This window comes from Dermacentor variabilis, chromosome 4 (assembly GCF_050947875.1).
Source record: "Dermacentor variabilis isolate Ectoservices chromosome 4, ASM5094787v1, whole genome shotgun sequence".
In the NCBI taxonomy this organism is placed as follows: Eukaryota; Metazoa; Arthropoda; class Arachnida; order Ixodida; family Ixodidae; genus Dermacentor; species Dermacentor variabilis.
This window is the reverse complement of record NC_134571.1, coordinates 98892304-98964392: the sequence shown is the minus strand read 5'-3', so window position 1 is coordinate 98964392 and position 72089 is coordinate 98892304. Positions and strand designations below refer to the sequence as shown.

The 72089-nt window shown below is 44.4% G+C and overlaps 2 long non-coding RNA genes across 2 annotated transcripts in view; one reads left to right on the top strand and one right to left on the bottom strand.

Moving 5' to 3' along the window:
• The window catches only part of LOC142579573 (uncharacterized), a 163403-nt gene extending 159488 nt beyond the window's left edge, over positions 1-3915 (bottom strand). Inside the window, exon 1 of the long non-coding RNA XR_012827420.1 lies at positions 2420-3915. This is a non-coding gene — a long non-coding RNA (uncharacterized LOC142579573). The remainder of the gene's footprint in view (positions 1-2419) is intronic.
• A 17264-nt stretch (positions 3916-21179) lies between these two features.
• Positions 21180-55655, top strand: LOC142577861 (uncharacterized). Its single transcript, XR_012827082.1, has 3 exons — positions 21180-21407; positions 34978-35081; positions 55535-55655. It is a non-coding gene; the product is annotated as an uncharacterized LOC142577861 (long non-coding RNA).
• Positions 55656-72089: the final 16434 nt, after the last annotated feature.

The window sequence follows — 72089 nt, the reverse complement described above, 5'->3', positions numbered from 1 at the left end:
TAATATCGGAATATGCGTAGGAAAATTGAAGGAGGAGGTCCTAGTTTGCTGGAGGCACCGAGTTCAGTGGTTACAGGCCACTGCGTCTGTTGACATGACATAAAAGGCGGCTTTTTTCGGGTCACGTATTATCGTCTCCAATCAACGCGGACGATAATAACGCGAACGTTGATCCCGATGTTGGACAAATATATAATTGTAAATTACAAGCTCGCGATATGTGAACTTTTTTAACTTTCACTTCGGGAGCACCTTATGGGGAGGCTGACCGAAAGTTCACACGCACGCGCATTTCATAGAAGCATTCCTATATGTGCATTTTTGCTCGTGCATTAAAAGAGGGGCTAGTGGCAAACGTCCCACGCATATCCGAAGTTTGTTCGTTGTGTTTTTCTTGCGCCTGCACGAAGCATAGCCGCTTCGATCGAGACAGCGACGTGGTGTTGTGACGAGCATATCTCCCATAACAACTCTTGTTTACGTTGGGAACAACTTCCCCTTCCTCGGAAAGTAGATGCTCGTGCAGACGCAATCCAACCGCATTTCAATACTAGATGCAAGGAATTGGCACTACACACACACATATCTGTTCATTCGCATTTACTAATGCTCAATTCATTATCACAATTGGTATTACTGTGCCGGAGTTTTCAAAGCACTCTTGCCTAGGAATCGTTTTTTAAATAAGATGGCTAATTCATCGAAAATACCAGGGCTGTTGTGTAAATAACTGTAGCCTTAACATAGTTACGTTATTGTTCTAATACATTTTAAACTAGGTTTATCTCTTACCGCAGCTTTGATTTCACCAATATCTCGCCACTTGATTTTAATTTTTTTCCTTGTGCCTTATTTAACAAATCAGTCGGCCTTTGCCTGCTCCCGGGCAGTGAAAATGATCGACGTCCATTCATTGGCTCTCTTCAGCTACGGCTAGGGCCGCTACGGTTGTGGCTTTTTATTTTTTGATGAAAAAATATCATGATAAAATACATACAGTGCTTTATTGAACATTCAAGACGAATTAATGTGACGTAACTTAACGTTACAGCGCAAACACCTGAGACCTAAGAATTATGTACCAACTAGGCCCACATGTAGTTTTAATGTGACGGCCTTGCGAAATCTCAGTGAAAATAAAAATATATGTAGAAGTACATCTTTCAATAAAAGTACTTATTGCTTTAATTGAACTTGCCCTGATGCTGCTAGGCAGAATTCACCGGAAGACAAATCGACGCAGGTACTATACGACCTGTGTGAGTTGCACAGCAAGGTATCATGATCAATTTTTTTTTGTTTTGCGCCCAAATTCATACGAAAAGACTGAACCCCACGACTACATTGCCCTCATTTGGGTCGTCCTTATTTGACAGAAATATAGTATATCAATGGAAATCCCGCTCAAAGGAGAGGAAATTATTGCGCGTGCAACCACTCGCGTCGCTCTGTTTATTTTTGTATGCCCTTGTTTTATGTCTTCGCTACCGCTTACGCCTTTCTTTTACCCTTGCACTTCCCCCGTGCAGGGTAGCAAACCAGAAGCTATTCCGGTTAACCTCCCTGCCTTTCCAACCCAATTTCTCTCTCTGCATACAGGTTATTGCTATTTTTTTTAGCTGAACCAAATATTCTAAAGATTGTCTACGGCAGATATCACAATTATAGCCCGTTATCTAAACTAATCGATGAGGCGACCATTACTTCAACGAGGCATCAAAATGTTGAATTGAATAAGTGACGTTATTGCGCTAATTAACTTTAATTTATTACTATAGCTCACATGTTTCTTATCTACGATTTGTAGCCACTGTGTTCACAGGGCGTATCCACTCGGAACGAATTCTCTGGACCGCACCAGTTCCAAGATATTTATCATCACGGTGTCCGTCGAAGTGCATTGTAGTCCAAAATACTTTCGCGCTTCAAGGCATACAACAGCGGTCTCTTAAAGAAAGTAACGGGAATGCAAATGCATTTCGTCGAATAATTTGAAACTTAGCATCTTGAAACTTGAGCTGTCCACAGAATTCGTTCCAAGCGGGTACGCCCTGCAAACTCAGTGGCTATAATTCGTCGATAAAGAATACGTGGCGTAAAGTAATTAATTAAAAGTTAATAAGCGCAATTACGCTAATTATTCAGTGGAACATTTTGACTTCTCGTACAAGTAACGGCCGCGTCATCGATTAGATTAGATCAAGGGTTAGAATTGGGCTATCTGCCCCAGGCAATCTTTAACACATTTGGGGCAGCTAAAAAAAAAAAACCCTCCATATAGGCGGCACCTCAAAGAACGCACTTCTTTGGAGCCGCTACATTCCATTCCTCGAACCGTGCGGCGGGCACGCCCGAAGCGTGCACCTGTAGAGCGTTCGCGACGCGGGGCCGCGCAGAAAGCGTGGCCATGAAAACTTACCGTGCTCTTCGAGTAGGAAGCCTATGGCTCAGTCGCGCGCTCCGGAAGGTCGTCGCCGCGCGTCTAGGGCTGCGTGGTTCCAAGTTGCTCCCGCAGGTAAGCGCCTTCGTCGACTCGCCGTCACAGCACCGAGTCGAACTCGGCCGTGTGCTGTGGTCGCCGAAGAAGCGCACAGAGTTACTTTTCCTTCGCGTTTTTTCACTGCCGGTTATCAGCGTTCGGCGTGCAGGTCTGTCACATCGTTCCGGATCACGCGACGAATGCTTTGTAGCCGAGCTCAGAAACCCGCGCTAAGATACCGTTCTACCGAGACTGTGGGTTTCGCAGCTCGGCGCGCAAGGGACGACAGCTTCCCGGAGCAGTTCTGCAGCGGACTATAGCGTCGCGACTTGCGTGCGCGATAATCCAGACAGCGGATGTGAATTCCGAGCCGCGTGTTTCCTTAGCCCGGTTTCTCGTTCACCGATGGGTATCAGTTCTGTGGGTATCAGCCGCCGTGGTGGGCGTGATAGCGCACGAGACAGGTTGTCCCAGCACTGATTTGCTGCTTGCCAACAGGCCAAGAACAGTGTTCTGGTGCTTAGAAGTCCTGTTCGGTGTCGTTGCGCGCACAGTAGTGGGATCTGCCCATGAGCTATGCGCCGAATTTGGTCAGTTAAAAAAAAATTACGGGTATACAAACGCAGCACACGACAAAACTTGCGACAAAAAGATTCAATTTTGAGCACTGAAGACAGGCGGTAACTAAATATTTCTGCAAGGAAAAACAAAGAAGTTCGCTTAAGGAAAATGGGCCGCTTAGGGAACAAGATTAATATAAGTAGCGACGATAGTGACTGAGTGATAATTAACACGCAAGGCCACAAAAGGAGTCTGAGCCGAAAGACAGCGATGTGACTAGTGCGGAGAACGCAAAGTTATCGTAGATTACCCAGGAATAAGCTTAAGTAACATGGTGTCTCAGAAATATAGATGTCTTAATATGTGTTGATAAGTTGGCAAGGACCTGTGAAGCGCTCTTGACGCAGCGGCACTTTCTCGACCGCGAACAAGTTGAGCGGGAGACGCGCGTCGGACGATTTCCACCAAACTGTCCTCCGAGTCCCAGGCTCGAGATGCACGCGAAACCCGAAAACCGCACACGAAGGCAGAAAGCGATCCGGGAGCAGCCCTCTACGCACTGCCTAATGCCGCCGCTGCCGCCAGCCACAGCAAAGTTGTCGATCGGAAGTGAAGAAACGCGTCGACAACTGGTAAAGTCAGCACCGCAGCACTGCACAGACGAGAAGGAGCACAGCGGCAGGCTGCCGAGAGCGTCAGTCACTCAAAGTCCTTCCTCTTTCTTTCTCTCCGACCGCGCTCGGGACCGGCGCCCGGCGATGAGAGAATCCTGGCACCAGTCGTCGAATTCGGCGTCGGTTGGGGAAAGGGGGGCAGTGGTGTAGCGCCGCGCCGCCGCTTACAGGGCGCGCAGCCGCGACCAGGCTGCTTGCACTGGCGCTGGGCTCCGGCGACTGGGGGCCCGGACCGAACCAAGGCCCGGTCGGTGGTGGGGGCCCTGGCTCCTCCTCCCCCCTCTCCCTCTCCCGAAAGTCCTCCTCTTCCCTGTTCGGCTCCCCTCCAACTCTTCCCTTCTCCTCGCTTAAACTTTTCCTTCCCGCTCAGGCATCCCGCAACCAGCCTTTTTTTCTCTCTCCTCCTTCGCCACACAAACGCGCCTTCCTCCTCTCTAGGCCAATAGTTACCGCCGCCGGACAGTGCCCTCGCTCTCCCCGCCGCCTCGCTTTACTCCCTATTTTCCTTCCTTTCTTCAGCGGTACATCCCAAGCGCGGGCTTTTCCCTCTTCATCGTGCCCGTTGTTTTTCCTCCGTTTTCTCCGCTAATAGTTACGGCTTGAGGTTCCTTCCCTACCGCATCCCCCTTTTCTTATTTACTGGACAGGGTAGTTGGGAGAGACAATGGCGCTTTATAAGTCCGTTGGTGAGGGAATGCGTTGCGTGGTTCTTCCCTAGAAAATAGAAGGAAGTCTAAAGGTCAGAAGACAAGCGGGGAAAGATTGCCCTGCTCCAGGGTGGCTTGGTAGGTCTTCTGATATAGTGTAGTCATTTAGCTTGGCACTGCATTCGCTATGTTATCCATTATGTGTCCTTTCCCCACTTTACAGCTTACTTCGTGGTAGTAAAGAGCAGCAGCGCGATCGAGTGGCGCTAGCTGCATGTGGTCTCTATAAGATTCGTGCAGGCTGTCTCAAAGTTGTTTAGGCCCTCTCCTTTTCTGCACTAGTTAGATTTGTTTTTTGTATACTTTGATATCTCCCTTAATTCTGTAAACGGCGATTTAAGCTGTGTTTGCTCTTTTCGATGAAGAATTCGCAGGAAAATGCAACAGTTGTCTTTTCTACTTTTTGTACTTGCTGAAGGGCATACAAAAAGAATCTTTAAATGACAATGTTTTCGCAGGACGGCTAGCAGCTAACGTGCCATATTTAAGTTAACAAAAGCTCAACGGTGCGATATGTAGAGGTAGAAAAGGTTTCAGCCTTTTCGACATAAAAATGAAGTTTGTTGAAGTCGGGTGCACTGTGAAAAATCCGGTATAAGTATTCATCGAACAACAAAGAAAGAATTTTGGCAGAGACGTGTGCCCATCTTTGCTGGATAAGCATTTTTTTTTTCAAACACGGTGTGAGTTTCACTGAAAGTTGGTCGTTTTAAATTACCTCTCCCAGAACGCCGTTGTGGCTGCGATAGGCCTAATTGAACTTAGCCGCACCGAGGCTCAAAGTTATATTCGTACATTGGAGGTTCCTTTGCGAGTATTTATTCCAAAGCTGAAGGTAGGGTGAGTTAGTTGCGCGTTAGGTTGCTTCAGTTAGGTAGGGTGAATAAAAAGGGCAACAAAAGAAGATACGACTTTTTTATGCCTCGAAAATGCTATTTGGGACTGCTTTCATAATTACTGTTTCTCTCTTTCTCCCCTGTTTCTTGTTTCTATAGCTACAAGGTTTTGGTTACTATGGTTTGGATTCTGGTCGCACCGCCAATTTTTCTAATCAACACGGGAATAAGGCGCGAGGTATTTGGGCCCTACAACGTGACATTATTGCGATCTCTTTTTATTGCAATCTACTGACGGCAAATTTACGTAACGCCGACGCAGGCATCGAGCGGTGTTGGAACAGCCCATTCATACTCTCGCCTCGTCTGTAGAAGGTTACGTTTGTTTGCTTTCAAATCGAATAGAATTGCCTACTTTCGTAAGCCTTTAAATTCAAATTGGCTGACAAGAGGCGAGGAGAATGCAGTAGGGGAGACACTTTCGGTGCGGCCGAGCTAGGGCAGTGAAAATAAATATTTGAATGATGAAGGTGGTACCAGCGTTCGCGATTGACCCGCTTCGCCTTGCTTAGTTTGCGATGGCTGGCCGAAAATCGCGTCGGCGTGCAACGGAATGTTAAGAATGGCGCTAAGGCAGATCCCTTGCGAAAAGAGAGAGAGAGAGAGCAAATGATAAAGGAAAGGTAGGGAGGTTAACTAGGACTGCGCCTGGTTGGCTACCCAACACTGGGGAAAGAGAAAAGGGGACGGAAAGATTAAAAGAAGAAGAGAAAGTCTACTGGGGATACCATTCGGTCACCGAGTCCGGATCAAAGACGCTGACTCAATCCAGTAGCTTTCAAATATCGGAGCAGCGCTATTGCGAAAAAAAAAATCGATGAAGGGATGTCGTGTACATGTCGAGAGGGCTCGACAACGTTATATAGCGAGGTAAATATTTTTATATGCAAATATAGATGCATTCTCTCCGGCAGCTACGATTAGCCACTGCCAGAACATTGGGCGAGCAGTCATGCACTATCCTTCCCAGGACGGAGCAGTCCCCGGCTATTCCGAAAAAAAAAGAATTCATTGCTGTTTGGCACATTAATGGCACGTTAAACGCGTATGCTTTACTATGAGGTGGTGAGTTCTCGCGGTTTTGTGACATCGCATTAAAGAAAGTCAAAGTGGGCGCTGCCCGAAAACTTTTCACCAAGATGGGGCGAGTGTTGCGCTGCTATTGCCACCTAACGGCGGGGTTAGTCGGGCGCGACAGCGAGTAGGCTCTTCCCCTTTGTACTTGGGGCCGGCGAGCGGTGCTGACCCTTCGGGCGTGCGCATACCCGCTTCACGGAGCCGCCCAGCGGAAGGCCTAGGAGCGGGACGCCATGATGGACGAACACGGTCATTCGAACGCGACACCCTTCGCCTGACTGTGCACGCGAATGACTAGGCGTCAGTGGCGTAGCAACTGTTTCTCGAGGAGGGGGGGGGGGCGGAAGGGGCAAACCGCAAACGATCTGACCGGTCTCTCCTTCCCTTCGTCTCTCTCTCTCTCTCTCTCTCTTTACATACATACACACACACATACATACATACATACGTACATACATACATACATACATACATACATACATACATACATACATACATACATACATACATACATACATACATACATACATACATACATACATACATACATACATACATACATACATACATACATACATACATACATACATACATACATGTTACTCTTACAGTAAGTGAGAGAGCCTGGAAACGCGTCTGTCACTTATAACTGTCTTTAACAGACATAGAACTATTTGTCAATCACACTTGGTAAAACACGGGGGCCCGAACAATTATTTGAATTTTCATTTATTTCTTGCAATTAGGTAAAATCTCCAGATTATACATGGACAAAAGGCAATGAGTGCCTCACAGAGGTCGCCGATCACGCCCAGTAGCAGCAGCACAGCGCACATAAAGAATGCGCATTCAGTTGCTATAAGTTTGGTAATTAAACCAGGAATTGTAATTGATGTTTAAGCCTACAGTATAAATGTGTCCCTAGTTTACGTAACAGCATTGTCGAGGTTATAGGCAACGAAGTACAATCAATATAGATTACTTTCGATATTCACAAGAAAAAAAGGCGGCAGATGTGTGCGATTTGGGATAGTTACAGTCCAATTTCCAGCGAAGCTGCCTCCCTCGAACAGTTGCAATAAAAGTTTCGCTTTCTTTTGACTATATCGAATACTTTGAAAAGTCCGTCTATATATGACTGTTCCGTTTGAAACCTTGACCACAATAATGCTTTGCAGTATTTCTTGCAGGGGAATTTTAAGAAAAGCCAGTAATTCATCAGCACACATTTTACTACGCCAAAATATTCGCCATGGTGCACCTTCCTCCCTGGTCCTCCACCTCGCCGCATCTAAGTTTCCACTAGATTTGATATCGGTTGATTTCACAGTTTTCCCAGGACTGCGGGATAGATTCTCTGTTCGCAAAACACATTTGTAAAACTCCAGATCGCTTGCATGCGTAATTTACTGCAAATATCATAATTAGGCATCTCTCCTTTAAGTTTACCTGCATATTGCCCATATCGTGCGCCCTTTATTTCCGCCAATTAAAAACAAAATGTCTTGTTTAGTTCACTGAGGACATCGCTGAAGCCTTGTCGGAACATGTTATGACGCCTGAAAGTAGGGAACGAAATTTCATATTTTTTCCTCTCAGTAATTTCCTGTCAGTAATTATTTGCAACGCTTCTAACTGAACCAGGAACGCAAAAATTTTGTCGCACGTTGCAGTTACCCCCGTCTGCTTTCCGCAAAACATAAACTTGTTGTAAAGTATAGCTATGAGTCATATCGAACGCTCTAACACTTGAGTAAGAATTTTTTTACAAAGGCTGTGTTTGATCCATCCATACTTCGCACAGAGAGTTTCCATAGCGTACTTGGCGGCTTTTATAGTTCCGCCACGCCAGCGGGCTCAATTATCTCCCGCTCGTTAGGCACGCTCATAATACTCTAGAGAGCTTGCATACGTAATTTATTACGAAAGCCCATGTATTAACCTGTCCCCATTAACTAAACAAATTAACCTGCACCCGTTAACTCGTCCTTGCAGTCACCAAACAAAACGAATCTGTCTCTTTTATTTCAGTGAGGGTACCAGGCGAAACTAATATACCACGCATGAAAAAGTAAAAAAAAAACCCTCCGTGATTGCTCAGTGGCTATGATGTTGGGCTGCTGAGCACGAGGTCGCGGGATCGAATCCCGGCCGCGGCGACCGCATTTCGATGGGGGCGAAATGCGAAAACACCCGTATACTTAGATATAGGTGCAGGTTAAAGAACCGCAGGTGGTCGAAATTTCCGGAGTCCTCCACTACGGCGTGCCTCATAATCAGAAAGTGGTTCTGGCACGTTAAACCCCATAATTTAATTTTTAAAAGCAAAAAAAGAGGGTTAAATAACTGTTCTTAACGCTTTTAAATAAGGCAGAAACGTTAACGCTTAAAATGCTGCCTATTCCTTCAAAGTATAATATATCTGAACCACAGGGTTCTCTTATGACTTTCGGAAACCTATAGCAGCAGCATGATACTTTCGAACACTTGCTTGCACTTTTTTTAACGCTGTACATATTTGATCAACACGCATTTACCATCGCACATTAACTTTGTGGATTGCTCCCCTTATGTTCTCAAAATTTGACCTCAGTTGTAGTTTTGTCAGCGCAGCCGTCTAAGCTTTACACCGCTCGTAAAACAGACTAATAACGCTATGGAACACTTGTATATGTATTATATTGGAAAATGCCTACACAATGGCGATACAATGCCCATAATTTTCCCCAACATAAACAAGATGCCTTCTTTAGCTCACCGTGGACACCAGAAAAACAAACTACTAATCTCGTATGATGCACGAAAACACATGGAAAGCGGGGATTTAGTAATGATCTGGCAACACTTACATTTAAAGCAGGAAAGCGAAAGTTTCGCGACGAATTGCATTTAAGATTTCCTCTATTTTCACGAAATGTGAACCGTCTCTTGTGCTGATGTTTTAGGAGTCTGGGAAACATTTATATTAGCGGCAGTTATGACACTCTGGAACGCTTGAATGAGCAACTTTCTACAAAGGCTGTAATGAACCTACACAAAACAAACATATATCGCTCGTCACTCAGAACATTCCTTCGTACTTCGAATAAATATAAACACCGTGCCCCGCATGTTTTACAGAGAATACCGGGGGAAAACAACTAAATGCCGCGCACAACGCATAAGAATTGGGAGAAAGCGAGTATAAGTAACTGTTTTCAGAGCACATAAGCAACCTACACAGTGCAATTTTTCATTGCACGTCACAAAAAGGGGGTCCTCGTTTTTCAAAATACTGAATATCTGCTGTTTGTTTTCTCCTGCCGGGAAAGAAAGTAATAGTGTAGCTCGTAATTAAGAAAACAGCCTGAAAATAAAATCGTCAAAGGCAGAAGTGACACACTCTTCAGAAAAAAATTAAGTCAGTGCTCTATTGGCATTGAAATGGCTCAGCACGTTCGACCAAGGTCCTTTTCACCAGCGTATCCACGATAAGTCGTGATTACATGACAAAATTGGACAGTTATATCTGTAAGAGGTTTGATTAGATTGTTCATGTACATCCAACGCCCAGCGTATGCACCCCATAGCGGCGTGCACCGCTCGTGTTGTCATTGCGGACATTCTATACGCCGTCGTGGACGAGACATTGTCGACGTCGACCGCCTCAAGACCTCCTATTACCGACTCATAGTGACAAGCTGTTAGGTCGCCGGGAGGCTCCCTTTTTGTTCCTGACGCTAATTGCATAGAAGGAACGGAACGATATAGTGGGTCGTCCTCTCCAGCGCTTACTAGTGGGTCGTCCTCTTCAGCGGTTTTGCTCGTGAATGTCGCTCGCGCTCGGAGTCTGTGCTCTACCAAGACTGTCGCCGCGGCGCTGCTCCTAGTCCCATCAAATAAACACCTTAACAGTCTTCATATACTGAGACTACGCTATCTCTAGACAGAATAAATGGTTCCAGTATTTGATAAACCAACGATTTCATGCCGTAAGGCACGCCAGTCGTGGGGCTCGGCTGAATGTAATGCTTTATCCGGACCTCCCCCTCACCCGCAGGGTTCAAATTGGCCAAACTGATTGTGTTTTCGAATACGGGAATAGCGGTCGCAAAAATCTGGACTTGATGAAAATTGCGCAAGCTGACATTTCTTAGGGCGGGAACTGCCCAGCGCCAGGCGTTCTCCGCAACGCGAGTGTGTATGGCCAGTCCCGCGCGTCGTCCGCCATAGGGCGTCCCGAGGAGGCACAAAAGACAACCCTCGCTGTCCAAGCAGGGGATGCTCAGCAAATCATACCATTACTTAAGTGATCACTCTATTAAGAAAGAAAATGGCAGCATGGCAGCATGGCAGCATGGCAGCGAACATATTCGATTGCTCTCCGGTCGCGTTGAGTCGGAATTCCTCGATTTGTCGCGCGCCCACATCCGAGACCTCCCATTGTTCTTCGAGCACCACTAGGTTCCTGTGCCTTTAAGCTTAATGCTTGCTTTGTCACGAATTAAACCGGCTCGTTGCGGGCTGCTCAGGGTGTTCCATACGAATGGTTCGGGGCTCACAGACTCCAAGTGATAGCAGGCTCCCTTCTAGCTAAATTAAGGACGATAAAAAATATGTGTTTGCTGCGATGAAAGATTGGTCAGAATATCATAAGGGCCAATTTTACATGAATGCAACCTAAGTATAAAGCAACGAATAAAGGATTGTTTCGAAATGTAGGGGAAAAACAAAGGAACTGTGTCGGCGAGAAAGCCGGGGTCACTTAATTTTGATGCAACAGAATGTAGGCGCAAGGAATCGCGGCCGAACATCGTCACATAATCTTTTCCACCGACGAATGCGAGGAGTTTGCTGAGATAGTTTCAAGGCACATTAAATCTATCCACGTTTTGTACAAGTAAGCAATTTTCAATGGGTTAACCAAAACGTGAAAACCGTCGCAATGAAGTCACGGCCTTTGCAAGAGATACATCGAAAGAAAGAAAGGAGAAAGAGAGAGAGAGAAGGAAAGAGAGAGAGATGCTGACGAAGACCATCAAACGCTAAGATTTATGCATGAAAATGCTGGATTGTTTCTAAATCATAAACAAAAAAATTGTTTTCGTGGTACTTGCGGTAGATATATTACACCAAGGAATATCACCAAATCGGAAATTGGCTCCTCTCTACGGAAGAGTTACGACAGGATGGACGCTTACGGGCAACATCGTTTTATTCATCCAAACGATCAATTTAAGTACGCAGCCAATTGTCATATGCTCAGTGTTAGCATGCTCGCCATGAGCACATACAAAGCTTGCATATGTAATGAACTCTAATGTAGGGCATATTAGACGAATAATGCAATGATATTTCAGACTTTTCTTTTTTTTGCGCTAGTAAAGCTCGTGAACCTCGAAGCCCCAAAAAATGTTCTTGCAAACCTAATAGAGAGAGAAACAGGATGGCAAAAATAGTGAGGTTAAGAGGAACATATTCTGGTTGGCTACGCTGTACTGGGGGAAGGGTAAAGAAATATTAGCGGAGAGATAAAGCAAAGGCACTGAAAAAATAAATAGAAGAAATGGGGAACGTTCGTGAGAACTATAGCTTCCTTATAGGCCACGCGAACGCAAATGCTTGTGTAGTGCCGTGGACGACTTCTGGTGGGGTGACTGCATAAGCCGGCGCTCCAGGATTGACTGCTCAAAAAGCAGTCGGTCGTCAAGACGGATCTGCGTGGTCGCGAGTGACTGCCTGTGTGTGCTGTGCCGCGGACAACGGAAAAGAATGTGTTCGACAATTTCGTCACTGGCGCAGCGGTGCTTAAAGCAAATCATTTTATAAAAGCGACGGCAAGCCACAGTCGTCAATGTACACGAAGTGGGGTCTTGCTACCCGAAATGCCACCCGAAATGCATTGTTATAATGAAGATTACTCAAGTGATATTGCTCAACAAAAAGGACATGGACGTAAGAGAAGAAGACACACCAAGCGCAACACTCTAAGACACACTGTGTCGTTTTTTGTTGCGTAATATGACTTGAGTCATGGATTACCTGCTTTCCCGGAATGCTGCTCTCATTATAATGAAAATCTTCTACGAAGAAGTTTCGATTTTGCTACCCAAGGGGTGTATATGTCATGACGTCATGACGCAGAAGGTGGTGGCAGTGGAAGTAGTGGGGGCATGCGCTGGGACATCAATACAGCTGAACACTTGCTCGGTTTTCATGTAGCTGCATGCATGGGACACTGGAGCAAAGCGAAGTTGAATCCCACCGTTCAGGGTCAGTTGAACAGGAAGCCGGGCTGGTTTACATGTCAGGGTGTATCTCACGAAATTTCTAATGTCTAGCCGTCCCGCAATCGTCCACTGAAGTGCAATACTACGCAGGTAAGCATGGATACTCATGTTCTTTACTCGATGAAAGACGGGGATATTAAAAAAAAAATGTGTGTTTTGGGGACGCGACCATGAATTCCAGAAAAGACATAAAGGGATAGAAGGACAGAAAGATTAGAGAGTGCACAATACCTTGCAAGAAGCACAGACGTGCACGGAGTTTGACCTAATGGGGTGGACTCCAGACACCCCCTCCCCTCCCCCAAACAACAGACGACAAATTAACACGCGCTCTCAAATACTCAGTCGTAGACGGGCGGTTTATATATAGTTAATTTCATCGTCATAATCATCTTCATAGCCCATTTTATGCCCAGTGCTGCAGGGCAAATCCTTGTCTCATTGATTTTCAGTTACGCCTGTCCGAATAAACGCCATAAGAGGAAAACAAGGGAAAGCTGTACGCGGAATATTTGACCACGATTTGCTGTCATTTGCGCATAGCAGTTGCCAGAACTTCGCGGTGCAAGTATGAAATGGGTGAATTAAACTAATTTTCCTACTTTAAAGAGCCGGAGAAGCAAATGGATAGGATGGTTCAAAGGTGCTGACAGGTAACATTTGACAACAATCCTGGCGTTCATGTTTCCGCCAAAGGAAATCCCTCAATCGGAAAATGCCTAGAAAATATTAATTGAGCAAGTCTCCGCCACCTTAAAACTTTTGCTCACCAGAAAACTCACATGCGACCAAAGAACAAAAAGAAAAAGAAAGACAGCATTACCTGCAAGTTTTATCTGAGTCTTCTGCAGCATTACTTGCTTTGAGCTAGTCACTGCGTAACTTGTTTCAAGTAGGATATCTTTATGAATTAAGGAAAAACAATTTCGCACGAATGTTAGGTGCAATTTACAATGTACAACAAAGCTTGTGGAGCTGGTGGATGAGACATATCGACCGGTGTAAACGGACATACGTGCGTAGTTGAACGATGACAATGCCAAGTGTCGTATAGCCACTGCTGAATGACGGGTCTTCTCAATATTCCGAATCGTGGGGCGTAGTTGTGGCTCTCGTGGGCAACACAGCGGTAACAGTAAATGTGATACTTCACATCAGGAAACAGCGCTACTTATTTGCTCTCGAGGCATTTTTGTTGCTGGAAAAACGTTGTGAACTCATTAACATTGTCTATTGACGAAGTGCCTCACCAAATCACGTCACGGAGTCAGACCACATACTGTGACGTTAAAGATACCACTTTAGGTACGTAAGAGTGATCCATTTCAGTACCTTCCTTATGGAACTTGCCAGGGAATTGGGCGAAATGATACCAGGCAAATTACCGGGGGCGAGGCCTTCTCGGCATGCATTTTTATACCAGTCAAATCCTCGTACGGCGTTCGACGAGGAGGAACCGTTTAGCCCTCCGACCCGCACGTAACCGAGAACATTGCCATTGCCACCAGATTCTTGCCTGCGGAAATAATTGTCGAGCTACGCCAGAGTAAGTGATGCGCGCTAAAATCGCCCATTATATTCGAAGGAGCCCTGGTATGTAACAATAGGCGTCGCAGTTTAACGCGCTCAAATCATCCTGGCGAGGATATGTAAACACCAACGAGTGTTAATGAAACTTGCTTCTTTCTAACGCATAGGCAGACATATTGTTTGTCGTCATGTGTTTGTAATGCGTGACGGGCATACGTAAAATCCGTGCGAATGTAAACTTCGCTGCGCGCTTCACACGTCGAAGAAAGAAATGGTTCGTACCCTAACAGTTTAACGGGAGTAAGTACGTTGAGTTCGCAAATAACGATTATCGAAATCCAATGTGTGGAAATATGACGACGCGAGGATGAAATGCAGGAGCTCAAGCCTCTGGCGCTCCACAGTAAAATAGAAGCATGTCTAACATAAGACATCAGTGCGGTATCACAGTATTGGATTAGCCATGGTGTCTACTTAAGGCTTGCAAATACTTGATTTAGATGTTTCAGTAGCTGTAGTGCACTCGCAGCAGACGGTATTTTTAGCTCGCCCAGCAGGAGGCGAGTTAAATTTATCAGTGATAGAAGCATTACGGACGCTTCTATATCATCTTCGTCAGTGTATCGGCGGGAGGTTCGGAATTTAAGGTTGCCAATGTGCACCATGAATTTGCAGGTGACTGTGACTTTGGGAACCTACGTAAAGGAGCATGAGCCACAGCCTTACTTTGTTCAGTATTTTGATTCCTATCAGCCGCGACCGGCCTAGGCGGCAAGGGAAGTGGAGGAAAAGCAGGACGTGGGACAGACGCTGCAGAGGCATTGACTTTCATTAACGAACGTCACCGACGATATCACCCCTGCCTGGCGGTTTTGGCAGCCTCCGGAAGAGACGAATAGCCTCTGGTATGAAGTTTTAATACAGCCTCCTTTCTTTAATATGTGGACAGTCCTCTGACGAAACTTCATGGAATCTATGACAATTCTGATGCTTACGAACAGTCGCCCTGCAGTCGTCTGCGGAGTGGGTGTCGGCTCAGGGAGAACTGCTGTAGTCTAGCATACGCTTCTCATGTGACCCAACTTCATGCAGTTGAGGCATTGTAGTGGCCTCAGTACGAAAGGTAGTACAGGATGTCGAAAGGGACTCACCTTTACGTAGAGAAGTAGACAGCCTCCCTTGAACGCTGTCCTCAAACAACGTGAGTTGCCAAGGTGGGTAACACTCGTGATGGCGGTAGCTATACTGGCTGGTTCGACAAGAAATTCTAAGTCGGACCTGGGAATGGCGGCAGCTACATCGTAGATGACCGCAATGACGATGTCAGAGCCCAGCGGGTAACGGGAACGGACCTTCATTCAACCTAGCTCCGTGACGTTGCTCAGGGCATTCAGAGCGGCCGCATGCGCAACATCATTTGCGAGGACATTCTTACGTGTATTCACTGTTGTGTCGGTAATTTCATTCGGCACCAATCCTTCCAGCTGCACTGAAGCAGACTGCTTGTTGAAGCGTTTCATGTTGCCGTCGGGAACAGGAGGAACGAAAAAAGATGATGTTGGTGACATGCTTCTATTACGTTCTTTCATTGAATGTGATCGAGCACAAAGTAATCCTGGTGTTTCCTCTTTTAGCCTTGCGGCTCAACAAGAGCCGTAAGTAGTCTTACGGCTCAACAACGGAAGGCTCATCCCTGTTCAGTGAGCAAACACGGGTGTCCTCGCTGCCATAATCTCTGCGAGGTCCGGTCCGCATTCTGGATGTGGCCGCCACTTACGTCGCCGAACCTGGCAGACGTCCGAAGGGTTCCACGTCTATCGCCGACGAACAAAGAATCGACGTACTACAGCTACTCGTATATTTCCACAAACAAGGCAAGGGATGCTAAAACAACATTATTCATTGCGCAGAAAAGGTTTGCCGTACTTACCTTACTGCACATGCGGCTGCACGTTAATGAGGTTAACATCACAACGCAGTAAATGAGTAAATCGTAGATCCTGCACCAACGCAAGCTTTTTTAGGTTATGTAAGTTAGCCTTCGATAGCTGTTTAAGAAAAAAATAGGCTGATATTTAGATTAAGCAAATAGGTTGCAGTCGCGTGCCCCACCAGTTTGTTCGCCCTTTTTAACAGCCTTCCTTTTGCAATTTTACTTTTCATGTGTCGTAACTAATCTAATCGCACTCCGTGGTCATGTTCTCTTTCGGCATTACAGTCGCATTAACGGTGGGATCAGTATAATAAATGTTTCTTGTCGAAATAACTTTCCAGCTTGTAGCCAGCGCTTGAGCTCTGTCGCTGTCGTTTACCTTTGTATTTCCCGTGCTCTTACGTTCAACCACGAACCTGTACCAACTCGTCGAGGTTTCTCTCCTACTCAGCCTCTATTTCAACCGAATTCGCTCTACAGGAAACCTGTGAGCACCACAGGCTAACGTGCTTGCTAAACACAGCCTCCGCGACTGCCGAAATCACGAGTCTTGGGGCCACGTGCAGCCGCTATACGCCTTCGGTAGCCACCAGTGACTGCGCTCCGTAACGACAGATGGCACTGCCAGAAAATTAAACTTCGACTGCGGCAGAACGCCGCAGGAGCTGTTCGGATTCCGCGAGCGGATGACTCAGCACATTCTGTTTTAAATATTCGATACGTGAAGGTGGCATTTAAACCAGTGTCGCTTAGATTCTGCGACTCCTTGACGCAATTTCTCGCTCGTACGAGAGATTTTGAGACCATTCCTGTAAATGTCCCGACTACCGCCACATCTACAGAAATGTTCAATGCAATGGGACATTTATGACATCCCCGTGACTAAACTAGTCATCAGCTTTGCATGTGGTCGTACTAACACACCTTGCATGCCGAGACGACATGAGGGATGGGCAATGGCAGCAGCTTTATTTAGAGTAAGGCCATGCAACAAAGTTTCTAGTCTCAGAGCATAAAATTGACAGTTGTTGACAGTTGTTAAATGTGCGCATTCTCGTTTTGTTGGTGCTTGATCTTTAATAAAATTCCTGGTGCTTGGAGGTATAATTGTAAGCGTGCCTCGTGGTGGCTATAGAGCTCAATAATGTTGCGATCAATAATTTCCTTTGTGAATTCACTCCAAGAGTTTGCGGTAGATAATCACGGCGGAGACAGTAAACGTGGCTCGAAACTAGGATGCTTCTGGACGGTAACTTGCAATTAGTTTATTTATTTCTATTTATTTATTTCAAGGTAGCTAACAGACCCCATCAGGAGCATTGAATAAGGGGAGCGCACCTACAAGAAAGTTGTACACGAGAACACCGCAAAGATGACTATAACCGCATCGGCAATAGCAAAATCAATCTATAAAAAGTGCCACCGGCACAGAAACATTTTGCCCGTGTCCTGCACGTGATTTAAGACAGGCTGCGCAACGACGTCGGTATAACAACGCTCGTTGATACTTGGAGTGTGAATGCTGTGTTTGCTGCACAGAAACTTTTTTTTTCTCTCACACAGTAACTGAAAACTGAAGGAGAGAGCACTAAAGCGGAAACACGCTCGGTGCCGGAACACTTTTCTCGTCCCGCAGAATTTCAAAGGCCGAGACCGCGCTTGAAACGAGAATTCTCCTTGTCGTGCTTTGCTTTTGTTCTCAGGTCTGTACGTTGTACGGCTAGCCTTCTTTTGCTTACAATTTCCCAAGGTTACCCAGGAACGAAAGCAATATGCTGTTCACGCCGCTTGTGTTTGGCCAACGAATGTAGCCGCCAGTGTGCGGCTTTTACGGAAAGCGCGAAAGAAGGTTCGGAAAAGCGGCGTATTCGAGGGAAAACAACGCGCGCACCATCAGAGACGCGCGAAGGAAAACAACGGTTGCATTATCGATGCCCGAACGTTGAACACCGCGTACGCGCGTACACACGCGAACACCGCGGTGCTCACCGAAAGCACAGACCGCACGCGCTGCCTGGATTTCTGTTTTTTTTTTTCTCGTCAAATCTTGCGGCTCCTTTGTGGCGCGCGCCTTAAAGTCAACAGTCATGCCCCGTTTTCATGGCGTGCATTAATCTTGTTCTTTTCCTTTACGGTTGCATTCCCGCGAGGCACACGTATCCCATAAGCAAGCGACATTCCGTGAACATTCGATCGTTGTACGTAGCTGATCCCTTACTTCTGTCGAAAGCAGGGCAAAGTTATTATACTTTACTTTTTCGAAACTTTCGCGCAAGATATATAGCGTTACTTAGGTGCTTCGGTTCCGTACACTCAAATTGAAGCAGTGGCATAGTAGAAAAAGAAAGAAAAAGAACAAGTAAGAAAATGTCCATGGAAGCGCGCTTATTAAAACCTCTTCGTTTCATGGTGCTTTGCGTTTGTGCAAGAGAACCCTAAAGGTAACGAAATTATTTTTATTTCTTTTTTCCGCTGTGGACTCAATTTAGGCACATCCAGCTCTTGTATTTTGTACCTTCTCTTTGGCGATGAGCAATACGTGAACAATATGAAGGCAGGAGCCAATGTTTCGACAAGTGAATTTGTCTCCTTCGAGGCAAGCGAAAGATGAAGCCAGCCTTTGTTGACTCCTTATGATACGACCGAGATAAAGGTACTCCGGCATAAAATCTACGGGCTGATTGGCGACCATGAATTCTTGTCCCCTTGTGAGACTATTGCACATTACCTTTGTCTTCTGCATATTAATCTTCAACTCGGTCCTTATTCTTTCTCAGTTAAGGTCCTCAATCATTTCTTCCAATTCACTCTCAGTACTGCTGAACAATACAATTAGTGGTTCATCCTCACTTGTAAGCGTTCCCTGCCTAATGGCTTACATACTTATAACCGTGCTGTCATTGGAATTGAAGAGATTGTCTCTCCTTGCTTAATCATTTTCTTGATTGGTATTTTTGTTACTTTTCTAATGGAGAATCATGGTATCCGTGGAATTTTTTTAAATATTTTTCAAGATATTGACATATGCCTCCTGTACTCCGCAGATTTCTATGTTGCCTGATTGATGACATGGACGAGATTCATTGTAGAATATATCTTCCTGAAGCCAACCTGTTCTTTTAAAAATTTTCTTTGTGCATATATTACACACAACTGAAAGCAAGCTAACTGGCGTTTAATTCTTTCATTCTTTACCTTCTCCTGGATTATATAAAGATATAGATATATAAAGCGGCACCTGGAACAGTAAGTTTCAAGTGTAACGAGTACTGAACGCACGGGATAGAGAGATTAGTGGCATCTGGAAGGTATGGAGATTAACCTGAAGAAAAGCTTGCGGTTTGCTACTCCATCTTAAATGAGGAGTAAGAGGATACAGAAATTAAGGCGAAGGGGAGAATGGAAGCACATGCATAAAGAGAGAGTGAGTGAGTGAAACAGGTACAAATAAGCGTGAGAGAGACCTGCCTTTCCCATGGCATTTCTTCAAGACCCCGTAGATGCGGCCATTGCTTTCCCAAATGAAAATGGTTTAAAATTTTAAAAAGTGTCATGAAAGCGAACAATATCAACGACGCAGGAAGCAGGCAGCGTGCGTACATTTCCTCTGCACTTGACCAGCTGCATCCTTTTCAGGTGACTCGCCGAAGGTTCGCGGTTTCTCCGGCAGTTCGGCGCGGCTGACTCCCGACTCTAAATCTCGAACCTAATTGGTGCGGCGATTCAAGAAGGTCGCGTCTGAACTCGAAACGTACAGGAGCTTTAGAATATCCCCGCAAAATTTACGGCATCGAAGGTGCTGGTACTCACGGCGAAATCTCCCAGCCCTTTGCGCTTTCGCGTAGATATGCTGTGCTTATTAGAAAAAAAACAATAAAAAATAAAGACCGAACAGCTAAAACACCTTCCAGTAACTTGTGCTCATAAGGCTTGCCTTTCGTAAAATTTATGAGAGGAATACTGATACGAGAACTGAGTCGCAGAACTACTCTAAATATTAGGTGGTTAAAATAACTGCGAAGCATTAGGTTTTCCGCCCTAAAAGTTACACGAAGCATTACGTAAATTGTGTTATACAGTCCTACGCGCGAGCGTGTTCCAGGGTCATTGAGTTAACACCTCATAAAAACTTACGTACAGAGTTCATCAATTGTAATAATATTTAATTATACCTAGGAAAATTCCGATTCCTACACCCGTGAAACAAAACAAAATGTAGTAAATGCATGAGGGCTGCACAGTTATTTTTACCGTTTAACAATGAAGGATGTCGTACACTGCTGATCGAAGTATTCGAAGTTTTAGCAGCGTCGATAAACCGTGAGAAACATGTTCGTTCAATTTCGGTAGCATGTCCCTCGATTTCTTGTGATGCTACAGCGGATCCATAACATAACAGGTGACGCCTTTTAACGCACCAAGTAACAAACTTGTTTACAAGCTTGCTTTTTACTGCTATAACAGCGCTCTCCGTGCAACACTTTCCCGCTTGAAGAGGCCGAATAAGGTTCACGCTGTCCGGAGAACGTGGTCTGCCTTGTATCAGCTATGTCGTTGCCTGTCACGAGCTCTTCACATTCGCTTGAAAACACCATGGCGTCCCGAACTATTGGATCAGGAAAAAAATGAAATAAAACATACAGAGCGTCAATTAAGGTGAACGACAAAATGTATTATCAGATACTTTGTTCATCTCCCCATCAACCGAAAGTGTTGACAGCTGCCGTTCTTAACTGCGCCAGCTTTTTATCATCTTAAGGCGGATGCAAACAATGAGGAACAACAAGGAAGACGGAGCCTACAACACGTTCATGTACGAGCGGCAGTGCGTGAAAGCAGGTCTACCCGTACGACAGAGCAAACACACGCTTCGTCGCTGTTTGCCGAGAACTAAACGACTTGCATCGAGCACTCGCGAAGCGTGGCACGCACTAAGATGGCTGCCATCGATGCTCGTCAAACGTTGTGAGCAAGCAAACACCAAAAAGTTCGTTAAGTAACCTGGAAAGAGACGAGGCGACGGCGCCGAACTAGCAGTGCTGAAGCGGCTAGGAGCGGGAGCGAAAGAAAAGAGAAAAGCGACGGGCTCGGCGAGAGTGCCAGCAGCCGTCGACGACAACGCGTGCACGCACGCCCTTCTACTGAGGCCTCTCGATGTGTACGGCGGTGAATGCAAAGAGGCTCCGTCTGGGCGATCGCTGAGGCCCGAAGTCGTCGAGCAACTGCGCTCGCATACGTGCCTGAAATGGCGTAGCCCAACTTCCCCGCCGCAGCCACCCAGGTGAGCGTGGGGTACATACTTTCAAAAACAACAACAGCAACAACAACAACAACAACAACAAGATTGCTCTCAAATCCTAAGCTCATCTCCCCTTTCTAAGTACCCTTCATGCTCACTCCACGACGTAGGTCTCAAGTTTTTTCTCTATACCTACTTTCGTTTTATTTCAACCTATTTCTCCGCGTGTATTGCTTGCGTCTAGCTTTCACTGTTGTCTGTGTTTACCTTAGCAGTTCGTAGTCTCTCCTCATGCGGTGTGTGCAGCGGCTATCTGGGTTCGGTGAACTCTGCAAAGCATGGCACTCTTTCTAGATTTACAATGTCATCACTGAGGTCCTAAAAAACACCGGCCATATATACATACATGCTGGGAATAGCGAACGCTAGGCACATTGTCGGGTTTGCATACGCGCATACGAACGAGCGCAGAAGAAGGATATTTGAAGGCAATGTTCAGCTAGTCGTTTATTTGTTGTCCACGGATTGGTTAAATTTTTCTTAGAGAATCGCGCGCTTGCAGGCACCTAAGGTAGCCTTCAATCTCCTTTGTCGCAGAGTCCCAAAGAGCTCTCAAGCATAGCAACAAGCGGTCTGCGCAGGCTCATTTGCTAAAAAATGAAGGAGAAAGAACGCATTGCGCAACGTCTCGAAAAGCTGAGTTCGGCCGCTCCATTTTAATGCCGGTGCTGCGGCGCCACGGCCACGAGAATGTCGGAGTCAGCACGGTCGTAGCGGCGCTACCAGTGCAGGTGCTGCGGAAGTTCTCCGCTGACAGAGATGAAAGGACCCGAGCGTATCCGTACGAGCAACGGAACCTATTACTTTCGAGTATTTCCTCTGCGAAATGGGCAATAATGATAGTCAGACTAACCCCCGCATTCATAAATGCATCTTAACTTGAAGCCCGTGCTCGACGTATGTGACGCCTGGCATGAACATGCCCACGACGCTCATTGCATTTCCTGCGGCGCGTTCACAACACGCGTAATAAAAAATCAAGTCAAGCAAGGGCTTCAAGTTAAGATGCATTCATCAATACAGGGTTTTAGAAGAGCGTGGGAGATGAAGATGACGACGACAGAAATTTGTTCCGCAATCATGTGAAAGGCAAGATGAGGTAAGCATGTCATCCCTACTCATGGAGAAAAAGACAGCTTAATGCTGAGGGTGTTCTCCGGCTATGTCGGCCTAAACTCCGGCTGCGATGCGTCGCCTGTTCGAAAGACGGACATGCTGCTGAGGGAGAAACACGAAAACTCGCTCGCCCCAGAACACGGAAGAACGAGCGGACGCGTTTAACGGTTCAAGTTTGTTCATCCATAGTTCGACATGCTCAAATTTGGCCGAACTAGTGATGTCTCCGGAGTCAACATGTCGACGAGGTGCAACTTGAGTTGCTGACGGAAATCACGAAATAGGTCGGGCAACATTAGTACGATGACTTATGCATCGAATGAAGGCGACACCGTAGATTCGCGACACATAATTGCGCTGCACTTTCTTATCGCAATGTAACGGAATGTAATGGTGCATGTGGGATAGAAGAATAAAAGAAATGTTTCGGGCTTGGGCATCAAAACCCGCAACAAGCAACATCAAGCAGCGATCCTTCATATTTAATAACACTTCTCTGGGATTAACTCGCAGTGAAATTTTTCAAGCAAAAGGCAATGTAACATGGTGTTATCGCACAGTAGTGCCCCTTAAAAGAAATTTATCTCACAAAAAAGCCAACAAAATTAATCGCGCTTCATGTACATCAAGATTTATCCTCCTAATGTTAATAAATGTAAAAAAAGAGTTTTAATTAGTAAAATGCCATCACTACTCGGGAAATAGCTATCTCCTATGTTCTCAAATATTTCTTTTTTATTCTTTACTTGTTGCTCAATATAAGCCCCACTTCGTCTGGTTAAGTGGTTCGCGTTTTTACTAAAACGTGAAACCTTTTCCTGACGCTCTTTCCCACTTCTCACTCCACATATATTCTTGTCTTGACGTCAAAAAAACTAAGTTCTTCGAACTTATGGAATAATCTTGAACATCAATTTTTCTTTGTTTTGGGTAGTTACCGATAATCTTTTTCTCCTTACCCCATGCTAATCTTTTCTGACGTGCAATGTTGCTATTAGTACTGTGCCGATAAAAGCGCTTCATCATCAAAATTTCCATCGAATTTGTTTTTTTATTCATTTTCTGTGCCTGTGCACTCACTTGTTATTTACGTTAATCTGAGCTATTACTTGTTTTGCTGTGTATGTTTAAAATACATCATGACATTCAATATGTGCTATCTCTCAGTGTCAGTTGATAGTATAGATTAAAACAAGGCACCTGAATGAACCAAAAGACTAGGCTTAAAGACGAGAGATGATTAGACGGCGCAAGAAGTTTGGAGCTGGAAGGAAGAGAATGAGTAGCAAAAAAAGAAGGAATAAATAAAGATAAACGAAGTTGTGTTCCAGAGGCTGGTGTTTAAGAAAATAAATGTAAGCTAATATATGTGCTCTAATTTTCGCTGCCCTTAAAGAGACACTCAGGCCCCCCATATATTTAAGCGCTAATGACAGGACCTCTTGGCGTCTGCGCTTTCATGAAAATTAATGTTAGTTCTCGCCGGATCCAACCGGAAATGAAGTGTCGAAGCGGAAGAGATTATACGCGCACTGTGCTCACTGTTTGCTTTAATTTCCTCTTCTGGTTCGTAGTAGCAGTCTGGTCAGGACTTGATGGTGGGCTCGAGAAGTTCAAGTAGCTTGTCGCGCACGCGTGTTGCTTCTCGCTCCAGCGCTAAAACACTGCATCGTCCAGGCTAGTAGATACGTGTTTGAGAGTCAAGCCGACATAAATTTAAGGGGGGGAGGGGGTGGTTAAAATAGCATATTGTGGCTTCGCGATGTCTGGTGACGAAGGAAACAGAGCGCGTATTTTTTTTTTTCTCCAGAAATCCCAGGGATGACACGCTCGGACCAAAGCAAAAAATAAAACAAGAAACGAGAACTGAACAATGACCTCCATTGACTTTCGAGCTAATTTAATATCCTTTCATAGAAAAAAAAATGTGATTTGTTTAGCAGAAAGTTGTCCGGAAATATAGAAGATGCACTTCGAGAAAGAAATGGAGAGGAAGTTCTGTACTGGACTGGCAAGGCAGCAAATTATCCAGGATAGGAGCGAAGCGGGAAATAGCTTTTGCAGGCGAATTTGATTTAACGCTTGTTCTACACTTTCCGCAACAATTTCAACACTTCACCTGATACTGAAGCTTTATGTTCTACAAGATATTGCCCATTATAGACACTGCGTACATGATGAACTCACAATAAAAACATGTTCTTAAGCCTAATAAAACAGGAGGTTGCTCCAGTTCTTCATGATGCACATTTTGACGACTGAGTGAGGGATTCGTGTCTGTATTTAACGAGAGCTATTGCGCCAATATATTTACACACACGAACACACTATATATATATATATATATATATATATATATATATATATATATATATATATATATATATATATATATATGTATAACAGAGATATGGCTAATATTTTTTTCTCACTGGCATTTGACAGTTAGTGAGATAAACCGGTATCTCCACGGGACGGGTCTCCGGTGGTCCCCCTCCTCCCCCCCCCCCCCCCCCTGCAAAAAAAAAACAACTGTGCTTTAGCTCTTCGTGCATGTGATCTCATATATGCCCTATGAACTATGATCCCGTCTGTACGGCGGCCGCACCCTACAGAAGAGATCAGAGGTATTTATTTAGGTGAATGTTTGAGGTCTCTAAAAAAATGGGCGAGTAGGCGGAAGGTAGCACTGGGTTGAGTTGTGTGTAGAATTAGTTTCACTGGCTGGAGTTTTAAAGCGCACCAAAATGCAAGCAGACGCGGGGTTAAGTGCTGCCGCCATCGGTGGGAGTCGAACCTACAGCTTCGTGGTTAGCAGATAAATGTTATGACCAGTGAGCTACGACATAAGTTGATTCGGTCATTAGCTTTAAAGCCAGCCTAAAATATGTTACCTAATTAGGGCCTGCAGTTGAATCCTACTAATGCGGAGATTGGAGATGAAGGGAAGGTCTGGTGTTGAGCCAAAGCCTGCGCTCATTAAAAGAAATCTTGTTAACAACGTACCCTTGCGCTCATTGAATAGCCATAAAGTGTTGTGTTATTTCTAACCATTTTTTGCACTACGTTAGACATTATGGCGCTGTAATAGACGTGGTGTTGCACCAGTCGTATTACTCCACGCTTGTGCTGAACTGAACCCTGCATTTTGCTTTCTCTGAACACGCTTTGGCTGTTTGGAAATACAGCCTGAATGAACCCAGCAAATGGAACCAGTACATGCACTTTTCATAATAGTGACCAGTACAGCTTCTTTCTTACAAGAATGCGCACATCTGTGGTGATCTCATTCCGACCTTAAATAAAGCTCAATTTGTTGCAAACGAAAGTTGGTTTTCTGAAAGTCTATAATAACCTTATAAGCAAAGCACGCTATAAAGGGGATTATTGAAACCAAATGCAACCATGGAGTGGACGAAAATGCATTGAGGAAAAGAGAGTTTAAAGGGACACTAAAGTGAAAAATGATTTCTGCTGCATCAGTAAATTACCTTTCTACAATACCAAAAACACCACTCTTACAACGATTAGATGTTTGGTAAGCCAGAAAAAGCGCAAGAATGAAATACGGGTGGCGACGCCTACTTGAGTTCCCGCACCTGGTGGCTGTGACGTCTTGGATTTTGATGGCGTCTGCTAGGGCCTACCAATTATATATAACGGTACAGATTGACTACATTGTGTTCTAAAGGAAACAAATATTAAACATGGCAAGTTTCGGGAACCTTTACTCTGCCAACGCAGCCCAAATGCGAAAACATATTTTGGTATACCTGACGTCACGCTGACGTACCGGTGCTGGGGTATCGGCGCGAAATTCAAATACTGATACTTGGACATTTATTTTCTCGTCTAATAATCAAACAATTTTTTGAAATGACTGCCTGCAGCGTTCTCAAACAGTGCTTCATTAGTCTAAACTGATTTATTGCTTCGCTTTAGTGTCCCTTTAACAATGAGAATAGGCTCTGAACTATAGCGGTCTTTAGAGCAGATGGTAACGTTCGCACCAGTAGGTTTTGGCCAAGCTCCCGGTAAAGTTCGCAAACTAAGAGTGCTCGCTCAGCCTCAATGATCGGGTTGTTCTCCAGACACTTCTCATAAGCTGTCACCACGTCGTAAATCCAAAGAAAATGCTGTACAGGTACACAACCGTTCATTGGAGAGGCAAACGTAATCCCTTACTTCTTAACTTAACCCTCGTAATTTGCTTATCGGGTAACGAGCTCAAGCTCTCTGTTAATGGCCTAGAAGAGCTAATGCTTACTGCACACTATGCTAGGAAGAAACACTTTGTGGTGAGAAACACTGTGCGAAAAATTCGTGAAGCAGAAAGAGGTAGCTCTGAACCATGACCGGTAGTAGGGGGTGACGGAGGTTCAAAATAAATGAGGCTTGTTGGAATTTTAGCTGAAGAATAAAAATCCGGCTTTAGTTGTGTCCCAGAAAGAAGCAAATGCGAGTCAGAAAAGGGAAGGAAACGTCGTGGTATTGTTCTGTAGAGTTTGCGTGATCTCGACCTAGCGGTCTGCTCCACGGGATTAGGAGAATAGTAAAGTAAGGCAAAGAGATTGTTGATTTAACTTCCAGCATGTTCAAATTTCCTGTACTCAAAACACGCTTGTTTACATTGGATAATGGAGTCTTACTTGCTCTTTAGAGTGGCTAGTTCTGGAAAAGCGCAGGAACATAAGTATCACTCGAAAAACAACCTTGCACTTTGCTAGTTTATTAAATATTGTTGGATGTCAGGCGTGTACATAACGCAGCAAGGCGTTATTTACACAGTGGAATTCAATAATATTTGCAAGGCCGGCATGGGACTTTGCCTTAATAAAATACTTATCCCCTGCCTCCGAAGTTCCCTGAGTTGTCCTGTAAGAAATTGATGTTGTCGTCTTTACGATGAAGAGATTTGTTTAGGGTTCAACGGTAAAAAAAAACAAAAAAAAACATCCTTTATGTATTAAGTCTAATTTTGCATTTATATCGGGGGATGCCTAAGGTTAATTATGATTTTCATCGGTTTCTGCTATCGCATAAGTGGTGTCGGACCATGCTGTGTATATAAAGAACTGCCACACGCAAGTTCTTTGTTTCCTAGCCGATAGACATACAAAGCATATTGGTGAAGGCAGCAGCGGTAGACTCCCTGAAACGCTGCTTATCAACAAGAAACCAATAAAGTCAAATAAAACTTACCAATTAGAGATCTGTCAGCGTCGCCATCTGCTAAAAAACGAATTGGTGTTGGAGTAAAGACTGTCTCAAACTGTTAAACTGAAACTTTTTGGAAACTTGACTGAAACACGAAAGCATTTTGTACCATATTTTAAAGATTGAAATATCTAAATTTGCGCCAAATTCGCTAAAGCAGGCGTGATCTCACTACTGCTCGGCATCAAGCCTGCAATTGCAACAAGTGCGCAAAGTGAATCCTTAAGAAGTTATTAAGAAAACTTTTTCTTGAACTACTAGGACATTAGGATTTCTAACTGCGGGTTTTGTTTTGCTGACTTATCTACAGATCTACTTAAGTATACGGAGCAGGGCTCACAAACAACAAGATCACAAACACATATATCACATATACAAGGTGTCCCAATTTAGCCAGACTTAAAAAATATACAAATGATACGTATCTGGACAGAACCAAGGTAGTGTTGTTTATCGTCGGTTGGCGCATACTCAGATTATATTTTTCATTCCGCCTAAATATATGGTTAGCGTTAATTAATCACTAGACTTTTCAAATATTATAATTAAATTAAAAATGTCAATGAGAAAATTGAAGAGCAACATGAGAAACTCCTGATACAGCTCTTTGTTGCTTACTATATACGTGCTACATACAAGCGTGGACGCTTGTATGTAGCATGTATGGACGCGAAATTGTGGCGTGACGGGCTTCTCTAGGCACTTTGCATGTGTGTATATATATATATATATATATATATATATATATATATATATAATGTCATCATGCCGGTACTGGAGAGACAGAGCTAAGCAAATTATAGAAAGAGAGGGAGGTTAACCAGAGTTAAAGCCTCCTTGTTGCTACCCTGCCCTAGGGGAAGGGTAAGGTTGCTTAAGAAGGTAGTATGTGTAGACACTGGTTACGGGAAAGCGTAATGCCTATACGGACGTACGAATTTGGCCCAAGTGAAAGAAAGTAGGCTGAAATTCAAAGAAGCTTGCTACGCCTTTTGAAACAGAGTTATACTTGGCATTTAGCCTGAAATTATGCATGCGCCGTAGTAGAGTATTCTTAAAGGCATAAATTTATATGCGGTGAGGTTACAAAGGGTGGGAATTATCGATAAAAGCTTAGATATAAGACGAGAAACAGCCAGCCACAGTGAAAGGTTATACACTGTTTCAGACGGCAGACTTCTTTCTTATTACTATCAAATACTCCGCGGTACCGACTCCTTCAATATCATGGACCTTGCCGTGCTTGCTTACTGTTTGAATTTTCTTTGCTGTAGCGCAACTATAAAGCAGCCGTTATCCATTTCAAGCTTCTTTTAAGAATAGCAACCAGCGAAACATGGTGATCCAGAGCAAGAATAGATTCCGCATATTGTTAGGTATTTGTTTTAAAAAAAACGCTTCTTTATAAGAGCAAGAAAAAAAAAAGTTAACTTGTGGGAAACTATGCGCGGGTTTTTCTTCTCTTTCATATAAAAGGCACCGGAGTTCTGCCTTCTTTTTGTGCATATTTTCGCAGATTCGTTTCTTTCAACTCAACAGCAAAACAAACAAAAGTTAAAATTTAAGTCAACATCTGAGGCTAGCAAGAAGAACAGCCCGTGTTTGCCGGAGAGCATGTCGGCGAGGTATGTATTTTTAGCTGTCCAGTTTTCCTCTTGCTTTTTATCGATGCCAAACGGTGATACCCGGGAGCTTGGTTGAATCCAATCAACGTTTGCATTTCACTGCTTCGATATTTCTTTCTTTTTTTATGCGAGCCCCGCGTCTTTCATTCGTCCTCTCGTCTTTTCCTAAGTGCGCTAGCTTGAAAGGGCACTCCGACAGCACAATCGGTATGCGGGAGAAAAATGCACCAGAACCTTTCACTGCTTTTACCCTTTCTAGCGAAGCGAACGTGCGCGTTCTTGACTATGGGTCGCCGAGAAAAAGCCTTCCATATTGGGGCTCCCTGAAACCATTCCGCCCTCTATTATTTCGCCAAGAAAAAGCGATCGAAAGTAAAAGCAAATACAAAGAGATACCGTGAAAAAGACGGAAGAAAATGCCGATGCCGATGCCGTCCCCGCTGCCAGTGAACGCTAAAGAGAGAATCGCAAAAGGCAGCTGCTCCAATGTTTGCAGTATACAGCACCGATGCAATTCTAGAAGAACGAAGACAAGATTGGCACTTGTTTTAATGGCAAAGCAAACTGCTTTTCCTGAGCAAACTGAGAATTAAGGTGATAAGGAATGAAATACAAACACAGAAAAAGGAAACGAAACATCACTGTTCGTACTATTCGGGTGGAATGTATTCAACTCTATACAACAGGAAAAGCGTTTGTCCCAATAACAGCCGCTAGCCGGCGCATCATTCTTCTAGAGGTGCAGAAGCTGCGTGTTCAGTGGTAATTTTTTTCTGCAAAGAGAAGCAGTTTTAACACAATGAATCAAAAGAAACAATGATTCGAACCTTGACAGAACTCACATACGATGGTCTAGAATCATCGGCTTGTGTGTACGTTTCGCCGGTGTCAGCTGTTGCAAGTAAAAAGCACGCTCGAGGAAAGTTATTGACGAACGATATGAAAGCTTTCTGTTTGACGGGGACGCTAGCACAAAAGGTGCCGACAAATACAAATGCAGGTCGAATATGGTGCTAAAAAAAAAAAAAAACGGGGAAGGCGTAAGAGAAGGCCACGAATGAACACGTTGAAGAAGAGAAGCTTCTGTTCAAAACCCGGGCACCGGCAATTTTGATTGCCTATTCTTCATTGCCTAACAAAGAAAGGGAACTTCAGTGCACAAGCCCAACAAAAAGAAAAAAAAAGATAACCGTAAGCAGAGGAAATTGGAGGCAGGGGAATCTTCTCGAAATGGCGTGGCCCGACTGTTATCCGGAGCAGCCAGAGCATCGGCATCATTTCCCGAGAAGAAAAACGAACTTGGAGACAGAACTGGTGCCCTGTGGTTGAAGAGGGAGAAAGCTGCGAAGGAACAGTTGAGGCTGAGACGCCAGGAAGGAACTATAATGGAGCAGAAAACAACTATAACCATGGGAAAAAAAATTTAACAAGCTTTGTATCTTTCTTTTTTGTACGCTTTACATTATTACAAATCAGAAAAAAAAATTAATGAGAATAGAAAGCGTGAGGCAGTTTACACAGCGAGCACCCTTCGCGGACGAAAAATAGCCAAAGTCAATTCCGGCGCTCGCCTCCTTCCACAGATCGAGTGAGGCGGCTCGCTTTTCCTAGATGCTAAGGCCGAGAAGCCGTGGCTCGTGCTCTTATATAGAAGACCACGAAAAACGCGTGCTGGCGTACAGGCGCCTGGTTTCACGGTTTCGCCAGTTTCGCGAGGTCGTCGATAGAAAGACTGTCGAGCTCCTCCTTCTGCCACCCTCAGCTTGCTGCTGCTTTCACCGCTGCTTTCGTTCAGCAGCATTTCCAGCGAGTTTCCTTACGAGCAATGCACTCATCGCTTGCGACACTAGTTTTTTTTTTTCTGTCTCTCCATCTTTCTCTTGGATTGATTCGCAGGGTCATTTCTCAGATTTCGAATGCGGTGCATGTGTTGCGATGGTTGAAGCGCCTTGCGGCACGATGCTTCACAGTCTTTTTTGTAGGCGCCACAGGCAGGCCGGTTCATTTTTCTTCTCCGTACGCTTCAGTCAAGCGGCGTCGAGCATGTAGTCAAAGCTGACGAGTGGGTTACTGGTATCGTTATTTAGCGTTCTTTTCGTGCTGCCTCATTTTTTTTTTTTTTTGATGCCGTTGTGTATCGGGGGGGGGGGGTGAATTTTCCAAGAGGATCGTTCGTGGACAGGCAGCAGGCCACCTAGACTACGCCCTCACACGAGACGCGGTCAGCCAATAAAAAATTAAGCTCAGTCCCACAATCAAGGTTTAAACATTCTGAATCTTTTTGCTAGAGCAACATGATATTGAAAGCGCCATTGGTGATTGACGTCACTTGTTGATGTGCGACTTCCAATCTGGGTGACATATTGATACATGCATATTGCGTGTTTCTTGTGGACGATACACGCGGGCGCCCCGATAAAGACGACAAACGCTCTCTGACTCTCGAGCTCTCGGCTGAACTGGCCAGCGCTGCAGTTATCCCTTGTACATATACCTTGTAAATAGTCTCGAGTTCTTAATCCTTCGTTCGCGTAACAATATGAAAAAAAAATCTGTTTAAAAATTCTACTCTATGACAAAAGGTCATTTTATATCAGTTCATTTGCGTAGTTTATTGTTTTAATTCACCAGGGGCATCTTATGCGCAACAATTATCTGCTTTCGGCGCACTGCCATACACGGATGGGGTTGCAACAAACTGACCCCGAGATCTCGTGCACAGGGGCACAATGCTGTCTACATTGAGTCTTATGGAGACTAATGCTCTTGAAGGAATGCTTAAGTAATTCTTATATACGACAGCATCAGGGGTAATCGCCCTCGCCATTATCAATTGCCGGTGTATTAAGTGATCCTCCCTGAATTTGTTTCTGCTACAATTGGTAAGGTTGCGGCTCCTGCGTGCATTTAAGCCTGTCTGTTTTTTTTTAACTAACTCCGAGTCAACGTCCCCATTGAACTTCATCCTGAGCATCCACAAACACTTCAAAGCGAGGAATACAAGATTATATAAACAAGTCCTCAAACACGAGGTTGATTATTTAGAACCACCAGGCCTGTCTGTGTGAATTGGAGTGCACTTTTGTTCTGTAAATCCCACTCAACAACGCGCCGATTCAAGTGTTTTACGTCAGCTTCTAATGCTGCCATTCACTGTCCTCTCTAGGCCTAACTCAGCTCAATAAATATTAGTTTCTGCCAATCTATGGGCTGATAGGTCCGTTTGTATAGAACAAACAAGTTTTTTTTTCTTTTTCTTCTTTCAGTGGGCATCACATTCCACACAATAGTTCGTGAACGCTTGTAACTTAGATTGTCTATTAAGGATTCAAGTGTTTTACGTCAGCTTTTAATGCTGCCATTCACTGTCCTCTCTAGGCCTAACTCAGCTCAATAAATATTAGTTTCTGCCAATCTATGGGCTGATAGGTCCGTTTGTATAGAACAAACAAGTTTTTTTTTCTTTTTCTTCTTTCAGTGGGCATCACATTCCACACAATAGTTCGTGAACGCTTGTAACTTAGATTGTCTATTAAGGAACTGCTGTGATGTTTTGTTCTCTCGTACAATTCATTAAATAATCAATATAGCACTTTCAGTGGTGCAGGCTGTATCAAAAGCTCTTGAGGTGAAGTTAATTTTGTCAACTGCCTTTAAATCAGGCTGTTGGAAACGCCTTTTGGTGACCAAAATGTGAGCCATTTGGCACGATACGCAAAATAAATTCTAACTGCATATTAAGATGGGTGTGTTCTACATTCATTATTAGATCGTTAATGAATATCGTGCTTTTTAATTTCCATTAACACACGTGAATTTCCTAAATGAAGAGCAATTACACGGATTATGCATTCGAAGATGACAAATTTTTAAGAGTGACAGCTCTTAATGCGTCACAATTGGCGTGGCGTAGCATGAGAATTGTTCTGATAAACTTGCTCAAAAATTAGATATGCGCTAGCGCACTATCCTTACAGCTGCTATGAAAAAGGTTTTAGTGGATATGTGTAGTAAATTAGACACAGTTTACTTTTTGCTCATGATTAGAATGAACAAACTAGGTAAAGTTTCACAGAATTACAGCTCATGAACTAAGTGCGACAAATCCTTCGGGTTCCATATAGTGGACACGCCAGCATGCGAAATTGCAGGAACGCTGCATGATCTCGTACATCGTCATCATATTTCATACCAAAGCTATCCACCCGATGCACAAACTGGCAGAGTTGGAATATGTGTTAATATAGTAGCAAAGAAAAAGGTAAATGCATGAGAAAAATTCTTTAATTTCTGTGCCACTTGCTTTTTTTTCTTTTTAATTTTTTTCTTGCTTGCTTTCGTTTTTGTGTTGCCAATGGCTGAATTGTCAGGCCATTGTGGCCTTCACTCCACGATGATAGGTATCAGCAAACTGCAAAGAGCCGTCTTCCCAGTGACACCTGGGAGGGGGGGGGGGCATTCTGTACGAACCCACTTAGTGGACTGTCCATTTCGGCTGGTGCTGATTGGATGCAGCTGTACGAGAGAGGAGGAGACGAGCGGCCCTAGCCAATCAGCAGCGGCCGAAATGAACAGTCCACTAGGTGGACTCTTACAGAATAACCCCCCTGCTGACGTTTTCCGCTTGACAACGAACGCGTTTACTCCACTCCGCTAGGCGCAAAGTAAGCAACGTCTTAATACTTGTACGTTTTATGTAGTGACTCACTGTTTGAAAATGCAAAGCATAAGTGACGTAACTAGGACGACTTTGTTGCTCATAATTCCTTGCCATATAAGCTGGAGCAACCAATGGCTGATACAAGTTTTCTTAAATTGGGCTAACCAATTCTTGAACCTAATTAAGCGATTTTCCGTAAAGAGGTCTGGGCTTTAAAAGTACCTTTGAGACTACATTATAAATACAGGTGTAATGTTGCGATGTATTCCTTGTGAACGCAGAACACGGATGCGCGGACTAGCACTAATTTGTTGGCTAACACGCACTTGTTGTTATAGAGGCCGGCACCAATATACTGTGCACAAACATGCCCTCCGCGATACGAACGGATGCGAAGGCGGGGTCTGATGGGCAACGAAAGCTTTGCTTTATTCCAGGACCAAGAAAGAGTTCGTTAGCCTGCGACTCAGAAACCGAAGAGCTGCCACTTTGAGAGGTGGCGGTAATTTTCTGGTGCTGCTGTTGGCAAACCAGAAAAAAAATATCTCTAATCCGAGCGCCTCATTCTCCACCTACTGCGGATAAAATGCTGTGCTCAGGCAAGTCTGGCCCTGTAGGCAAGGAAAGAAAAGAAGCAAGCAAATGAGCAAAAATGCTCCAGGATAACAGAAAAGGGAGAGTTTTGAGGAACGTCCGACGGGGTTACATGAAACTCACGGCATAGAACGGGACGCGACCTGTAAACGAAGGAAAAGCAAAGGCGCGAAATGGCGTTCTCGTCTATTCGTAGTTGCGGTTGAATGTGCGAGCTGTGAAGACAAACAGACGGAGAAATAAAAGACTTGAGCTGGGCGAAGCGAGCTCGAGAAAGTAGAAGTACGATTTCTTTCTTTTTCTTTTCTTTTTATTTTGTTTTGTCTTGTTTGTTTTGCAGGTGGACGAAGGCGAGCGTATCAATATGTATAGAGGAACTGCGGTGGACGGAACGAGACAAAGGAACGAAAAAAGAAATAGTAAAGAAAGAACCGCGCCCGACAGGTGAGAAGGTGCGGCGAAGGGAGCGGAATTTTAATGCGCAGCCCGGAACCTAGTGCATAATATAAGCGTGTTCAACGCGGACCCGTCGGCAAGGCGCGCGAGCGCGCGCATTCCGCCATGACTATTTTATCGGAGAATGGGCCCTGTGCGGTGGCTCCTTCCGCCCGAGCAAGAGTGCGATTACCGACGCTGCCCGTTCCGTGCGGGAGCGAGTGGCAGCAGCGTGTGTAACGCTGGCGACCGCCGTCGTCTCGGACCGTTACCTAGCGCTTCTCTTATTCAAACATGGATAGAATCCTCGAAGATAGGCGCACTGGCGTGCGCCACGCGAGCGGGCGTTCGGCGCCGAGGAGGAATCGAGGAAGAGGCAGAGGAGGAGGACGAATGCGAAAAAGAGCGACGAGAGCTCCAGCGCGTTCTGCCCAGCGCCAGAAACAGCAGCGCTCGTCGCGTACGGGCGCGCCGCTAAAATAAGAGAGATAAACTAGAAAGAATGTAACCGGCTGATAGCGACGGGACCGAATACCATTTTCGAGTGAACGCGCCGAGAGGGCCAGGCCGCCGCCGCTGCTCGGTTGGAAATTCACCGCGCACGACAAGTGGCGCGAACAGACACGACTGGGAGGAATCAATTTGCATGCCTTGCATTTGCCTCAACGGTGTCTTTGTTGTTATTTCTTTATTTCGCCCTTTCGTCTCTCACGATCTGGTTATGTGCCTGCCCGCAGTGTGCTTTTTTTTTTCGTTATCGTTTTTACGTGTCTTACTCGCGCGACCTAACTCGCTTGGTTATTCCGGTTTCGAGGAGATAACGCAGGGTCATACCGCTTTCGTGCGCGAATATTGTTTTCTTTTTTTCAATTTTTCTCGGGAATTATATGGAGTTAAGGAAACTAAGTGTTATGTGGTGAAAAACTGACGTGCGCAGCTGTGACTGAAAGCGGGAAAAAATACTGTGTGCTCTAGTGGGTGTCCTCGGGCGCTGCGATTGTTTCAAGCAGCCGAAGACGCATGCTCTTGAAGGAACATGCCATCTCTGCGGTAATATTAGATCGACTCCATTTTACAGTTTCGTTTGATAACAACATAACAGAGTATATACTTTTCCCCCTTCTTTTGTAGGGAGAGCCGATACAAGTTGGAAATAGTATTCTTCTGGTACCAGGTCGTACCATTCAGGCGGTGACAGATTTAGGTAAAAAAAAAACGTTATTACCGCTTCTGATTCTTTAGTATTTGTGTTGCGCTGTAGGAACTTGGCAACAACAGAGTCTACTAAATTTTCAATGAAGGGTGTTACTTTGGGCATGCGTCAGTGGTTCTGAGGGCAAGGATAAGAGATCAGCACGCAAAAGAACGATAAAACATGGGTGAAAAAAAAAGAAAAGAGATCACCGCCTCTTCCACTCCGTTAAGATGGCCGAAAAGCGAAGCTCTGTTTCTTTTACCGATTGTTACACCATGCAAGTTTAGATTCTCAAGCAGCTTATATTGTAAAGCTATTTTTTCACCACTCTTTTACCTCATTTTCGCTCTTGCATGCTTCGCGTGGTAAGCCCGCTTTAGGAGCGTTGTCGTTTAAACTCGGCGTCTCTGGCGCACAGCTCGGCGTCGGCTCTATCACGGCGACCACGTTCACGACCCAGTTCTTGCTGACGCTCGCGATAGGCAGCTTCATCCTCAGGAGTACGCACTACTCGTGGTCTGTCCATCGTCGTACCTGGGATGGAATGTGCGGAATCACTAATCCAAAGCTCCGTATTTTGGGTGCAAGGCCCACTACTGGAGATTCAGTCGCTTCAATCGTTTTAATGATTGGTTGGATTGGTCTGACGATTGACGCGGCTGCTGGCACTTTTTACTGGCGCAAGAAGTGCCAGCAGGCAAGCACTCCTAGTACCGCGTGTCAATCTCTGGGCACTGTTCGTTGGCCGCAAACCGCCAGCATAACATTTGTTTCTTCCGCGGCAGGGCAGAATCAATCGTCGATATGTTCGATGCCGATCTGGCTCAATCACCAAAAATGCACCGTTTGACAACCGTATAACATTCGCGTATAAGATAGCATTCGTGGAGGCGAAAGGGGGTCATTCCAATTCCTTTCTCCTGTTGAGCTCTTATTTTCCGTTCGCGTTAGGTCACGTGGCCCCTTTTTAGCGAAGTGCGACAATGACGTCACAGGGTCAGAATGAACAGCGTCGCTGTAATGTAAATAGAAGAACGTTATGATTAGGTTGTCAAATCACATCGTGAAGCAGCAAATCATTCAACTTCAAGATGCTTAGTACTTGTCGTTGACAGACAGTTTAGAGACAGTTCGCCCCTTTACCTCTTTCCCGCAATGCAGGGTAGCAAACCAAGCGTGCGTCTGCTAAACATGGTGCCTTTTCTCGCTTACCACTCTCTTGTCCTGCCTTCCCCCTCTCTAGTCTTGCTTCCCTCTCTGTAGTCATCTCTCAAGGCTTCTATTTTTAATTTTTGCTCCATACACGGACATTACCATCGTGTTCCATTTTCAAACTTTTTAAATCCGCCACACTCGTTTCTCGGCGCTTAACATTACTGGTTGGCGGCTGAGCAGTGTCCCGTACTTCCGGTGCATCCCATGTGGAGTAAACCCGCTCGTTTTCCGGTGCTTGTCCTTACTGCTTTGTTGTCCTCAACGTATTTAGTTTGTGGCTAAGTGGCACTGGCGTGCAGATATGCCAAGGGTGCGGTAGCGGTTTCCCTTCCCTGCTGGGCGACATAATTCCGAAGGAGGTCATATGCAAAGACAAACGTGCAACGTGTCTTGAATGCGCGCCAGGGCACCCAAGGTACGTGGCCGTATTCATTTATTTACAGGTACTGCAATGTCCCACACGAAATTTAGCAGGGCGGGTTAGTACAATCAAGAGTATTACAAACAATTGCCGGAAAAGAGAAAAAAAAACATGTTGAAAACGTGTACACAATCAAAACCAGGATAAAACAAGGGAACATAACAAGAAATTCTACAAACAGAGCCATACAATGAACAACACTAAATCCCGACAAACTTTAGATGCACCACGAAAATGCTTCAAAGACACGGCTTCAAGACAGCGTCATTTTTTTCAGTTTGTTCCACTCCCTTACTGTGATCGAAAAAAACAAGTACTTAAAGCAGTTGTCGCGCTTTCGAAACGGTGTTAGGGTTAGATCATGGCGTCTTGTGACATAACCGGCAGAAAAATATATTCAAATTAGCAAGATCTATCTTGTTGCGCCGGTTAATTATCTGTTATAAAAATTAGAGAAGGGAAACTCTACTTCTTTTCATTAAAGAAGGCAAGTTTGCTCTCGCTATGAGGGCACTTACTGATGTTCATTCAAAATTATCGTAGATGAAACGAGCTGCCCTTTTTTGCACGACTTCAAACGGGCTCTCATTGGTAGCTGTGAACTGATCCCAGAGAATGACAGCGTAGTCAAGTAGTGGCATCACGGTGGATTTATAGGCACGGAAACGATCACTGGGAGTGGAGTGCCTGAGGGCCCTTCTAAACAAGAAACGTATTGTGTTAGCACTGCTTGCGACGTGATCAAGTTCTTATTCAAGTAAATATTGTTACTAATCCAGCGCTTTAGATACTTATAATGCTGTACTTTAAAGAAGAAATTATTGTTTCAAGATATTGCAATTTTAATGGCTCTTTTTTATGTGTAATGAATTTACGTATTGACTGTACTGATTGTAGATGACGAAGTGCAACGCGATTATGCATTTTCCAAGCGTCACACCAAGCGATTGCTTTTTGAAATGCATTGTTTTGAAACACTTGGTCAACTGAGCTTTTTTGCTTGTCAATACATAACGCAATCATCTGTATATAATTTGATTTTAACAGATATGCCGCGCACAATGTCATTGATAAGTACAATAAATAAAAGCGGCCCAAGCAATGATCCCAGGGGTATCCTAGAGTTTACTGAAGACATTTAGGATCGCTGTTTCCAAAATACAATTGTTGTCAGTCGGTTAGGAAGCCTGTAATCCAATTGGCGAACTGTAAGTTTTTCAGCATCTTGTCTACTTGAAAAGTTAATATTTTGTGACACTTTGTCAAACGCGTTCAAAAAATAAATGTATATTGCATCAGCTCGGACACATTGTTTACTACAACTGAAAAGCCGTGGACGGTTTCAATTAGTTGAGTACAAATGGAATAGCACACACACACACGCACACGCACACACGCACGCACACACACATGCGCGCACGCACACACGCACACACACATGCTCGTGGCCCACAAGAAGGTACTACTCACTCACAAAGCCCCTGAAGAATATCCTCACAATATGAGCGTTAGACGAGCTACGACGGAAACTTTCCAGGTTAAAGGAAAGCAAATCAATCATTGATACATTATCTGCTCGTGGAAGGTTTCGAAAATGTGAAGCCTGGTAATTTTTGTTGACATCAACATCACTGAGGCTAAGAAGAACATAGTAGAAGAATAGCACCGCTAAGGAAGGAAACATCCAGAAAGAACCTGTTACACTCCTGCATTCGTGTGAATCCCTCAACAACTTGAATCTCCTCAACTGTAAATGATAAAACCGTCATTGCTTCACCTACGTTATCGCTGCAATTTTTAGATACATTGTCAGCCAGTCAACATCTAATAGATGAAAATATCCGAATAAAATTATTCGATTAGGCTTAGCGTGTTGTCTTAAATAGTCATTTATAGAGGAAACTGCAGGGTTGCGAGGCCAGTACATGGATGCTATAATATAGCTGAGGTTACCCCTTTAGGCTTCACAAAAAAACACACTCAATATTGGGCACTTCTGCAATTAGCAATGTGTTTAGTGCGCTTGTGTAAACTATGCATACTCCGCCACTCCTACTACTGCGGTCTTTCATGTTAACCCTGTGTCCTGCTAGAACAAAATCACTGTAGTAAGTTTTGTTGGTCAACCATGTTTCTATAATTATCATAGTCGTAGACATGTAAACGTATAGCAAATGGGGTTTATTTTAGCCCCCTTTCTTGTTGGTCTTGAGTACTTTTCCAAACTGTTACTGTTCTTCACAGTCGCGCAGCCAGAAGTATTCCGAAACCGACAGTGAAGTGTCCTTGAAGTGTCTTTAAGCTTATAACAAGTCTTTCGGATGGACATTTTCTCCCGATAATCCAAAACCTTATGATAACTTAATGTGACCTATACTCAGTAAAGCGGCCGAGCCTGTGATTTCGCGCAAAGCCATTTGCATCAATCCCAATCCTTTACTGTACAATTCCTTCATTAAAATTATGTTCCAGTTCTTCCGGCGTCTAGTTCCTCAATTCATGTAAACTACACAGGAATAAATTATTACGGTGTCTCCTATTTTACAAGTCATCCAGTATATTTTATTTGCAAGTAAAGCTTCATATAAATGCGATGCTCTACTCTCGAAGTCGAGCGCCTCATCACCTATTTTAGCAAGACAAGAAAACCATTTCTTTAATGTTTCGATTGTATCGTTTACTGCGAATAGTTTCTTATCAACTTTTCTGCGACGATTGTATAACGTCCATTGTTTCCAATATTTAGCGTTGCCAGGCCAGTAGCTCCACCAAGGTCTCAGTATCGGGAGGACCATGATTTGTCTCTACGTCACGACAAAAAAATAAAGGTTTTGATAAGAAAACAATACTCGACCACATTTTTTACGCAAGCTGGGCAAGGAAGCAGCAACAGAAAAGAATGGTTACTTCGATGAAAATACAAAGGCCAGCGGTCACCAACCTGAAGAACAGAGCAGAAGTTATTACTGAGCATCCCGCCGGTTAATCTGACGCGTTGCCCACTGGAAAGATACGCCGGTGTCATTCCTTTTGTAGTGTCCACGTGAAGCGACATCAGAAACCTGGCATTTGATGTGCGTTCTGTCATGCTGGGGACGCTCGGCGCGATGCTGTCGGTGTAATCAACACGTGGCAATGGCTCATTTACCAGACGCGTACTTCTGGTCGACTTGCTTAATAATTGGAAGACTGCCACTCGGCGACAGCTGGCTTCCGAGAAGCGCAGCCATTACCGGTAGAAACAAAGCAGAAGGATTGCTGAGCATTCCGCCCGTGGAGCTGCCGCAATGCCCACTTTAGTCCGATCGTCCCCTGCGAATTACAAGCGTATCAAAAATGATAGTGTGCACTTTTACTAAACCGCTGGATATCGGAAGTTACCAAGGTCACTAACTCCTGCTACAGTAGCTATGCCGTAAGCGTGATAAATTATTGTACGTCTTTACGAGAGGTTGCATAATGCAAAAGTGCCAATGTCACCCTTTATTTTAGAAGCGCATTAAAAATCAACGTGCATATAAAATAAATATTGTGAGATTAAGAGCATGTGGAATCTCTGATTGCCCACGAATGGCATTTTGGACGTTAAAACTCTGTTTTCTTTTCTATTCATAGAAGCTACTGCAGGAAAGTAATCTGTCACTTGAACACACTGCAACCTATTAAGCGAAAATCTGCAGTATGCGAAAAAAAAGAAACTCGTGAGGAAGGCAGGGGCCCTGCAACGAGCAATTGAAAAGAAAAAAAAACAGCAGATGAAAGTATGTTTTATAGAGAAAAAGCTGGTAGATGGTTGTCGGCATGGAGGCCGGCAATGTTCTTGTTTAATAATCTTAAATATCCCGAGCGAACCAATTGAAGGGCAGTACCCATTTCTCGTCATCTCTCGTAGACCTCTTATGTGGCAAAACTTACTGGCATGGACACACAAAAATATCGGAGGAGCCCTGAAGTATGAAAGCATAGATAGTCTTTTAAACAGGCAAGAATGACCAAAGTGGAGTGTTTGCTCGATTGGTAGTGTGTTCATTAAAGTGTTACCGGCAACGAGAATAGAGACAACACAAAATGGCGCATATACCATTGAAGTAACTAAAACAATACTTGTATCGGCAATGTTGCAAGCACACTGCATGTCTGGCAAAGCTCAAAAAGAACACAACAGAATAGCAGCACAAAAAGGAAAAAAAAGAACATATGGCAGAAAGTGTCATATTTGTGAAATTAAGTTACGTGTGTTAATAAAAATAGGACGCCCCTGCCACCTTGTATTAGGTGGCACCTTGTTTACTTGGTATGACGGTGACTTATATCTCGTCTTAAGAAACTTATTTTCCTTTATTCAGCGCGGTGTGCGTTCTTTTTCTGTTTTCCCTGTTGGGACACGAATCAAAGCTTCCGTAATAGACGACGTTGGCGCGATACTACGTGTATGCTGTTTCATAAAACGAAGGAACTGCAAGACATGCAACGTGAACTGGTGAGCTGAACACTTCTGTTTCTACAGTTGAACCAGTACATCGCAGTGTTATAGTGACTGCAAATAGTGCTCTGTTGGGTTGCTCCCCTCCCATTACTAACTATCGCCAAGTTATTTTGTGAGCGTCGTCATGCAAGATGCGGTAATTTATTTGGCGGTCTTGATTCTTTCTCTGCCTACTCATTTTAGTGGCGTGATAAGCGTAAAATGCACGAAAATCAGAAGTCATTGAGTGGAGAAGCGGAAATATTGTGATCCTCTGAAACAAAAGAGCTATAATTTGAACAGAGGCGGAAATGAGCTTTAAATATCACGATGCCAAATCTTACAGAGAAATTGTTAGAAACTGTGGAAAGTGGAGGACAATACAGTTGACAGAAAGTTTCGTGTTTAGAAATTGCGACCGTGTCATGCGTACTGCAGACACTTTCTCAAGCGTTCGCATGGAGGGAAGAAAATCATCGAAAGCCCGCAGGACGGTACACTTAAAATGATGCTAGGAGGACCGCGCACCACCTTCTGGTTTCCGTTCGTTTATAGCTTCTTTCTTTATTATTGTAGCGGCGTTGCGAACTCGCCATGCCTAAGCAGATGTAGGATCATCTCGCGCCAGCGGCCTGTTTGGAAAATGCAGCAATTTAGGAGCTCTAACTTTCAGTCGTCTGGTTTTAACGAGCATCGCCTGGAGTGCTTCTTCTTCTTCTTTTGCCGTTTCTCTTCTGAATTTCTCTCAAGGCAATGGATGTCATAACTGCTCTTTGGGATAAGCGGCGAATGAAAATGTAAAACAGCTGACTTACGCTTGCGCCTGGTCTGGTGCCTACATTACTGTGGTCTCTCATAAGAACCTTTTTTTAAGCTGCGTGGTAACTCACGTGTACTCTGCGGATAAATGTGAGATGGTTGTGCGCGATATGCACGTCAATGGTTGTCTCTGGTACTTAAAGAGTGTAACTACTTGAAATATTTAAGGGACACAACGACGAGAAATAATAAAGCTGTTGAGAACAAGGAAGCATTCGTCTGAAGCTGTATTTCTGTTGCCATTATAGGTTGTTTTGTGCGAAACAAAATGAAGTTAAAAGTTTCACTGTTGTTATCTTTCGCTGAAACTCCAAAGCCGGTACATCAGTGTGACGCCATGAATTTCAAAGCATCTTCTCGCATTCGGTTCCGTGTGGCTCGGGGAAGCATTTGATTCTTTCAAAGTTCAGGCTCTGGTTCCTGTAGAGCGCAATTTACACCCTCCTTCATACAGTGACAAAAAAAAAATTACCCAGGCACGAGTAAACGCGGCCTAAACATGCGACGTCACTGCGTCTCTAGTGCGACGACTTCAAGACCGCATGGCCACCAGAATTTCGTCCTTGCATTTTTTTTTACAGCTTACCAAGTATCTTCTCATAGAAAGAATCGTTTTTGTATTGAAGGAGGTAAATTTACTAATAAAGTTCAAATTAATTTTTATTTAGTGCTCAATTAGGCATTTACGCTTTAACGTTAAAGTGCACTTCGACGTGCCGTCAACAAAGTGCAAAGGTGCGCAAATGGCAAAAGAATGACATCTCGCTTCGAAGGATATCCGTATCCATTTCTGAAGTCAACAAAACTGCCACGAGAACTGCTGTCGGAATGCCCCCAGCCTACGCATGAGGCGGTGTTCTATGAATTGAGCTACAGCAGGGAGTCTCACTCCTGTTGCCTTTATTGGCTCTATACTTTCGCGTAACCCTACAGTAAAAGCATGAAATATGGGCGCAGAATGAATGAATGACGTAATGTTATGCAAACAAAGCAAATATAAAGCTAGAGAGAGATCCAAATGAGAGAAAGGCAGGGAGGTTAACCAGACGTAATACGTCCGGTTTGCTATTCTGCACTAGGGGAATGTAAAGGGGAAGTAAAGACGGAAAAAATAGCGTGACAAAAATAAAAGCGTGACAAAAAAAATATGAAAAGGGATGACATGGAGTCATTATAGTCTTTCTAATAGGCCACTGTCACGTAGAAAAGTCAACAAAGCCTTGACCGAGTTTTGCTGCGACGACAGTTCACGTCGGCATTTCAAAACTGACTGTTCTGAAAGTGGCCTGTCGTCAAGGCGTGCCAACGCGGTCGCTAGTGACAGCCGGTGCGCGCTGTATCGAGGACAGTGGCAAACCACGTGTGCGATAGTCTCCTTGCCGCCGCAGTGCCTGCAAGCCGCGCTGTCGTCCATATCGATTCGGAAGGCGAAGGATCTTGTGTAGGCGACACCAGGCCACAGACGGCAAAGTACTGCTGTTTCGAGTCGAGAGAGTCCAGAGGGGGGGGTCGAAGTCGAAGGGATGGGTCCAGTCGGTGTAGACGTGTATGCTTTAAGCTTGGTGTGTTGCATAAAGTTTTGATGGCTTCATTTGCAAGCACACGAATTTTCGTTGCAGCGTCTGTTCTTGAGAATGGAATGGAGTCTTGCAAGCCCTCCTCGTGTGCAGATCGTGCTGCTGCGTCGGCATGTTCATTGCCCATTATGCCACAGTGGCTTGGAGTCCACTGCAACGTGATGTCGTGTCCTTGCTCGACGAGGTGGTGAAGCAGCAGTCTGATTTCTAGAACTAGTTGTTCGTGGGGTCCTCGGCGTAAGGCAGAAAGCAAACAATGAAGAGAAGCCTTGGAGTGAGTGAACACGCTCCATTTCTTGGGTAGTTCTTCAGAAATTACACGAAGTGCACAATGAATGGCAGCAAGCTCCGCGGCAGTCGATGTAGTCTGGTGAGATAGTCGAATCTTTACGGTGGAAGGTTTTGCATGAAAGATCACCGATCCTGCAGACCCATTCACCGTGGTTGAAGCGTCAGTATATAGATGATGATGCTGGTTGTACGTCTCGTACAGCAATAGCAGTGAAAGCTGCTTGAGTGCTGGAGACGAGAGTTGGGCTTTTGTTCGTATTCCTGGTACCATTAGTCGAACCTTTGCTTTAGCCAAGCACCATGGTGGAAACGGAACTTTCGCTGGAGCTGTATAACCTGATGGAAGGTATGCACGATAAGGCAGGACTGTTTCACAAAAGGAAGCACGTGGTCGATCCTCTGGCAGTGAGGCTAGATGATGGGCAGGGGCTCAAGCAAGGTGTCTTACGTGTGCTCTGAGCGCTTCCATGACTATATGGGTCTTGGCTGGGAAATCATGTGCAATGGCAATTGTTTCAGCCGTTGACGAACACCGCGGCAATCCAAGACACACTCTAAGTGCCTGGGCCTGGACGCTTTAGAGTGTGCGGATATTAATTCTGCAGGTGTTGGTCAGCACAGGCAAGCTGTATCGCAAATACCCAAGAAAGAGCGTCCTGTACAGCTGCATCATTGCATGTACTGAAGTACCCCAAACATTTCCTCCAAGAAACTTAAACACATTAGAGATATCCGTCAGGCGCTTCTTTAGGTAGGCCACATGAGGACTCCAGCAGAGGTCACGATCAATGATTACGCCTAAGAATCGGTGCATCCTGACATAAGGTATGCTTTGACTGTCGATAGAGACATCGTATAATCTCATTGGCTTTCGGCTAAACGCGAACAATGCGCATTTTTCTGGCGAGATCTTGAGGCCTTTTTCATTTAAGTACGCCGATGTTGACGTGGAAGCTTTTTGAAGTCTCGCGCGTACTTGCGGCCGTGTCACACCAGATGCCCAGACGCAGATGTAATCGGCACACATTGATACTTTAACTGCGTTCGGAAGTCGTTCCACGAGACCGATGAGTACAAGGTTGAAAAGCGTGGGAATCAAGACACCGCCTTGTGGAACTCCATGGTGCGTATAATATTGCGAGGTTGGGCCAGCTTCAGTGTTAAGAAATAGAGACCGCCTATGTAAATAACTGCGAGTCCAACGCTATAATGGACCACCTAGGCCCACCGATTCCAATGCTTCAAGTATGGCGTCATGAAGAACGTTGTCGTAGGCTCCCTTTATATCTAAGAACATTGCGACACATAACCTCTTACACCTCTTTTGGTGTTGAACATAGGTTACCAGGTCGATAACGTTGTCGATAGAACATCGGTGACGTCGAAAACCAGCCATGGCGTCCGGGTAGATATCGTAATGTTCAAAGTACCACTCAAGTCTGGTGAGAATAAAGCTAGTGGTAATATTACTAGGTATAGGGTGAAGACGGGGAATGCGGGAGACGGAAATTCAAGACGATGAGCCAAGTCAAGTCAAGACAAGTCCACTTGTCGAAACGTTGGTTCCTGCATTCACCTTGTTCACGTTTTGCTCATTGTCTAGGTATAGGGTGCTGGTACGTAGATTTCTGGTGTCCAAACTCTCATGACTCCCTGTAAAACGAGTTTACACGCCATGACACTGTAACGTAGCAGGCATCTGTATTTTCCCATTCCAAGCAACGTAGTTTCTTTCAAAAATATATAAGTATTTTGGTATTGTGCCTCTCTACATAGGGGAACGTGAAACCGGTCATTTGAATAGGAAGTCGATAGTCGAAATTCAAACAAACAAAGTTCTTTTCACGCGTTGGCTCTGGAGTGTGTTGTTACTATAATACTGTAAGAGTAGTCGGAGAATAAACTTTTCGAATTGCAGAGATTCGGTACAGAGATACGTTCCAGTCGTGTTGCACTATGTCAATTCCAACCCTGCATGAAGCGGAACTATAACAAAGGTGAGGGCGTGATCTTGAGAGTGCAGGCAAATATAGCGACCGAATTATACAATAAGAGTTCCTGCAGTGTATCTGGTTGAGGCAAATCCAATAGAGACAGAGCCCCAGTGCAAGAGTCTTATCGGTTTTCTGAAAGCAAAGCTGGTCACCTCGAAAACAGTGCCGACGCGTAATCTAATAAGGTTTCCCGTTGAACTGCTTCGGATGTTTACTGAGATAACACGGCCTCTCGGAACAACAGAAGTACCCAGCGCTATATTGAAAAATTTGTTTAAAAATTGCCGCTTTACAGAACACTGAAACTGGAATTCGACCCTACATGAAGATATCCACCCTTTATATGGACAAACGGCGTCGTTTTCTTTCCTGGAAGGGCCTCGACGGTGATATCAAAACATGCTAAGGGTAACTAGAGAAAGTTACAATTAAACTTATATTGCAGACAATCCTAACGCAATTCTCTTGCGTTGTCACTACTTGTTTATTGATAAAATTTCCCTTTTTTCAGTGAACGTCACAGACTTTCATGATCAAATTCTGCACATATTTTGGGCTATTTCTTTTTCTATGTCATACTGTGTTGGTTGTCGCGCGTGGAAATCCAAAGGTTCTCTGTCCTGTCTACGAAGGCGCACGACAAGGTGAACTAGGACCAACCAACCGTGGTGGCGTAGTGGCTTTGGCGTAGCGCTGCTATGCCCGGGATTCCTGGCTCAAATCCCGGCCACGGCGGCCGCATTTCGATGGGGGTGAAATGCGAAAGCGCCCGTGAACCTTGCGTTGGGGGCACGTTCAAAAATCTTAGGTGGACAAAAGTAATCCGGAATCCCCGACTACGGCGCGCCTCATAACCATGTCATGGATATGCCACTTAATAATCCAGATAAAAAAAGAACCTTCGGACATTATTTCAAACATGGTTCGATGTTTCGGAGCACACACGGATCCATGATGCTTATTTGTGGCATCGCGCATGGAATCACGTTGTGTCCCCATCTATTAAGTGACGTAGTTTTTCCGCACTCCACAAGTTGAAACTTTCTTTGAAAGAACCTCCATGAGCATCTCACTTTTTTCTGCTAGTGGAAGTCATTTCCCTGAGCCACCGAACATTAAGGACAGTCAATAAATGTGCGAAAATTGTATAATTTCATTCCAACGCGTGTGTAGACTTCTCTGTAAAAAACAGTCACTAGGTGGAAGGATAATGCCTTGGAAATTTTCGAGCAATATTCCTACTTAGAGAAGCGAAATATCGATTTGTGATACAGACAGTCATGCTGCGCTTTATTGAATGTAAAAAAGATCGCAATCATCGGTTCAAAGCACGCGCAGAAGTAAATTATTGACTACAGGCATTAGGAGGAAGGACGATTCACCGCGCTGGCTTAGTGGCTACGTGGTGGCGCTGCTAAGCACGACAGCGGTGGCCGCATTTCAATGGGGCCGAAATCCAGAAACGCCCGTGCACCATGCATTAGACGCACGTTAAAAAATCCTAAGTGGTTGAAATGAATCAGGAGCCCCTAACTATACGGCGTGCCTCCTAGTCACATTGTGGTTTTGGCGAGCAAATACCCAGAATTTATTTTTAGTTTAAGAGGAAGGACGTAAACTATTCTTTCATCAATGGCGTCGTAACGCGGTGCGTCGAAGGTGCCGTCAAACATGCCTTCAGTAAAGCTGCCGTGTGTGCTGCAGCACTGCAGAATGAAGTGAAATATAACCCCATTGGGTAAGCCACTGGAGTTCAGTTAAACCAGTTTCACGTCAGCGATTTTTTTGTCATTGACACCTCATTTTCATTGACTACTGGCACCTATTTGGTAAATGCAGGTCACGCACACAAATGCGCACATCACGAATGAAGGGGGCTTGCGGAAGGTGTTCTTTACTTATACGTGCACTCATTTCTTTCGCGCTTAATCACCGCTAACTAACGCCGCCGCGGATGTGTTGCCTCAGCTTTTCGTTTCCGTTGTGAAAGACGTTGCGCTTCAGGTAGAGCTGGTCACTGATTCTTTCAAGCTACCTTGCACTTTTACTGAATCGGGTGAGCTCTCTGAAATAGCGTATAGAGGGATGTGGAGATTTATATTCATTCATTGCCGACCATGTCCAAAATGAAAGTTGTCGACACGCCCGATGCAATGCAGCTTGTCATCTTCAAGGCTAATAATACAGACATATAGTAGCATGATTCAATATTGCTGGTTATGAAATGATAGTGACACCATGTTATTCCGACCTTTATTAATCGCCTACCACCTGTGCGATACCTTCGTTTGACCTCTCGCGTATGGTACTGCAGATTTTATTAAGAACATTGATAGAACAAAGAATACCACTGAAGCCAAAGTTTCGACAACAGAACTTGTCGAAACATTAGCTCTAGCGACGTTATTTGTTCTACCACTGTTCATAATTTCAAGCCTACATCTTCGTGTGAACTGGTCTTGTTTGGATTACCGCACATTTCTGTATCATTCGCTGCATCGTGGATCTTCATCTGTTCGTCGCTTAAAACGTGTAACTAATTTTCCTGCTGTGTAGAAAGCTGAGATCTCTTAGCTATTAGTGCCCTTGACGCATTTGACACCAAGTTAGCGTCGCAACCTGGTCAGGCAAGAGCATGCTGCGACGGCTAAGAGCAGATTTTTGCCCTTTTCAAAACATGACTGAGTGGCGTCGCCTAGTGGGAGAACTTGAACTACACGCAAGATGGCGACAGTGATACCTCCACCTTAACGCAAACGGTATTAAACAACGAAATGCAGTAATACATAAGCTGGTACGCCACATTTTTTTCAGTCCATCTTCAATCGCGACAAGTGTAATGCAAATCAAAAATGATAAACACTGTGTATTCTGACGTGGTGACTGCTATCATTGTTTCGGTATACATAATGTGAACTTTTATGTCGCACATCGTGAGGCTATACGATCTTGCTTCACAATTGCCGCGAGGTCTTCGACTCCTCATTCGTGCCACCAGTGCTTGCCCGAAGAAGCGCGACCCTTTTGTGTAGGCTATGGTTGGGCGTACCGTTTACCAATGCCTACGCGTGCCACATAGGGATGGCCGACACCACAACAGATTGTGGCAAGGCGGAAAAATTCGTCATGTTCTTTGCCAGTGCCCGCAGTACAGTGTGCAGAGACAATCGTTTTCCGTCGTGCTGAATCATTTGGATGACCAGCCTCTGTCGGAAGAAATAGTTTTGAAACATCGACACGACTTAACATCGCATCAGAAGGCCGTGCAAGCGCTGCTGCGCTTTTTGGTATCGACCAGCCTATGTGGACGCCTGTGATCGCAACGCCTTTTGTCTTACCGGTTTTCTTTTATCTTCTTTTCTCTTCTTTTTTTCTTGTTCCTTTCTTTTCTCCTCTCGCTCTTTGTCGTCTTTACGATCCCTATATCCCCCACCCCTGTGCATCGTAACAACCTGGAAACTCGCCGCTAGTTAACCTCCTTGCATCGCCCCCCTCTCTCTCTATGCCACTTTCATATTTGGAGCTTATGCCGTGTTTTGCACTCACACGCTTGAAATAAACTGGTGGCTGTATTCGTTCGCACGTACTAGACAGCAGAGCTGCAGTAATCTCTGTATACGCCACCTAATAACGTACAGGATGCACGCATGCGTGCAGAGACCGAACGCAGTAGAACCCAATTGTTGGGACGTGATACATAAACAATCATGAACAAGAAGCTCTATATGTGCTTCAAGCTATTGCGTTTAACGTTCCGTGCACTCTTTCAACGCGATTTCATGTATAAACAAACAAAAAGAAACGACAAACAACTTTGTTACAAACACACTGCATGCAAATACTAAGAAAAAAAGTGCTCGCGTGTCGCTGTTATTATCGGCCGTAGGCATTGCCAAGGCAGCCTATACTTTGTTAGGTTTGACCTCCGAGCACGCGCGCGCACGCACGCACATGAGCTTACATGCTCATGTAAGCTTAGAGCTTACATGAGCCGAGCATATGATTGAACGATTGCTTGATTGATTTGAACGGTTATCAATGCTGGCAACTTTTGCGTCGTTTTGATTCTTGCATTCTTTTGCTTTTCGACGAGTGTTAGTTGACCCGACGTGTTGGTGTAAGGCGAGCAGTTGTGTGTTACCTGAGTGACGACAGCGCCAAGGCCACGGCACGACGACGACATTAGCATAACGACAGCAACGGCGACGATGACACGACGAGATATTTATTGTAATTTGGCTAAGAAACATTACAAGCCGTTCTGTCACGGCATGGGTCGATCCAGAAGGTGGTACAATGTCGCATAGCATTTCAAACCGCTGGCCGTCATAAGAAAAAAGAAATGGGGGAAGCTTGTGCGTCCTACTATATGTAAGCAGCTATGCTACGGTATGTAGCTGAATCACTGTGGTAAAGTTTGCAATTGTGTCTGCGTTCCCTTTTGTGACATGTGCAGCGTGCGCCCATAGGACTCGCTTTTCAAAGCAAATTGTTGCTATGCATGCGACAGCGCACATGAGTCAGTCGTCTCAAAGCGTTAGTTGTCGTTGAGACTAGAGAAGTAAGCATGCCTCTGTGGCAGAATGGGTAGAGCATCGGGAACGCTTATCCAAATCCTACCACTGAACCCGTTATGCTTTGTTTTCTGAAAATGCCCGAAACAAGGCTACGCAGTAACCTATAGCAATGCACGTGGTATGGAGGCAAAAATATTTCCCAATTAAACACTCCTTGCAGTAATATTAGTGAAAACCTTGAAGATTTCCAAGTGATGGGCTTTAGAATTTGACAACATGGAGTTGCAATGCACGTTGGTGAGCCAGCGCACAGAGCAACCGGCAGAAAGACAGCCGTCTCAACCTTTCTCATTGCATACAGATGCAAAAGTGTGCGGAATTTGGCAATCTCTGTGACGAAATTAGTTAAACAAGATGGGTGGATGTCAATTTTTGCTTTCAAGGGTGTATACTCTATTATCTTATCGAGAACTGTTAGGGAGTAGTGTACCCTGGCCAAAGTCGAGTCAAATGAATCACATAGATTGAGCTTATCACAGGCACATAATCTTCTCAATAGTTTCCGAGAATATCGCATTAGTCTTTACGTCAGAGACGAGTGATTCCAGAGTTTGGCCAATGGTAACTGCGCAGCCATTCGAACGGCAAAAATGAATTTGCAGCCCGCCAACACCTGTCGCGCGTCTCCTACGGAAACGCCCGTGCGCGTTGCGAGGCCCGTTATTTGGGCTGCCACAAGAAGGTTTGTTCTTAACGACCTAGGAACACTCACTTGTTTTTGTGTATTTGAATGCGTTTGGATGCGTTTGGAGTCCTTGCTCGAAGCATTCGCGTTGTTCTGTGCACATTTACCGTTAAAAGAAAGACAAGTGGCGGCATCCGCAGGCACTGAAATATCTAACAAAACACTACTAATACTACTACTACTACTACTACTACTACTACTACTACTACTACTACTACTACTACTACTACTAATAATAATAATAATAATAATAATAATAATAATAATAATAATAATAAAACCACTGACATCAAATATGACCCGGCGGGGCAACTAGTTAGTTGACCTTACAGATATCACTAAAGTATAAAGCGACCGGAATTACGTCAGTGCATGTTTTGTAAGGTAAACACCGAACCACAAAAAAAGTGTGGGAAGAGAAAACTCCTTACAGCAGCGATACGTCAGGAATAAGGATGCATTTCAGAACCTCGGAAGGTTTCTTAGGGACCCAGTTGTGTTGCTGCATGGAAGAATGTGGATGTTAGGTACCGAAGACTACTTATGGCTTCACCCGGTACATAGTGGAAGCGTCATGACGACAATACCTATCTCCAATATTTAAAGACTGCTGCCACAAGTGTTCGGCCACAACTCATTGGTGTTGTTCTCATAAAGTGAATCATGCGGTTATGAAGTCGCAATTGTACGCATGCGAGGCTCGCCTGCTCAGGGATGTCGCAGGACTCCCTTGCGGACGCACAGTGCCTTGCGCACACTCGTGCGACGATGTTAAGATTTTGCCATATCGCAACCTAACCCGCAGTTTTCACTGGCGAGATCAGTGAGGCGCTGGCGGTAGTTGCGAGCGAAAACTGGCGACGGCAAAATCACGAAGTCGACAGAGTGCCTCGAGAGGGTTTCATTCTCCCCATACTCAAGCTCGCTGCGCAAGAGAGACTCGTTCCCTATTCCTTCTTTGTTTTGTCCGCCCCGTCGGCGCCTGCGTAAGCTAAGAACTAATTCGGCAGCTCATTAATCTTAGTCAGCACTGACTTGACGCCGCAGTCATGACTTGGGTGACCCGCCACCACTCGCTCGCCTACCAGACAGGGCGGAAGCGTATGGCGCGTGATGGGCGCCGGGATGATAGATCGAGCCGATTTTAGCGCCCCGGCTGCAAAATGTGCACGGCTCAAGTTGAAGGGCAAGTAAACAAGTCGCTCATGGTGCGAGGCGCATTCGGTACTGAAATATTCTCCCCGCTTTTTTTTATCCCTCCGTAATTTACAGATCCTTTAACTCTGGCTTTCCATCAGCGTCTCTCCTTCTTTTTTTTTTTTTAGAGGCAACACGCTACAGTTCTTGGGTGCTGTAAAGGACATACTAAAAGCCACTCTTGAAGCGAGCTTATAACAGTGGCAGAAGGAGACAGGGGAAGCCGATAAAGCAACAAGATAACGATAGGCTTATTTTGGGGACGAGTATGCCAGCGAAACCGGAGTGTTGTTCGCCTTGCATCCATCACTGACGGCCTGACACGCTTAGCGTCGAAGTATTTTTATTTTTCTCATGCTTGACGACAGTGGGGCAACAAATATTCGCACGAGCGGAAAGAATAACAATACTTACTTGACTACGTTTCTGTTAATATTGCTTGCATGTCTATACAACATTTCTTCTATTTCAAGTTTTAATCTATACTTACGCCACGAAGTGTGCGTCACAAATGCAGCTTGCTGCTGCGTCTCGTTCGCCATTTACGATGTGCAATAAGAATGACTTGGTGATTTCGTCATCGCTGACGTGAACATCCACAACCCGTAAGACGATAACAGGCACGAGAGGTTTTGATACCTTCGCAATTTATGAGCTTCATTATTGCGCCTAACTCAGTGCTTTTACAGAATGCGCAACGAAGACACATCATTTACATTTCTGAAGCTTTAAAAAAAGCTAAAATAAACAGTTCTATTGGGCAATGCGCTGATCAGCAGGTCCATAGAAAGCTCCTGCCTGGGATTTTTTCCACATTGCAGCCTATTGTGTAAAATCCAGGACCTACGAGTTCCAAGTGTCAAAGGACGTTGTTATCAATATTACACGAAAGGCTTGAACATATAGAAAAGCCATGGGCTCACGACTGTTAAGCGCAGTAAGTGAGTTGTGAAAATTGGTGTGACTGAACTGTAGGGATCTTTCAATAACAACAATCTACTTTAACAGCCGATAATAAATAATTTGACATAAAAATCCGGTCAACTTAAGGATCACAGCCCACATGTGAAGCAAGCAGCAAATAATCTACAGATCCATCTACAAAGGAACATACCACAGTAACATACTTATAGAAAACTTCTTTGGTACTAAAGGAAAATTGGGGCTGCATTTTTTCCACGCCCGGTGAAGCTCTAAAACCTCTCAGGCAGTAGAAGTCCAATTTTTTTGAGACATTCACAGATTATCTACATAGCCAGTAGCTGAACGAGTATATAAAATACGTTTCTTTAGCACAGCATATTATGGCGTATTACAGGGTGAAATGTTCTTTACAGAACTTTTTGGAGCTCCGCTGCCAAGTGTATTATTATATTTATACATTCATATGTTTATATGCTTATATGTGTTATATATGTTTCTATTAACATATTTTTCATACTTATATGTGTCTAGGTTCACTGATGCATAGTTCCAGCTGGCGTCGAGGCTAATCGAGACCTTTTTTATTGGTGACGAATGGCATATTTATCTTTTTAAAGCAACTGCACCTGCCGATTTGAACAGCCACTTGTGACGACCTCCTCTACGGGAAGCGAACTTCCCTATCAACTGAGCTCAGTTATATTCGCAAATTTGACTAAGTGAAAACGGTGCACTTAGATGGTGTAGCCAGAAATAACAAAATGCTTACTAAAGATAGCTATCGTGAGTAATTTTTTATAACTATCTGGCACTTATGGTTTTTTCATGCCCGAAGGAAGCAGTTTAACGCCCCCAGGTGCGTATGCAGCAGTGTACGAACATGATCTGTTTTCGCTGCATGCACCATTTATTTTCTTGTCTGCGAAAAAAGAATTGATCCGTACCTGATTTTCTCTTAACGCCACCGCGCGAATGATAGGGGGAATATTAAGCGCAGTGTAGAGCACACATAATCGTTTGATTAAATGTTGTCATTACGATGGGCTTGCGTGCAAATTTCATTAATGGCAAGCGCGTATTTCTGTCTTCTTTTTTTTTTCAGAGGCGAGAGAAAGAGAAGAAAGATAAAAGCGGAAAGAAGCTGATTCCTCGTCACAGATTCTGCTCTTTATTTACAAGGAAGCTGAAGAGAAATATAAACATGCTATGTGTCGGCACATGTTTATATATATCTGATAATACATACATACATGCATACATATATATATATATATATATATATATATATATATATATATATATATATATATATATATATATATATATATATATATATATATATATATCGGCGACAAGGAAAATCGTGAAGTCGCATCTTGTCGACTCCAGGCTCGTTTCGTTGAGTCGATGCTCAATCCTTTCTCGCCTAATTAATTGCTCTAACGTGGAGACTACATATTGTTCATGGAAAGCGCACCCTACGAACGACCCGTAAAATTCCAACCAGCCTGATATTTCTGCGCAATAATGTGCAAGCGGTGTATATTCGGTATGCTGGGCATTTCCGTCACTGTACACTCAAGGCGTTAGAATCTGTAGACATTCATTTTGAACCGCAAGAAATATATTTCGAGCTCGAAAAGGAGCCACTGAAAATGCAACAGTGGGGCTTGAAACTCGGAACAAGTCACGTTTCTCTTAATTAAATCGTGACACCTTTTAAAATAAATTCCAGACAACTTATGTCATCCTTTCAAAAAACGGCGAAATGAAAAAAAAGATTTGCCCTTCAGATGGCAGCTACGCATTTTTACTTATTGCACAGGTGTAGTTGGCAGGTTGGCGAGCTACGTCTGTATAATCGGTTGTTTTTACTTCACAGTAGTCATTACACTGACATGAAAGACGATGAAAAATGGAAAACCATAATTTAATTTTGTAGAGGTGTCTCTGATATATGCGACAGTGAAAGAAACATTGACACTGTATTACTTTTGTTTAAAAAAATACGATCGCCAGCCTAGACGTTGTGCATGCACAGTGAAAAATGAAAGGAGCCTTTTTAGTCGACTCGTGTCTTGTTCTCGCTTGGTCTCAGTAGAGACCGATGTGTTTAAATAATCTTACGTTTGTTATGTACAGTCAGGTGATAAATTTGTCATATTGATATAGAATTTCTCAAATTATTTTTTGGTGACTGAATTATCGGATTTTTCTTAGGTAAAGGTATGACTTAAATATGCATTCATGCTGTTTTATTGAACGGAAAGTAATAAGACGGATTAATTAACCCTATAACGGTGGTGCTCCTCCTCTCATGGTATCAGTCAATGAATCAATTGAATTATTAATCAACTGATTATATTATTACACAATTCTTTAGTTAATCAATCATTATTTACTTTATGAGCCCAGGAACAACCAGAGGTCTGAATAATGGCAGACAGAGAAATGAAAAGGTAAGGCAGCAAGGACCAAAAGAACTTGGTAGCACTTTGTAGCTTCGTGCTACAAGTTGGGTGGATGGAAATTTTTCTTTCTTTCATGACCTTTCTTCCACCTTGCATGCTTTCACAGAACTGATTTGCCTTCTTCCTTATCTTAGTCTTCAGAGTTGTCGAACTGACTCAGCGATCTACTAGCTTCCTGGTTAGCTAAGGTGAAAGAGTGACCACTTTGGAAAGGCGACTTCAAATGCGAGGCTTCATTCCTGGCAAACTCGTACGGGTGTTTGTTGTAGCTTCGCGCTACAATTTGTACGGATGACAATTTCCCTTTCGTAAACTTTCCTCCACCTTGCGATGGCAGAATTGCATGATTTCTCATATGTATCAGATAACATAAGTAATAACGCGAGGAAGAAGCTAAACAAAAAGTGAGAACTGGACGTAATACATGAAAACAAGCACACTAAGCATAAAACAACAAATATGAAAAGGACGGTTTACCTAGAATATATTACAAGGTTAGTCCCATAGATTCATTGAACTGACGCACGGAAAAACGAGGGAACAAGCGAAGAACAACAAGGACGCAGCGCTGCGTCCTTGTAGTCAGTTACGATTAATTGGCATCAGTTAGAACGAATCCGTTCCAATTTGCCCAAACCTGGAGTAGTTGTACGATTCAATAAAAAAAAATTAGGAGAAAATTCCTATAACAACGTGCGAAAAGTAACTATGATACAAAACACAAAGCTACAAGAAAAGAAAACCCAGCCAGAACTTAGCTTCCCGAAATGTATAAGTATGCGATTGCCTACCTAAACTGTGATGATTGTTATGTCTGGACAGCTGCGCGGGCGGGCGTCCAAAGCGAACCACACTCTCATTTTAATGAAGTGACAGTTCTATAGCTCGTATCAGTTACAAACTTGTGATTTCCTGCACAGTGTTACGCAATGGCGTACGCTTAACACACCGCCAGTTTTCTGTTAGATACCTCAAGCGGGTGATGTCCGTCTGGATTGCTATAAAGGAACGCGTGGTTAATGGTGGGATTGGAGCCCTGCATTGAAGCACACCGGCCCAATGCTCTAAACATTGGGCCACAATCTCTTAATAATAATAATAATATTTGGGGTTTTACGTGCCAAAACCACTTTCTGATTATGAGGCACGCCGTAGTGGAGGACTCCGGAAATTTTGACCACCTGGGGTTCTTTAACGTGCACCTAAATCTAAGCACACGGGTGTTTTCGCATTTCGCCCCCATCGAAATGCGGCCGCCGTGGCCGGGATTCGATCCCGCGACCTCGTGCACAGCAGCCCAACACCATAGCCACTGAGCAACCACGGCGGGTCACAATCTCTTGATTACTTTCTTTATTGCTAGGCCACGATCACACGAATACTTGTCTCCGGCAAGAACCGCCTTTAAAATGTCTGGTGCTTGCGTCACGTGCCACCTTCTCGTATTATTCCTTCACGCCGACTAACGCTTTGCGAGCTGTGGTAGACGGCACTGCTTTCGGGATCGGCCCACGTCTTTAGGACAGACCACGATACTATAGACAAAAGAAAGAATAAAAGAAAGGACACTCTCAGAGCACCGAGTGGACGAATAAAATAAAATTAATTTCCGTGGTTTGACGTGCCAGAACCGCAATTTCATTATGACGCGCACCGTATAGTGGCGGGCACCGGGTTAATTTTGACCACCTGATATTTTTGAAAGGGAACCCAATGCGTGTAACAAGGGCGTTTTTTTTTTTTGCATTTCGACGCCATCGAATCCTGACCGCAGCAGCCGCGGCCAGGATTGGAGCCCCCACCCTCGGTAGTAGCGCGATGCCATAGCCACTACGCCACCACAGCGGGTTGGACGAATTCATTGTAGCGTTGCATGCAGCAAGCAAATAAAGCTGAACCCAGCCTCCGATTTCGGCTTAGGCGCTCCCAGTTTGAACGACGGCTATTTATCGTACGTGTCAAGTACGGCTGCGGCCGTCGGTGCTTTAATGGTGCGGTGTTTTTGTTGAACGTGCAAATTGCAGATAATAGACGGGAGGTGCCTCGTAAAATTATTGAATATTTATTCTGCCATAACACAAATGATCCTGTCAGGCTTCTTGTACGTTCTTCCATTGCTGCGGCACCACGGTACATCGCCGTAAAGTTGTCATACGAAGCTATGGTGGCTAGAACGGCAGGTGTGAACATTGGTGGCCGCGGAGCGTAGCAGCAGGTTACGCCAGCAGCGGCTTCGCTGCGGTCGCTACCAATATCTCCCCACTCGTGCGGCGAGCTAGTGGAGCGCGTGGCGAACGCCAATGATTAAGCGCTACGGCCGATAGCGTATCCATATTCAACATAGTGCATATTCACCAACATGCATATTTAACAGCGCCTATAGTGTTATTTATACGTTTTCCTGTAACATTAAGAAACAGCACGTGCATAACGATTACATCGGAATGATAAATTGAACACTGCGAAAAAAAAAAGAACAGAAGACCATAACAATGAGCTATCTCGAGAGCCATGCAGACGTATACAAAGAAGCGTACTCCTCGCTCAGACGATGTAATAAACTTTTTATACCGTTTCCAGTATAGACGCAGGAGCAAGTAAAAGCTCACTTTTACATTACAGTGGCACCATCTTTGACCGTCTTAAAGCATATACAACCTCCAAATGTAGTATCTAGTTTTCCCTGTTGGCGGCCGTTCACTTTCCGGCTATTATGTGAAAGTTTAGTGGCAGGTGAGTACAAGGTATTCTTAGTTGCCCCGTTTCAAAGCACTCACATGCATACACAGTGCCCGAAAAGTTGAAAGATTGCATGATTTTTTGTCTATCAAGAACGTCACGCAACAGCAAGTTTGAAACTGCTTTTTTTTTTAACTGAAAAAGAAAACACATTTGTGCAGGCACATTCCCGCAATGCCACGAAGCTTGAAAGAGCGCATCCGCTACCGTTCGCCTTCTCTTGCCTTGTTTTCTGCTTTTACGATGAAATAGAGCCTTTTACTGCATAGAACTTGATGCGGCTGATAGCGATATTTTTCGAGTGTCGTGTGGAACCAATTGGAGTGAGCTCATTCCTTGTAAAAGCGGAAATCAAGTCGATTATGGTATTGGACTTTGGCTTGGGGGCGGGGGGGGGGGGGGGGGGGGGGGAGTGGGAGATGAAGCAGCACGCAAGCGAGTCTTCCATGTTTGCGATAAATGTCTCCATTTAATGACACGGGCAAAGCATTCCTCGCATGTCTACTTCTTTGATTAAGCCAGCGTGCGCAGGAATTTGAGAACTAGGTGGCTGAATGAGCGTTCCCGAGCACTCGTCACATTTGACTTTGTGATCTTCCTTCAGGCAACATAGCTTCTGGCGTATAATATTACTGCGCTTCATTCCCTGAGTGCCTTTTCTTTTCGCTGCTTCAAAGCGAAAATGATTACTTTTTCCGAGCAGCCTAATGCAGACTTAAACAACCGCTTCCACGAGCCCAAGAGCAAACGAATGTGTGTGCCACATTAAAACTTTATATACTATCATGCACTGCTGTCTTGGTGCATCGAAACTGTTCTAAACAAATTGGCTTGACGGTAAGCGTCAAGAAAACAAGAGAGCTTAATTCACAGCTGCCAGCTGCTATGGTGCTTTCTGAAAACAGGCATTTCTGCTAGCGCCATCTGTTATAATGGATTACGTTCATACTTCCCCTTCAGCCAACATAACGAAGGTTCACCTGACAGCATCAGCTAGAAACCGTAAATTACAAGCATGCGTCATTCTCATATTTCAACGTGAGAAAAATGTGTGGTGAGACGAAGCGTGTGAAACTGGTGAACGCGCGAGACTACAAGAGCACTTTTGCTTTTACGAAAGTCGCGTAGAAAGCACTGAAACATCGCTCACAAAACCACGGATACTATACCAAGAATACATCTAATAATTCCCAAGTATTCACCCGTTCCCAAACACTTTTGCCTGCCCATTTAGAAGCCCGAATACACAGACGACTGACGCGTTTTATCCGACACAATCTTTGGTTCCACCGTAGTCGATGGAACGTCACTTGCAGAGGCCAGCCAGATCGCCATTTGCCAGACGTTCGGAAATGCTTCCGCGCGCGTTCAAAACAAATGCGCGAGCGCAAAGCGCGTTTCCGGTCGTTGAGAATTCAAGCGAGAGTTTTCGACGGGCGTGTGACTCGTTTTTGCACTTCTATGCGTTATGTTTTGTTGGCACTTTTGCAGGTGGCAGTAACGAGTACCCGAGATGTTACCACTACTAGCAAACTCTCGCTGCATTTCTGACAGTTTTGTCTCTTTGCTGTCGCATTGAGCACATTTTGGCCCATTGCTAACTAAGAACACTAGTTCCGAAAGCAGTTATGTATTGTTGGCGGCCAAAAAAAGAAATGTCAAAGCCTTTTTCCCGTGAGATCCCGTCAACGTTGCTTAAATGTCGACTACAGTCACAAAGGTTGGCATGCCCTAAGCCTAAATTGTTTGAAACGCAGCCCATTGCAAAACAAAAACAGAAGAATATCTCGTTTTACCGCTGTCAAATGGAGGAGTAGTTAACGCAGAATTGGCGCATTCAGAATCCCCATGGGCTACAAATACAGGCCTAGAAACCAGAGTATTCAAAAGCTAGATGCAACAACAGAAGCCGCCGATGTACGAAGCGGCCTTGTATCGATGGCTTGTCTGGCTTCGCTTGGTGGTACAAGGAAAACAAAAGTTGTGAAATATTTATTTACAAATGTTCAACTTCTTTCACATATAAGAGCTTTCGATTTTAGTGAGAGGGAATAAAACAACGAAACATTTTTTTCAAGTTTAATTTCACTTTATTTTTATTTGATGCGTGCGCTAGCAGGCGATTGGTAATATAACTAGGCGTCCACATAAGCTTAATGTTTTTCTGGGCATGATGTTCTGGGCATTGTAAAGTTACGCCATATTGTCAAATTCTGTAATGGTGACATTTTGATTCAATCAAAGATGTCATAGCGGCCCTTTCAGGCAGTCAAATCCAGCAAGATGATGAATTCGACAATATGGCATAATTTGCCAACGTACACTGCAGCACTAATGCTGCCAGTTACGCCGATTGTTCTCACTTATATATTTTTTTTAGTTCTCTGTGACGGTGCCTCCAAAATGTGAACAAGAGCCCCCCAAAAATTGGCAGTGGTTTAGCTCGGCTATGTCAGGATATACGTAGCGAAAGCTAAGGCATAGCATGGTTAGCCTTGGTTAATCTTGATTGCAAGTCCAGGTTAGTCTGGTTGTCTAGCTATGTTGCGGCGTTTAGCCAATCGTTCGGCGCGCTGCTCGTCTGTTTCCTGGGCGATTAGTTTCCTCTTCATCTCTTTCCGATGTCGATTCCAGGCCTCCTCCTGCTTATCAGAATTGTGGCCGTCCATACCGCCGCCTCAACTGTGGTTGCGGCACACGCGAGCTCTCCTTTTCAATCCTCCGACATGTTATCAGGCATGCGACGAAGCTGGCGAAGCTGGAGTGGAGGCGAGCGCAACGACGAGAACGTGGTGTGACGTCATACCAAACGGCGGCTGCGGAAAGGCGCGGCGCTGCGCAGCGGCGGAACACCTGTGGCTCGGTTCCACTAGTGGCGCACGCGTAGTAGTGACTAGGGAGCGAGAGAGAGAGAGAGAGAAATATCCGTGGCAAGGCGCACGTTGTTACGTCATGTGGCTCCTCGGAGGATCGCCACGGCGAAATCACAAGTTCGCGGCCAGTAAAGCTTTCGCTTTAAAAAAACGCGGACAAGAATTCGAAGCGACGAACACAAACGCTGACTCACAACTACACGTTTATTCAGAAAAAAATTCAGAGCCCTTCCACCCTGTGAAGAGGGAAGTCCATAGAAGCTGTTGCTATGTTGAGGTTTTGCTATGTTGGGGATTCGATATGTTGAATTTGACTATGATGACTTTAGTATTAGGCGAATAACGAGACATCTACTCAAAGATCCCGGTTGCCGTAATTTCGTGACTATTGTAATCGTTGCCTTGTGATCACTGTATTAGACGGCAAGTGGTTGCGCTTTCACTGTGTTCGCCATATTCGCCATGTTCTTCCCGAAGGTTAGGTCGGTGCACGATTGGTGACGAGTGGTGGCATCTGCTAAGCACGAGGTCACGGTATCGAATCCCGGCCACGGCGGCCGCATTTCGATGGGGGCGAAATCGGAAAACACCCGTGTCCTTAGATTTAGGTGCACGTTAAAAAAAAACCAGATGGGACGAGGCCATATCTAGCACGCAACTTAAGCTCCAGTCCATGGCCGTCCAGAGGGTCCGTGAAAGAGCGGAGAGGCTTGGCCTCCCCATTCCGACATGGGAGCAGCCAGCGGCGAGCCGGGGGCCCCAACGGGTCTCCACCGGCTAGTCCCTCAGGACCTGAATAAAAGTTCATTGTCTGTCTGTCTGTCTGGTCCAAATTGTGGTAGACCCTCATTACGGGGTGCCTCATAACAAAATCGTGGTTTTGGCCGGCAAAACCCCATAATATATTTCATTTTTTAATTTTTTTTACGGTGGCATCGCTGAAACGCTCGAGGCCAAAGCGCCCCGACATGAAGGTAAATATCCACGCACCGTCGGGTCTGCTCTCATCGACATTGAAATCTCCCACGATGACGACGGGCGCATTGTCGGCGGGCTTAATCTTCCCGAAAGCTTGCACCATTGATCGTGACACGTTTCGCACACATTCTCTTGCACCACGTCTCCGGAGCAGATGCACTGCCGGAACCCACCCGCTGCCACTTCACGCTGTTGCGCACCACGCACTTCGCCAATCGTGGCCAAGTCTCCGGTGGACCGAAGACGGTCGCGCATGATCGGTGGATGGAGACAATGACGTTTTATTATTGCGCGGCTGAGACAATCACGGTGCACGATCTAGTACGCCGCACAGGTGGCCGCCGAAGAGCGCGCAGCGCGATATTGCGCAATGTCGGGAGAAAGACGGTGCTCGCGGCAAGGAGTAAACACAACCTGGGAAAGAGGCGTCGGTAGTGGAGATGAGTATGAATAGTTGGTCTATGTCCACGGAGACGAGATCCGCCAGAACATAGCCATCAACATTTTTGCCGTAAAAAGTATAAGCAAGAGATCTGTGCCAAAAAGTAAAAATGGATAGCAGTAATCTAACATTTTTACTATCGCGTTCAACATGAGGTGCAACGCGCGAAAGTTGGCTGTAGCTACGCTCTCGAAAAAAAATAAAAATAAATGTGTCCACCAAGTGTCAACTACAAAGAAAGACAAGGTCGATATACATGGCGGATCAAGTGGTTCAATATGTTGATTACATCCTTCCAATCTTTTCTCGTTTCTTATTTTTTTCTTCTTTCTTTTTTTTATACATGTTCACTATTCATTCACGTAGTATCTGCTTCGTATTCTATTTTACGCGCAATTACCTCGACCCTACGCATATGGTGCAATACAGTTTTATCGTCTATATTTGAGCTAATTACGCCCATACCGCTAATTTTACCTACCCTGCGACGAATTCTAGCGTTTTGTGGACACCTACGAAGGCGCCTTCCAGACACTGCAGCCTCACGCGAACCCTGCCGAGTCCAAGAGAACTTCCTCCATTTGTGAAAAGTGTGCCGTGCGGTGGCTTCGCCTCAGCATGTCCATGTACACGGAATGCACCCTTTACAGGGATATTGTACAATGGAGGTAATTTTCCGATATGCAAGGTGTTTCAGCGAACACTTCCAAAATTTTAAAATATTTTCTGTGATAGATAAAAAAAATTATAGTCCATGAATTGCTCTACTCGAAGAGGCGTACCTTACTTGCCCAAAAAATAAGATGCATAGCCAACGAATTAATAAAAATTATATAATTCAGTTTTAAACTTATGGCACATATTGTAATTTTCAAATTTGAGTGGGTGGGACTGCAAGGCGTATCCACTTGAAAAGAACTGTGTTGATGACACCGTTTACGAGAAGCGCGCAGTCAAACTCGCCGCAAAAATTAACTGTCGTTCACTAAATTTCCTAACAAAACGTCGTTTTACGCATTGAAGTACAAAAGTAACTGGGACGCCATTGCATTTCTACACAAAGCTTGGGAATTAATACCTTGAAACTTGTGTCACCCTGAGAATTCGTTCCATGTGTATCCGCCTTGTGAACTGCCCGGCTAGGAGGAGGCGAGAGAAAAGCAGAAGGCAGGGAGGTTAACCAGAATAACGTCCGGTTGGCTACCCTACACCGGGGGAATGGGAAAGGGGAAAACAAAGTTCACAGGGAGAGAGAGAGGAGGGAAGGAAAGAAGTAAATTGCGGTGAGTTCGCTAGAATGTGTAAATTGCAATATGCGCCATAAGGCAAATAATTAAAAACATAATTAGTGAATTTTTGTTGATTAATTGATTATGCATTTCTATTTTTCTGCAAGTAATGTCCGCCTCTTTGAGTAGACTAGCTCATGAGCTCGAATTTTGCTATCTGCAACAGGCAATCTTTAAAAAAATGTTAAGAGTGTTCACTAAAACATCCGGCATTGATGCTAATAACGCTCTCTTATTGCCTCAGGAAAAACTAAGTTTTGATAGCTTGTGCGAGTAGCTACGGTGCTCTATAGGCACAAAATGGTCATTTTTTCCTTGGAAGTGGTTACAAGGTCATGAAGTCGCAGATACGCCAGCCCCAAATGAAGCCAGCTAAAAAGACTTCGTCTTCAAAAAGTGCAGAATTCTTAGGCACTACAGCAATGCGCATATACCGCTCTGCTTTCACTCGTCTGCTTTTTTGGCGTAGCGATAAAACGCTGGCACACGGAGCAGCTATCGTTGTGTCACGAAAAGTAAAGAGATAAAAAAGAAACGAGAATAGTTACGAAGGTGGCGAGGCGGCGCGACATGACGGAGAGAACGCTGTGCTCAGAGCTGGATGCATCCGTGTTGCGCAGTCGACCAGTGCATTATCGCTCCATGAAGAAAGCGGATGACGGAAAGCATGTGGGTACGCGCATCGCTGGAATAGTGAAACCCACTGTGCATTTTTTCTCGGGAGCATCACGGTGGCCACAGCCCACGCATTGGAGTTCATATTGAACGCAATAACGCAATGAAGCTAGGGCGAAGTTTGGTGCTAACACGTAACGGGAGAGAAGGCTGAATTGTCACCATGAAAACTTAAACACTTCCGTAGCTACGCCAATTTCTCTTGTGATAAAGTGAATGCAGCGGAAGCCTCGATTTCACTTGGGAGCTTCCCACTGAAAAAGAGATATAGTGTTTAGATATGAAGCTAGTGTCACTAGCAGAGCATGTGTGTTAGCAGTACTGTACCAGGGCGGTGAAACCTTTGCTACGGTACGGGTCTAATCATTCAAGACTTGTTAAAATGAAATATTCATTCATTCATTCATTCATACTACCGCCCTACTTTTTTGAGGCCTTAGGGAGGAGTTTGAGCAGAGATAGAACATAAGACAAGCTCAGTATACAAAACCAAAACTGGAGGGAAAAGAAAGAAAGTTACAGGAGGAGACACACGCTCCAATGCGTACACACAATACGCAAAAAAATGCCTTCCTTGAAAGGAATCCCAGGGCAACCTACGAAGTAATAAAATGGGTAGATAATAAAAAGAAAACAAATGATACAGTAGCTGGTGAAGAAATGACGTTCATAGTATGTAAAAGCGAACAGGGATACCAAAAGAAAAAAAAATAAGTGCAGGATGCATGACATTTTTTCGAAAACACAAAAGAGAAAAAAAATGAAATAACATGTGGGAAGATGACGTGACGCGCTTGCAGTGTGGTCCCACCCACGGCGTTGTATTTGTAGTCGACCGCATCAGCACACAAAGCATTCGAACTGGCAGTCGTCGGAGGAAAGAAATAGTTCTTGAACGGGTTTGTTCTGCATTTAAGCTCAGCCATCTTATTTTGGCGAAGAGACCGAGTAAAGCGGTGTGTGGCAGGTGCTATAAATGCGGATTGATCAATTTTTACCGTATCGTGATATAGCGAACAAAGGAGTCTTAACGTGTCATGGTATCACGGCATTTCAAGTTCTTCTAGTTCTGATTTTTGTATGACGTTAGGAGGAGATACTTTGCAACTGTAACACTTATAGATCGTGCAGTTCTGCAACAACTTGGCCATGTTTTCCTGTCCTTTCACAACAAACTTGACAATCCGATGTCTCTGAGACGCAGTGTTTGTAGATTTACGCAGAACAATTAAGTACGTTAATTGGACTGTAGCGGCGGCTCACTGAATTCCCAGTTCACGCGGAAAGGCGCAGATGGGGAATAGAGAGAGAGAGAGAGAGAGAGAGAGAGAGAGAGAGAGAGAGAGAAAATAATGCAGAGAAAGGCAGGGAGGTTAACCAGAGGTAGTTGCGGTTGGCTACCCTGCGCAGGGGGAAGTGTTAAGGGGGATAAAAAGAGAAACAGAGTGGAAGGGGGAGATAGAAAGAAAGGAAGACAAGCACGAACAAAGCGCGTACACTACAGAGCGGTAGGGGGCGGCCTTCTTAGAGTCTGTCGTGAAGCCCCGTGGACCGCAAGAACCTTAGTAGCGCGAGTAAGGCCTTCAACGCGGATGTTCAACGCGAATGGGGCATACTGTTCGTTTTGTGAATATTAGGCATCAGGAGCACGTGGTCAGCGTTATCATTGGGAGAGGGTCGCACTTAGCCGCTGTTTGGTGCGTGTGTCATTGCGACCCTATGTTTGATAAAACTCAAAATCTCGCCATGAGTCATAATCTAAGACAGAATCATGGAAATCAGCTTTCGCACTCAACGCCACTCTCGCTCAGTTGCACTTGTTAGATGGCTCCTCTCCGTGATCTGCCTCTATTTAATTTTATTTCTTTCATCGCAGATATTTTTATTGATACATGTTTACGGAATAAAGCTTTCGTTGTGAGTCAGCACCTGTGTGAGTTCGTGACTTCGTAATTTTTGTCCGCATTCTTTGAACTCTTTATCACATTACGTCATAGAACCAGGTAGTGCAGCTCTCAAACGGCCGCCTATCGCAATAAGCAATGACAATGGCATATGAAAAATATGAATATCAAGAAGTGTCACAAAGATTTTGTGTTCTGTGGAGAGATGCGTTTTCCTTATTGCAGTTAGGAACACGAAAAGCCAAATGTGTGTTTAAGCGGAAATAGAAACACGATACGAATGAGAAGTTCGGGGCAGCGAAGAATACCATGAAGCATTTCCAAGAGAAACGGGACGCCAGAATAGTAGCAGTAGTAGTAGTAGTAGTAGTAGTAGTAGTAGTAGAAGTAGTAGTAGTAGTAGTAGTAGTAGTAGTAGTAGTAGTAGTAGTAGTAGTAGTAGTAGTAGTAGTAGTAATAATAATAATAATAATAATAGTAATAATAATATTCTTTACTACAAAGAATCAATTTGTACATATAATTTTGCTAGGTCTGCCGAAGCCGTCTGTGGGCTGGTATGGCATAAACCTGGTAGTCAGGGCACTGCATTATGTAACCTTATTACAGACAACTAAGTGTCAAACTAAGAAAGTAAATAAAAAAATATATCACAGTTTCCTCAGGTAAACATGCCCAATAAACAACACTCAATCTTCAAATGAAAACACGTAGCACACAACAACCATTAAAACTGAGTAAACATGGCACACTATGTAAACAAAGTTACAACCTATCGAGAACAAAAAAAGAAAAAAAAATCGTGAGAACAGCGGAAATAGTTTTGGCAAACAATTTGGCAAAGCAGTTCTGGTAATTCGTTTTGGCAAAGAGCACACTACTGCAAAATATGCTTTATAGATATGAAAACTATTCTATCATTGCCTTGAGGGCCTTTTTTAATCCCGACAAATTTGTCTGATCCAGCACATCACTGGGAAGGTTATTAAACAGGTGGCGGATATAGTACGTTCTTAGTCCTTTTCTATAACGAGTTCTTGTCCCAGGAACTACATATCTAGGATGTCTGCGCAAAGGAACACTTTTATCGACAGGTTCTCGGAAAGCATTGCTCCAGAAATAACGCATCACAATTGTCGAACGAAAGACTCGAAATCGGGCATGAAATCGGGCATTTCTAAATCTCGAAATAAGTTATCCATGGTTTGGTCGTAGCAACGCTTTTTAGTATGCTTATTATAGCGCTGTCAATTTTATGTTTCTAAAATCCGCTGCAATTAAAAAAAATTCTGCAAATGCCGTACCTTATATGGGAGCAGCCTAAAGCATCTACTATGACTTTTTTAATCTTGGTAGGTGCAAAACTCCTTATACGGTAAAGGACACATGCAACATTACGTAGTCGTGCACAAATTCGAGCCATTTGTATATTCCATGATAAGTCAGTCTCAAAGTATACTCCAAGGTACCTGACACTATCCACAACTTGTACTGGGGCACAGACACAGTCTAAGCAATCAGAACCGTGAATTAAGACATGTTGACTTGTTACAAAAGCCTTTAACGGATCGCCGAAATACTAATCGAGTTTTCCGAGCACTGACTTTTATACGATTTTCTTGAAACCAGTTAACCACACTCTTTATGTCGCTTTGAAGTAAAGCAAGAGCTGCTTCGTACTGCATGTGCTTAGAAACAAGCAACGTATTATCTGCATACTGGAAAATCGTACACGAAGTAGTTACCTGTGCCAAGTCACAAACGTACAAATTAAAAAGATGCGGAGACAAAACGGAACCCTGTGGAACCCCTTTATTAAGAAACCGCAAAGAACTATTTTGGTCGCCAGTACCATACAATCTGAGACCGTGTTACCAGGTAGTTCTGTATAAGTAATAATAATAATAATAATAATAATAATAATAATAATAATAATAATAATAATAATAATAATAATAATAATAATAATAATAATAATAATAATAATAATAATAAATAAAAATAATAATAATAATAATAATAATAATCATCTGCGCTATCTTGTTTCTTTCTCTTTCTATTTCCTGTTTCCTTTACTTTTTTTGTCGTAGACACACTCAGGAAGCGCGCGCAAGCGCAGGTGAAACTCAGAAAGGCGGAGTGGTCTCATGAATCCTAGGTGGAATAAGAGGCATCGATTTTCACTTCCACTCCCAACTTTCTCGTTTCGGGAAGCGCAGCCACCGTATACGTTCCCCATCAACGGACGGTGCTGTAGATAACGTTAATTATTTAACTGAGCGCGTCGACTACGTGGTCAGCTTCATCAGAAATGCCATTTACTGCTAGATAAGTGGCGCGTCTCAATTTCGTTCCTCGGAGAGGAGAAGGCATTCTGCTCCTGGAATTTGCGCTCCCCCTGTTATGCATAAATCACGACAGTCGCTCCCACAGAGCTCTCATTTGGTGCTCAGCAATGACGTCTGGCAACACTTGTTACTTGGAATGTCTGTTCATTTCTTTCCCTGCCCTGTGTACCGAATGAAAATAGTAATGACAAGTGACAGGGAGCGTGGAGGGCAGACTAAGCAAAATCACGACTATTTTATTTCCGGACCAAATAAGGTTGCCGCAGAAGCTACGGCCACAGAGTCCTATAGGAACAGTGAAAGTAGCTACAGGTGCGTTTACAAGTATATTGCATTGGAATATTTATTACCCATAGAAGAACAGTGAAGGCTGGGAGCATAGACCCGAATTCAAGGACATATTACGTGGAGCTGAAACCTTAAACAGCACCACTGCCAAGCACGGCATTTAAACTTGCAGACGATAAGCCGTAAGCGCACATCAATTGCGCTCTTCCTCGACGTGAAAGGCGCGTATGACAACGTTGCACATGACGCTGTCGTCAACTCCCTGAAGACTGTGGGAATCGGCGGCCTCGTGCATCGCTGGTTTTCCGACTACATAACTCGCCGGTTATTTCTTGTACAAACAGAACACGGCCCCACAGCTGAATATTACACCTAATGCGGCGTGCCTCAGGGAGGAGTGTTGAGTCCCACGTTGTTAAATGTGACATTCATCGGACTAGCTGAACTTTTACCTGAAGCAATCTACCTCTCGATATATGCAGATGACACCTATCTTTGGACTTATGCAGCCACTCGCCTTCAGGTTGACGTGCAATTGCAGCGGGCAGCAACTTTGACATCAGCGTGCCTCCAAACACAAGGCTTGACTGTATCGACCGGGAAATGCGCATTGATTGCATTCACACGTAAACCTATGACGTCATGCTAAGTTTCCATTATTAGACACACTATCACCAATGGAAAGACCAATCGATTCTTGGGCGTATTAATCGACCAAAATCTTTCCTTGGGCCCTCATTGTACGTACCTGAAGAAAAACTGTTGTCGATTCCCCAGGTAATCAAATTCATGTGCGGGAAAACATCGGTGAGATCTCTGCGCTCCATGCTTCAGTTGTACAGAGTTCTATTCCTAGGATATCCACGCTACAGCCTTCCAATGTTGTCCAGTACGTGCAAGTGAAATGTTCGCTCATTGGAGGGCCTACAGGACCAAGCAATGCGCATGTCTTTAGGACTTTCTCGCTGTGCGTCAACAGCTGCAACAATCGTGTTCGCCAAAGGTCGTCCCATCCAAACATACGTGGCTGTGGACTGTCGCAGGACGCACATCCTTCATACTTCCCACGTTGCCGATTCCTCTCTCTCTCTCCTTTAAACATGCAGATGCCACCAAACTCTCACGTGACAGCGCGTGCCTCTGTAGGAGTGAGTTAGTATTGCTTCGGGAGCGTACTCGCTCCGTTCAGAAGACGGGCGAAAGAACAAAAGAAATAAATTCGTTTTATAAAAGCAATGATGCATTTGAAGGCGTACCTTTCGTAAAGTCAAGGCAACCTAAGAATAACAAACACGGTCCACGCACAACTGTGCAGTGCACCTGCACTTAACCTCTGAACCAAGTCATCTAGAGTCCGCTCACATCCTAATGACTTTCTCAACTAATGTAAATGATAGGCTAAGTGGAAAATAAAAGTTGGTTGTTTCAGGCTAAAATGGTACCTCTGGCTAAACAGTGACACGAGGGTCTCCCATAAAATTTGCCTAGACGTTCAGGTTTCACCCTGAAACCAGCGACACAAAGACGAATCCGCACGGAGAAAACAGTTTTTTCAAGCACTGAAAACCGCTTAACGTCAGGTAAATCAGCAAAACTTATTGGCTGATCAGTTTTTTCGCTACTGATCTGTGTCGCAGCTAACCGAATCTC